General features: G+C 41.9%; 4 protein-coding genes across 4 annotated transcripts; all 4 read left to right on the plus strand.

Annotated features, from left to right (window-relative positions):
* Window positions 1-3,546: 3,546 nt before the first annotated feature.
* Window positions 3,547-5,496, plus strand: LOC105715052 (C-C motif chemokine 2). The gene is made up of 3 exons (XM_012449244.3): window positions 3,547-3,707; window positions 4,497-4,614; window positions 4,996-5,496. Exons 1-3 carry the CDS (start codon window positions 3,632-3,634, stop codon window positions 5,099-5,101), a joined length of 300 nt encoding a protein of 99 aa, XP_012304667.2. The 5' UTR covers window positions 3,547-3,631; the 3' UTR covers window positions 5,102-5,496.
* A 13,145-nt stretch (window positions 5,497-18,641) lies between these two features.
* On the plus strand, window positions 18,642-20,661 carry LOC105715051 (C-C motif chemokine 7). Its single transcript, XM_012449243.2, has 3 exons — window positions 18,642-18,787; window positions 19,571-19,685; window positions 20,118-20,661. The coding sequence occupies exons 1-3, from the start codon at window positions 18,682-18,684 to the stop codon at window positions 20,221-20,223; spliced, it is 327 nt and encodes a 108-aa protein (XP_012304666.1). The 5' UTR covers window positions 18,642-18,681; the 3' UTR covers window positions 20,224-20,661.
* A 16,252-nt stretch (window positions 20,662-36,913) lies between these two features.
* On the plus strand, window positions 36,914-39,245 carry CCL11 (C-C motif chemokine ligand 11). Its single transcript, XM_012449242.2, has 3 exons — window positions 36,914-37,043; window positions 38,258-38,369; window positions 38,739-39,245. Exons 1-3 carry the CDS (start codon window positions 36,938-36,940, stop codon window positions 38,842-38,844), a joined length of 324 nt encoding a protein of 107 aa, XP_012304665.2. The 5' UTR covers window positions 36,914-36,937; the 3' UTR covers window positions 38,845-39,245.
* Window positions 39,246-67,561: 28,316 nt separating this feature from the next.
* CCL8 (C-C motif chemokine ligand 8) lies at window positions 67,562-69,530 on the plus strand. The gene is made up of 3 exons (XM_012449437.2): window positions 67,562-67,704; window positions 68,393-68,510; window positions 68,938-69,530. The coding sequence occupies exons 1-3, from the start codon at window positions 67,599-67,601 to the stop codon at window positions 69,041-69,043; spliced, it is 330 nt and encodes a 109-aa protein (XP_012304860.2). The 5' UTR covers window positions 67,562-67,598; the 3' UTR covers window positions 69,044-69,530.
* Window positions 69,531-71,377: the final 1,847 nt, after the last annotated feature.

Below are 71,377 nucleotides of genomic sequence, written 5' to 3' on the forward strand. Positions count from 1 at the left end.
TCCCTCCCTGCACAATCCTCTACCTGGTGCTCTGCACAGGGTATGTGCTAATTGTATGAACACTATAATAAAGAGACAGTGCGGTAGATGACAAAGGGCACTACATTGAGAGCCCAGAAATAAGCAAACCAGCACAAACATAGCCGTTCATCTTCTATTTCACCTTGGGTCTGCCACTACCCTGTTCATGGCCTCAGTCTCCCCATCAGAGAAACAGGTAGATGGTCTCTAAGGTCCCGTTCATTTTCGGACATTTCGTGAAAAAAATAAAGAAGGATTTTCGCCCTTGAAAGGAAAGGGATGGCAGAGTAGAGGCCCTGGGAAAATGGGCTCTATTCTACCTGGAGATGAGCTAAGAGCTAGCCTGGAGGAGAGGCCTTGACGGGGGCTGTCTAGAAAGGACGTGGTGGGTGCAGAGCAACTGTGCATCTCTCTTGAAGGCAGAGCTGAGGGAGCACCAGCAAGGGAGCCTGCACTAGGCAGGGAGGGGCAAGTGAACTGCAAAAGTGGGTGGAGACCCAGGCAGTGGCTTCAGCTCTTTCTAGAAAGCTCACTTTTACTTCATCTTTTTTTTCACCCCTGACACTGAGTGGGAGTCTGCAGCAATGACCAAGGTACATGCAGAGGATCCTAGTGGTAGGGTCAGACCCCAGGAGGAATGAAGAAAGCATTATTCACCAAAAGGAACTCTTCCATTCCTTATTTATGAGTTAATGGGGAGGAAGCCCCAGGGGAACTGGAAATTCTAGACAGCATCACAGCATTGGCCCTCACTTTCCTCATAGACCCTCTGGGGGTCTTTCCCTTGCATGTCCCCAAGGGAGAGCCCAACCCAGGCTTGTGCCGAGATATTCCCAGCACAGCCCCACGTGAGAGCTCCCTGGCTCCGGGCCCAGCATTAGGAATGCAGGCTCCAGCCAAATACATTCTTTTCTTCAGGATATGGGAACTTCCAGAGCTGCCTCACAGTGGGGGATTTCCACTCATTTCTCTTACCCTGGCACTGACCTCCCAGCTAGGGAGGGCATCTTTTCTTGACAGAGCAGATGTGGGAGACAGCTACCACTTTCCAGAAGACTTCGTTTTATGATTCACACCCTTTCGTCTTCCATGTGTTTACTGTCTGATATTTGCATTCAAGTCACTTTCCAGAGATGATGACTCCTCCCTGAAGTAGAGGCATGCTTCCAACACTCAGAAGCCCATCCAAACAATCAGCCAGCAAAGCTGGGAAGTTTTACGCTGTGACCATGGGTCAACTGATCTCCCTCTCTGGATTGTGGCTTAATCAGACAAAAAGAAGCGGTCATGCACAGGACCTCTATACACCCATTGATTCTGGGATTCTATGAGTGATGGTGATGTGACTAAGCCAGGAGACACTTTGTTAAAGATCTCAGCATCTTTCAGCTTGTTAACCTATAGAAAACCTGAAGCATGACTGGATATTAAAGGGAAATGGAATGCAGTCCACCAAGTTCATGGTAAAGGATGCACTGACAGATTAGAGAGGGGTTTCCCTTGATATGAGGGAAACTCTTTGAAATAAGGTGAGATGGTCTAGGAAGAAATTCCTACATGAAGTTGCACAGTCTCCAGTCCTGGAAACATTTTATTCATCAGATAAGAATGGATTGAGGCATGAGCAGAGGACTGAGCAAAACACAGAGAAGTTTCAACACTGATGGGGGAGAAAAGGGGTAACTAGAAAGATTCAGCAGGACGAGAATAAGACTCCTCAGGAGACACAAGCAAAGCAGGGCTCAAGTTGACTTGTTCTCTCTTCATCCCACCTTTTTGTAATTCCACCAGAGTCTGGAAAGTTCACCCCATAGAGTTGCTGCTCTGGGGTTCTCCAAGAAACCAATATCCATCATGAGACATCAAGTCTCGTGCCAGCAAGAAGAGATTCTGGAATCAGAACTTCCTGGATGGGAATCTCAGCCACATCTACTATTCTGTTTGAATTTCTGGACAAATAACTTCAGTTTTAACCTAACAAAAGTTGGGTTGGTTGGAGAACTAAGCAGGCGGTGCTGGAAAGCATGTCAGCCCCATGCCTGTCTCCCGGAATGCACTCCACAATGCCATTACTGATCACTTGCTAGGAACAAAACAGCCATTTATTGTATACAACCCATTTCTTATTACAAATGTAGTGATTGACAGGTGTTTTCTTCTAAGAAATCCCATGCATTTATAGACATTGCCTCAGTGACCCTTTATAAAAGAAGAGTCACTAGTCCTTGCATGCCCATTGGGCAAGGGCACTGCAAGACTCAGAAGGAGGAGACAGTGGGCTGGGAGAATAGAGAGACCAGAATTTTAAACTCAGCTCAGCCATTAACATGCCTCAAGTAACCCTATCATATTTGTAAAAGAATTCACTGAAATGAATTCTAAGGTCTTTGGGTTTTTATTAGTATGATTCTGTGGTTTCTGAGGAAATCTAAGGCACAACCGAAAAATGAAGCCAGGCTTTTCAGTTCCCGAAATACTCCTCCTCTGCTTATTCATGTCCCCTGGAAATCAAGAAGGAAGCTGGGAGAAGAGCTGCCATAATCAGGGATGCACTTCTTGCCCACTGCTGCCTGCTGTGCTAACCACAGGCTCCTAACTCATAATGACTTAAGCACAAGGAATGTTTGTAGACGCTCCTTTAGCTGACTGCCCATTTGGAAGATGCTGAGGACAGAGAGAGGACCCAAGCAGGCAACTGGTTAGAGGACTTGTGCATATTCCCTTCCAGCAGTATATCATAGAGGTGGCCGCACAGGCACTGGGGACAGGCTGCCTGGATTCTCTGCTTGAGGGGAGCTTGAGTAGGTTATTCAACCCCTCTGTGGCTCAGTCGCCTGATCTATAACATAGGAATTAGCAATCCCTACTAGATGAAGTTGGGAAATTTACAGATTTAATATTAGTAAAGGGCTGAGAATATTCCTGGCAGAGTAAGCACTCTGTATGATAAGGGCATTTCTTCTGCAACACCACATGATGTCCATAGTTTTGTCCCAGTCTGAAACCCTAGAACCCTTAGAATTTAATTCAGTGTTTACACAATCCTACAGTTCTGCTAGGCTTCTATTGTGCCACTATCCTGCATTTGAATGAGCAAACGGATTTATTGCATTGCCAGCGAGCCCGCCAAGGTTTCAGAGGTCCTTCCTTGGCTGGCAAGCCTCTTGGACTGTGGCCTGAAGGTAAGCTGGCAGCGAGCCTGACATGCTTTCATCTAGTTTCCTCGCTTCCTTCCTTTTCTGCAGAGTTTTCACTTCAGAGAAAGCAGAATCCTTAAGAATAACCCTCTTAGTTCACATCTGTGGTCAGCCTAGGCTTAATGGCACCTCATCCTCCTCATCTGGTCATTTGGTCTCAGCAGTGAATGGAAAAAGTGTCTCGTCCTGACCCACGGCTTCCCTTTTCTACTTCCTGGAAATCCCCAGTATGCTGCATTTGCTCAGCAAATTTAACAACCCACTTATTATTCATTGAAGATCCCTCCTCCTGCTTGACTCTGCCCCTATTTTGCTTATAAAAGACAAGAGGCAGCAGTCAGAGGGGCAGAGAGGCTGAGACCAACCCAGAAACATACAATTCTCACACTGAAGCTCGCATCCTCACCTCCAGCATGAAGATCTCTGCATCACTTCTGTGCCTGCTGCTCATAGCAGCCACCTTCAGCCCCCAGGGGCTTGCTCAGCCAGGTAAGGCCCCTCTCTGCTTTTCCTTGAAGCACTGTCCTCTCTCTGAGTTATCATGGACCATCCAAGCAGACATGGTACCCACAGTCTTGCTTTAACGCTGCTTTTCCAAGAAAAGGTGATTCAGAAAAGGACCGGGGTGAGCCCAACCATACAGCTGCTGCTAGGCAGAGCCTAAACTAGAATTCCAGCTGTGAAACCCAAATCCAGCTCCTTCCAGTATTCCATCTCTGGGAATACCCTCAGTGCAGTTACTCTCCCAGCTGCTTCCAGCAGAGTTTGGGGATCAGCATGATCAAAGAGAGGGTGGGTGTGTGGGCTGTTTCCAGACACACTGGAGACCCAGAATCTGGTCTGTGCTTCATTCATCTCAGCTTCTAGAGACAGTGGCTCTGCAGAGGTAATGAATATCAGGGGATCTCATGACCAAGCATAGACTATTCAGAGCTTAAAAGGAGACTCCTAGCAGGGGTCTCCAGCTGATCTTTCCTGGTGCTGATCATCTGGATTATTGGTCCCTCTTAATGACACTTGTAGGAGTTATCTGGCTTTAACAGCTCCTCCTTCTCTCTGTCCATTATCAATGTTGTATATCCATTTTACAGCATGGGAAACTGAGTCACTGTTTCAAAGATCACATTCTAGCACTGAGGTATAGGCAGAAGCACTGGGATTTAATGAGCTCTTCTTCTTCTCCTGCCTTCCTTTTGCTTTTTTCTCATGACTCCTGCTCTAAGATCAGAAGAATCCAGTTCATCCTAAAATGCTTTTTCTTTGTGGTTTATTTTCCAGATGCAATCAATGCCCCAGTCACCTGCTGCTATGTCTTCACCAATAAGAGGATCTCACTGCAGAGGCTGGCAAGCTACAGAAGAATCACCAGCAGCAAGTGTCCCAAAGAAGCTGTGATGTGAGTTCAGCACACCAATCTTCCCTGGCCCAAAGTTCTTCCTCAGGGAGCAAGGGACAAGCCTCATAAACCTAGAGTCAGAGAATGCACTATTTAACTTAATATACAAAGGTTACCAATGGGAAAACTAAGTCACAAAGGGAAAAAGTGACCCCTGACATCACTCTCCACCTGGGTGCCTATTCAGAACACCCCAATTTCTTTAGCTTGAAGTCAGGATGACTCCACCTGGACACCTATAGGAGCAGTTTGCCCTGGGTTCCCTCCTTCCACCTGCCTTCTCCTCTAGCTCCCACAGCAGCCTGTTGGTGTAGAATGGGTTGCACTCCTAGGCCAAAACTGTAGAGGAACTTCATCTAACTGTGTCCTCCCTCCCCACAGCTTCAAGACTATACTGGCCAAGGAGATCTGTGCTGACCCCAAGCAGAAGTGGGTTGAAGATTCTATTGACCACCTGGACAAGCAAATCCAAACTCCAAAGCCTTGAACACTCACTCCATAACCCCAAAATCTACAGCTAACTTATTTTTCCCTAGCTTTCCCCAGATACTGTTTTATTTTATTATAATTTCAAAAGATATGAATTCTGTTTGGTGATATGAAACATTATGCCTTAAGTAATGTTAATATTGTTTAAGTTATTGATGTTTTAAGTTTATCTTCCATGGTACTAATGTTTTTTATATAAAGAGACTCAGGCAAATTGCCTTTTCTCTGTGAACCACAATTCTATAGACCCTGGGATGTTTTGAGGATCTTTGCAAGAATCATCAATACAAGACTTTTTGTTTTAACAATCCAGTGCATTGATGAAATATTATTGTGGAAATGAATATTATATAATTATTACACAAAATAAATATATTTTTGTACAAAACCTGACTTCCAGTGTTTTCTTGAAGGAAATTACAAAGCTGAGAGTATGAGCTTGATGGTGACAAAGGAACATGATTTCAGAGGGTGGGGCTCACATTTTAAAGAAATGGGAGTGTGGATTACCCCTGGTCTTCTCCACTGGGTGATCTCCTCTGAGCATCCATAAAAAAATTATGGCAGGCCAGTTAGGCATTAAAGCACCACCCTTCCAATCTCCAACATCAGCTTCCCAGATCCCAATGACCCTGGCCACCCATTTGGCAAGAACCCACCCCCATTCCTTTTCTCACAGCCCCTGACCCTGCCTGCAATTCTTCCCATAACATATTGCAACTGGCCCCTAACTGGGCTACCCACTCCCAATCTGCACCTCTCTAATTAATCTCCCAACTGGGAGTAATACAGACACTGCCAGTATTAGGAAATTCAGACAGACTTAATCACCATTGATAAGATGATTAGATAAGTTTCATAGACATGATGAAACTTAAACTTATTCTTTATGAATGAATAAAGCATTTCTAGAAAAATTACAAGATCATTAAGGGAAGAAAAAGAGGAGTGGGAGCAAATACCTGGAGGTAGAAACAGTGATGATGTGTACATCAAGGAGGGGAAAAAAACAATCCATCAGATGGGAATTCAGGCCCATATCAATGTCAAAGAATGAGAAGTTTAGAAAGGAAGTTTGAGTCAAGAGATTTGAAAGTTAGGGTGAAGGGTTAGTACTCAACTTCGTAGGTTAAAAGAAAATGATGAAAATCTTCAGTCCAATGAGGAGGGAAGTGCTATGTTTAGAGATTCAGAGATAAGTTTCAGGAAATGTAACTTACTGGTTTTATACATACATAGAGAAATAAGAACTAGTGAGAAGCTATTGCTATGGTCCAAGCAATGAGGATAAGGGCCTGAATATGGAACCTCGGAGGCAGCATTGGAGAAGAATGAGTGATGCAGGGTGAAATGCTGCATGTTGTAAATGGAGGAGAAAGACCTGTGACTTCAGATATGAAAACCTCATCTTCAATCCACATTTTAAGTGGCCAGCTTCCCTGAAACCAGAATGTGTTTCCCTCCATTACTATCCCCGCATCCCAATCTCAGGAGCCTGGAATCATCCGTTTAAACAATGGGCCTCCTATTCCTAAATATCCACCTAAAGTGTGCACTCCTTTGCAAGACATTTGTTCCACCTGTGAAGCATTTGGCCTGTCTGGGCACCCAGACCACCCTAACATCCAGGAAAGCAGATGTCTTGCTCTACTGAATAAACTGCATGGTTCTCAGCTTCCCAATCTGGTGGGGAAATGCCTCTGTGTCAGGCTAGAGCAGGTAGTGCTTTTGGCAGCATGAGGTGCTGGGGACAACTTTGACTGGCAAGAAGTACTCTCAGGTTCTCATCCCAGAGCCAGTACTGACTCACTTTGTCAGTCAGGACAGGTCAGGTATTCTGAGCCCTCATCAATAATATGGGGATGATGATGTGTTACAAATAGGAACCTAGGGGAACTTACACTCCCTTCTGAATCTGGGAGCATGTCTCTTGGAAAACTTCCATTTCTACTAGCTGGAGTTGTAGAGGAAAAGAGGGGATTCTGCATCTACATTTCTGAGCCAGTCCAGGGTCCCTGAATCAAACTAAGGAATCCCTTCAAAGCTCCAAGTACTCTGATACATCAGTCAGCAGACAATTTATTGACAGCTGTTTAGAAAACTCACTGACTCTGGCTCCAGGTCAAAGAGCCCTCCCTGCCTCTCCTCTACCCCTACAGTACTTGGCCTTGATCACCAATCAGGAGTGAAATATCAAATTGCAGTAGATGCCAAGAGACTAGAATGCAAACAAATGAGACCTCATCATATGGCTTCTGAGCAGCAGTCCTGTGATGCCAGGCAGATTTGAGGCAGACAGTCTGAGAGGAGAGGAGGCAGAGGAAGGGGGGATACATGTGGTCAAACCCCAAATTAATCTGCTTACATTCCTTTTGCAGGTCACATCTATTCATTTTCAAGAAATCTTGAATCCATACTCTTTTCTAGCTAAGCATGGAATTCCTTGCTCCTTGCATGATGAAACTGAGCACAGGCATCGGCGGCATTGAGATCCTGTTTTAGGAGAGCATGCCAAGTGCAATGCATTCATTTCCTGTTGCTGTCAACAGTCAGTTCCAGGAAATCTAGGCTTTTTCTAGTCATGCTCAAAATTCTTCCACCCTCTGCTCATTGTTCAACTCCAAAGCCACTTCCACATCTGTAGGTGTTCCTTACAGAAGCACCCTATTTCCAGGTACCAAAATCTGTATTAGATTCTTAATGTTACTGTAAAAAATTACCATAAGCTTAATGGCTTAAAACAACAAAAAATGCATTGTCTTGTGGTTCTAGAGGTCAGAAGTCTATAGTGGGTCCCTAGGGCTATATTCATTCCTTCTGGAGGCTCCAGGGGAGAATCCATTTTCTTGCCTTTTCCAATTGTTAGAGGCTACCTGAACTCCATACCTCGTGGCCTCTTCCTGTAGCTTCAAAACCTCTCTCTCTCTCTCCTTTGCTTTCATAGTCATATCTTGTCTCTGACTCTGACCTTCCTGCCTTCATCTTAAAAGGTGATTATATGGTGATTATGCTGAGCCCATCTTGATAATCCAGGATAACATCTTCATCTCAAGATTCTTAAATTAATCACATTATTCCCTTTGCTAGCTATGTCAGGTAGTATACTTATAGAGCACAGGGATTTGATTCGGATGTAGGCCTTTTTTTTTTTTTGAGATTGAGTCTCGCTCTGTTGTCTAGGCTGGAGTGCAGTGACACAATCTCAGCTCACTGCAACCTCTGCCTCCTGAGTTCAAGCAATTCTCCTCCTGCCTTGGCCTCCCGAATAGCTGGGATTACAGGATGTACCATCACGCCTGGCTAATTTTTGTATTTTTAGTAGAGATGGGGTTTATCATGTTGACCAGGCTGGTATCAAACTCCTGGCCTCAGGTGATCCATACGCCTCAGACTCCCAAAGTGTTGGGATTATAGGTGGGAGCCACCATGCCCTGCCACAAGGATGTGAGCATCTTTGGGAGGAAGATACTACTGAGACAACCATAGCCAGTAGCCAGGTGAAGATTTACAATAGGTAGTTGGACACTGTGACCTGGTCTTTGAGATCTGTATCTGGTTTGGTGACTAGATTGTAAGGTGAGCTTTTGCAAGTCACCTTTTATCTGTAGGTCCATAGGCTGTGGATTTAATTTGTGCATTAAATCCTTCCTAGCCCAGGCACGGTGGCTCATGCCTGTAATCCCAGCACTTTTGGAGGCTGAGGCGGGTGGATCACGAGGTGAGGAGTTTGAGACCAGCCTGACCAACATGGTGAAACCCCATCTCTACTAAAAATACAAAAATTAGCCGGGCATGGTGGCGCACACCTGTAATCCCAGCTTCTCAGGAGGCTGAGGCAGGAGAATCGCTTGAACCCGGGAGGCAGAGGTTGCAGTGAGCCGAGATCACACCACTGCACTCCAGCCTGAGCAGCAGAGCGAGACACTGTGTCAAAAATAAATAAATAAATAATAAATGCTTCCTAAGTTACCTAAAGTACATTAAAGTAACATGAGGTCTTTTCAAAACATCATTACATCCCCAAAGATTCTGATTTAGAATGTTAAAATGGATGAAGCCTCCTCTTCCCATTGGTGTATTTTACAAGTTCCTTAGAAGATAGATACTGGTCCACAGATGAGTTTGAGGCCATGTGCTCTTCAGTTCTTTCATATTCAGGTCATTGGAGCTGACAGCCAGTCTTGGTAACCTCTGACTTGGGTTTTCATACTGTCCTTTGCTCTGACCTAGGTTTGACCAATTAACAATCAGGAGCAAAAGGGAATATAGAGTCCAGACATTCAGGACATGGGAGAGTTTGAAATACAACTGTTTCACCATCCCAGGCAGTGGGATGGATTTTTTTTTCCAAATGCGTTGAACCACAAAATATCCATAAAACCCTTCAGTTTGACTGAGTGGCTTAAAGAAGAGCATGGGTTAACAATGTGGCATTCTAGCCTGGAAACATGATCCTAAAAGAAAGTTTTGGGTTGTGTGTAGAGGAAGCAGAGAAATCTGTCAAGCACTACGAGTAGAAAAAGATTTTACATGTCTTTACTGGTAGATTAGAAAAGTGCTAGTCATTTTTTGAGGAAATTATGCTGCCAAGAAAATCAGAAGCCAAGACTGAAAAAGGCTTTGATTATTCTATCTATCTATAAAACAACTTCTGAATCTTCCATGAGCCAGAGACAAGTCATGACAGCCACTGAACGAGGGCATGTCCACTGAGTTCCATGTCCATTGTGGCCAAGGAGAAGAAATGGACAAGCAAGGGCCTCACAAGATGTGGATCTGGGGCCCTGGAGAAGGAAGCCCTTCCTGCAAGTGAGATCAGATCCTCTGTTCCTATTCCAGGAAGAGACCCTTTTGATGTCTATCCAGTAGTGTTTCAGAACTCCTACAAATCAGTCATTGCTGGGTGTCTCCCAGTCTTCCTTGTCCAAGGAGAATGTTTATTTTAAGCATCTTATTCCTAGTCCACCTTGTAAATGAGTGTATACATTGAGCAGATACATTGTTCGTTTCTTCAAAGTACTGTCAATCTTGGAGGCTATATAACTTATTTCCATAAGGTATCATTATCTCTTTACTAAATTTTTTTAATTTTGAAAAATTTTGGTTAAAAAAATGCATACCATGAAATGTATCATACTTACCATTTTTAAGTGTATATTTCAATGGTGTTAATGTTAATATACTTAACATTGCTGTGCAACAGATTTCCAGAATGTTTTCATCTTATAAAACTGAAACTGCATACTCATTAAACAATAACTACTCATTTCCTCCACTGTCCAGCCCCTGGCAACCACTATTCTACTTTCTTCTTCTATGAATTTAACTACTTTAGGTACCTTCTATAAGTGGGATTATACAATATGTGTCTTTCAGTAAATGGTTTGTTTCAGAAATGCCAGATATAGGTGATGGGGAGGAAGGCAGCAAATCACACTGCCATGTGTGTACCTATGCAACAATCTAGCATGTTCTTCACATGCACCCTCAAACCTAAAATGCAATAAAAAAATGGTTTGTTTCATTTAGCATAATGTTCTCAAGGTTCATTTATGTTAAGGCATGGGTCAAAATTCCCTTCCTTTTTAAGGTTGAATAATATTCCATTGTACGTATATACCACATTTTAAAAATCCATTCATTCGATGATGGACAGCTGGGTTGTTTTCATCTCTTGGTTATTGTGCATGATGCTGTTCTGAATGTGGATATGCAAATATCTCTTCCAGATCCTGCTTTCAGTTCCTTTGGATCTATACCCACAAGTGGGATTGCGGCATCATATGGTAATTCTATTTTTATTTTATTTTTAAGATCTACCATATTGTTTCCATAGTAGCTGCACCATTTTACATTCCCACCAACAGTAAACAAAAGTTCTAGTTTTTTCACATCCTCCTCTTCGCTTGTTATTTTCTGTCTTTTTAATACTAGCCATCCTAATTGAGGTGAGGTGATATCTCCCTATGGTTTTGATTTGCATGTTTCTAGTGATTAGTGATATTGAGTATCTTTTCAGATATATGTTGGTTATTTGTATATCATCTTTGGAAAAATGTGTAATGAAATTCTTTGCCCATTTTAATTTAGTTATTTGTTTTTTTATTGTTGATGCTGTAGAAGTTTTTTTTTTTTTTCTTTTTTTTCTTGAGACAGAGTCTCACTCTGTTGCCCAGGCTGGAGTACAGTAGTGTGATGTCAGCTCACTGCAACCTCCACCTGCCGGGTTCAAGCAATTCTTGTACCTCAGCCTTCTATGTAGCTGGGATTACAGGAGTGCACCATCAGGCCCAGATAATTTTTTGTACTTTTAGTAGAGATGGGGTTTCACTACATTGGCCAGACGGTCTCTAACTCCTGGCCCTCAAGTGACCTGCCTGCCTCAGCCCCCCAAAGTGTTGAGATTACAGGCATGAGCCACTGCGCCCAATATGAAATTTTTAAACCTTTATCAGTTATAAGATTTGCAAATTTTTTTTCCCATTCCATAGATTGACTTTCCATTCTGCTGATTTAAGTTTGATGTAATCCCATTTATCTATTTTTGCTTTGGTTGCCTGTGCTTTTGATGTTATATATATTTAAAAAAAAGAAAACAGCAGAGTACAGTGGCTCATGTTTGTAATCCCAGCACTATGGGAGGCCGAGGCGGGAGAATCACCTGAGGTCAAGAGTTCAAGACCAGCGACCAATATGGTGAAGCCCAGTCTCTATTAAAAATACAAAATTAGTCAGGCGTGGTGGCGCATATCTGTAATCCCAGCTACTTGGGAGGCTGAGGCAGGAAAATCACCTGAACCCAGAAGGCAGAGGTTGCAGTGAGCTGAGATTGTGCCGTTGCACTCCAGCCTGGGCAAAAAAAGTGTAACTCCATCTCAAAAAAAAAAAAAAACTGTGTCAAATCCAACATCATAAAGATTTCCCCGTTTTCTTCTAGGGGGATTATAGTTTTACATCTTGCATTTAGGTCTTTGATCCATTTTGTGTTGAATTTTGTATATGATATGATATAGGGTTCAACTTTACTCTTTTCATTTGGATATCTAGTTTTCCCAACATCATCTGTTTAAGAGACTGACCTTTCTTCACTGAGTGGTCTTGACCTCCCTGTCAAAGATCATTCGACCACATACAAGAGAATTTTTTTTCTGGGCTCTCTAATCTATTCTATTGGTCTGTATGTCTGTCTTTATGCCAATAAGACATTATTTTGATTACTGTAGCTTTATAATACATTTTGAAATAGATAAGAGTGAGACCTTCAAGTTTGTTTTTCTTTTTCAAAATGGTTTTTGGCTATTTGGAATGGTTTGATATTCGATGTGAATTTTAAGATGGGTTTTTCCATTTCTGCGAAAATGCCATTGGGATTCTAATAGGATTTCATTGAATCTGTAGATTACTTGAGTAGCATTTGTAAGCTGTCAATCTTAACAATATTAATTCTTCCAATTCATAAACCTGGGATGTCTTCTCATTTATTTGTATCTTCTTTAATTTTTGACAATATTTTATAGTTTTTGTTGTCCAAGTTTTTACCTCTAAATATTAGTTAATCCCTAATATTTTATTCTTTTCAACGCTGTTTAAATGGAATTGTTTTATTAATTTTGTTTTCAAACTGTTTATTGTTCATGTATGTAAAATGTCTGATTTTGTGTGTTGATTTGATGTGTTGTATCTGTACTTTGCTGAATTCCTTTATTAAACAGTTCTTTTGCTTGTGTGAAACTTTCAGGGTGTTCTCCATATAAAGTCATATCATCTTCAAACAGAGATAATTTTACTTCTTCCTTTCCAATTTAGATGACTTTTTTTCTTGTTTGGTTCAGATGGGTGGCATTCAAGTACTATGTTTAACAGAAATGGCAAAAGCAAGAAAATGCTCTCAGTCTTTTTCTATTTTGCATGATTTTAACTGTGGGATTTTCATACATGGTCTTTATTATGTTGAGGTAGCTTATATTTCAACATTGTTTTTCTAGTTTGTTGAGTGTTCTTACCATGAAAAGATGTTGAATTCTGTCAAATGCTTTTTTGTCATGAATTGAGATTAAATGTAGTTTTTGTTCTTCATTCTGTTAATGTGGCATATTATATTGATTGGTTTTTGTATGTTGAATTATCCTTCCATTCCAGAAATAAATCCTACTTAGTGATGGTATATAATCCTTTTAATGTGCTTTTGAATTCGGTTTGTTAGTGTTTTGTTGAGGATTTTTGCATTAATATTCATCAGAGATATTTGCTGGTAGTTTTCCTTTCTTGCAGTGCCTTTGTTCAGCTTTGGTATCAGGGTAATCCTGGCCTCATATAGTAAGTTTGGAAGTGTTTTCTTCTCTTCAATATCTTAGAAGAGTTTAGGGAGTACTGGTGTTAAATCTTCCTTAAATATGTGGTAGAAATCTCTATAGAATCCATCTGATCTTGAACTTTTCTTGCTTGGGAGGTTTTTGATTACTAATATAATCTTTTTACTAGTTATAGGTCTGTTCAGATTTTCTATTTCTTCATAACTATGTGTTTCTAGGAATTTTTCCATTTATTCTAGGTTATCCAGTTAGTTGGCATATAATTATTCACAGTATTCTCTCATAATCCTTTTTATGTCTGGGACATCAATTGTAATGTTCCCTATTTTATTTCTGATTTTAGTTGAGTCTTCCCTCTTTTCTTCTTACTTAATCTAGCTAAGGTTTGTCATTTTTGTTGATCTTTTCAAACCAACAATTCTTATCGTCGATTTTTTTTCTTTCTTCCATTTCATTTATCACTGCTCTATTCTCTATTATTTTCTTCTTTCTGCTAGCTTTGAGTTTAGTTTGTTCTTTCTCTAGGTTCCTCAAAGTATAAGGTTAGATCGTTGTTTCAGATCTTTCATCTTTTTCAATGTAAGCATTTATAGCTATAAACTTCCCTCTTAGCATTGCTTTCTCTGCATCCCATGAGTTTTGTTATATTGTGTTTTTAACTTTTTATTCTGAACAAACTTTAGGCTTACAGAAAAGTTGCAAAAATAGTACAGAGGGTTTCCTTTTTTTCCTTGCTCAGCTTCCCCTGATATTAACCTCATACTTTCTTCATGTCTTGTAAACTTTGCTGTGTCTCTGCTCTATTTATCTTCTGCAGTATGGCATCTGAGTCAAAGGGGCAATCTCATTTGGGTCATGCCATCCTCGTAGTTAAGGGAGGGTGGAGGAATTCATGAGATGGATATTAACTTCTGCTCAGAGTTGTCATATGTAACTTCTGCTTACACCTGATAGGACAAAGCTAAATTACTGGTTGCACACAGAGAATGTCCTCACTGGCTGAATTTCCAAAATCCTACTGAGGCCCAGAATAGTTCTCATCTCAAGTTCTTACAAGACTTCTAGGACTTTGCCTGTCCCTTGTTTCTAAGATATTCATCTCCTTTCCTTACATCCAATGTGGTATTTCCTCAAAGTCAACCCCCCTTTCAATGCCTCAGTTTTGAAAATACAAGACAGATTTAGGAACAACTTGTTCAGGAGGCTATCAGTATCCATTTGAGTCTCTCCCTAGTATCTCTTCATCCACTACCCATCCTTATTTCCTAATAACAGTGACAGCTAATGTTTACTGAGCACCAACTGCATTCTGATTATTTTCATTACATTTTTCATTTATTAACTCATTCTTCACAAAAAACAAAAAAAAGAAGTTACTTTTATTATTATCTCTACTGTTATAGATGTGGAAACTGAATAACAGATCGAATATGTAGCTTGCACATGGTTATGCAGGAAAACTGGGCAATGATCCAGGCAACCCTTTCTTAATCATGTCGTTCAACTGCCTCTCCTGGAATTGAGCAGCAAATGCCTTTCTCTGACTCCTATTTACCAAGACATGTTGGTCCTTGTTCAGATAACATAGAACAACATGGCTCAAAGGAAACCTCAGCCTATCAAATTCATACCTGGCAAATGTATAGCATGGATGGGGCCATTTTCTAAATCTGTGCTCATGGCAAACATTGCATGCCAGTCACAGCACCATGAACTCAAATTCAAAGCAAGGCCCCACAGTGCTCTCCAAGACCTCTCTCTGGGCTGCCCTCACTAGTCAAAAGAGTTGATACCTGAGTAGCACCCTATAAAGTCTATTGTCTATGGTGCACATAACAAAACAGAATAGTGGTTACCTTCTGGCCCCTGGTGACCACCATTCTATTTTCTGCATCTATGAGTTTGACTATTTTACATACCTCATATAAGTGGAATCATTCAGTATTTGTCCCTTTGTGACTAATTTCACTTATCGTAATGTCCTTGAGGTTCATCCGTGTTGAACCTTCTTTTTTAAGGCTGAATAAAATCCCATTGTGTGTATATATTTTTTTATCTATTCATCTATTGATGGACACTTGTTTTTATAACTTGACTATGTTGAATAATGTCATTACGAACATGGAAGTGTAGCAGCATGCCATGTTAAAATTACTGAAAAAATCAATCAACGATTCTAGTTAAGGCAAAACTACCCTTTTCAAAAGTGAATATGAAATAAAGACATTGCCAGCCCTCCAAAAAATACTAAAGAAAGTTCAGGCTGAAGCAAAAGATCAGTAAATGGTAATTCAAAGAAATAAAGAGCATTGGTAAAAAATAACTACATAAGTAAACATAAAAGTATAAATACTTTTTTTTTAAATTTTTTAATTGTATCTGATTTAAAAGGCACATACATAAAGCACTAATTATAAATCTATGTTTAGGGGGACACAATGTAGGAAGGTATAATTTGTGACCATAACAATATTAAGATGGGGAGTGGGATAGAGCTATGTAGGATCAAGTTTTATACACTATTGAAATTAAAATATTAATCTGAAATAGGTTGTTATAAATCATGTTAATGATAATCCCCAGGGTAGCCATTAAGAAAATAACTCAAACATATATAATAAAAATGGGAAATACAATGGTACACCAGAAAATATTTATGGTTCATAAAGTAGTGACTAAAAAATTGAGGAAGAAAAGAGACATAAATATGTAAATTTTTTAAAAAAGGAAAATATCAGATGGTAATTCTACCTCATCAGTAAGTACACTAAATGTGAAAAGATTAAACCCCCAACTAAAAAGCAAAGGTTGAGTAAATGAAATTTTAAAATAAACCAACTATATGCAGTCTATGAGACATAGGTTGTAAATTTGATATCTCAGATAATTTGAAAGTAAAAATATGGGAAAAGACACCCCACAGAAATGATAATCAAAAAAGAGTTAGTGGCTATACTGTTAATAATATCAGACAAGTATATTTTAAGACAAAAATTGTTACTAGAGACAAAGAAGAATATTCTTTTGTAACTAAGGGTTAAAAATATTTTTTCACCTGGAAGGAAATTAACCACTTACATCTTTGGGTGTTGATAATGCAGAACAATTTTGTTCTTTTCATAAGTATTTCTAATTTTGCCATATTTTTTGCAACCAGCTGATATTGTCTTTAAATTATTTAAAAGTTTTTACAAAATTCTGCAACAATTCAACAGCCTCTTATTTCCACCATTCCCAGCTCTTGTGGGTGATATGTACAGGCCTTTCCATCATAAACATAAGTAGGCATTTTCTCTGGGCTCTTAGGCAGGGATATCTTGGGGGACTTTACGTAAGGATTTTCCAAAGGAGAAAAGTTTTACCAATTGGGACAACTGAGTACTTCCTTGAGCTGCTGTCCAGACACATCCAGGAATCCAGAAAAGGTAACTTCCAGGCAGGACCCCTGTGTTCTATTCCAACTTCATGGATTACTCAGCAGTTTATCCATGATAGCTGTCTTCCCAAAAAAAAAGGAAAAAAGAAAGAAAAGTCAAAGGAAAGGGTTCTGCTTTTTAGAAGCACCAAGTGGATGGAACGTACACCCTGGGTTAGAAAATATGCTGTTCTACTGTGTTACATTAGAGTGAACTGGGAAGACTCCATAAATAAGGAGATAGAAAGTAGGTCAACTCTTGACCAATTTCTGGAGGTAGGAGTAATAATAATTTGAAAAAGAGCTAATTGAGAGAATGAGTAGCCTGAGCAAAGTCACAGGGGTAACATAAAACCTGATGTAAAGCTAAAACCAGAATCAAAGCCTTGAATTGCTTCCAGATTAATGTTCAAGGTTGTATAATGCTTCAATGCCCCATTGAAGAATTTTCCTCTTTTGCATTCCATGCCCATGATGGATGGCCCAGTTATAGGCATGAGGAGCCCACACATGGGCTCTTTACACTGATATTAAGGGCAATTAGTTGGTGATTTTGTAATGTGTGTGTGAAATGAGGAGCTAGATTAGTGGTTTTCAAAATTTATTCTTTGTATTCCTGAGATATGTGTGTGGGAAGGAGGACAAGAAGTCTCTTGTCTCTGATTCAGACTGAAGGTCTCTGATTTTGTCTATAAATTTGCTTTCCCTATATTCTCTTACTTGGAAAAATATTTTCATAGCTAGTCAGATGTTTTAGAAATGCAGCATTCTAAGATCTTTGTATGCTATACAGTTCTGATAACCTATAAAACAAATAGTGGTTTTAAAAGATATTCTCAAATTATTTTAATGGGAGTCATACCTCCCATTAAGAGGTATGACTATGTTTCCTACCCTTGCCCCTGGGACCCTTAAGCCATCATGCAAAATATCTAGCCATGTGGAAGAACCACTGGGAAGATCACATGCACCCACGTGCACATGCACATGCACCCACGTGCACATGCACATGCACCGCCCCAACACACACACACACACACAGAGAGAGAGAGAGAGAGAGAGAGAGAGAGAGAGAGAGAAACAGAGAGAGAGAAGCCTGATAAATTCCATCTGGTCCAACTGCCGGCTGTTGAAGTCCTCCTAGCCCAGACCCCAGACATTGAGTGAAGGCCTTGTGACATATTCGAGAGCAAAAAAATATAAGATTGTTATTGTTTTAAGTCACTGTTTTCAGGCAGGTTGTTATGCAGCAATAGATTACTAGAACAGACACTACAATTTTAGGTACTATTCTAAGAGTACGGAATTCTATTTTTCTGCTAATGTTCTATTTTACTTTTCTCTGGGTTTTAGAAAGCCACCAGGATTTAAGACGGTGAAAAATTTTTGAGTCTATCATAGAGTTGAGCCCAGGCTTGAGTGTCTCTTTTTGGACTCGTGTCCTGGGGATGCCGCTCCAAAGAGAAAAGGGGAATATCCCTTGTATATCTTTGACTTTGGTATCCCTGATTCCTTCCTTTTTCTATAGAATGTGTCTCGTTTCAAAGAAACCGGTCTCTTAGTAATAGCCATAGATCACACACTGTAGTCTGCCTGGATGTAGACCCTACCTCACCTACCACTCCTGGTCTTAGCTGAAAACAGGCTACCCTCGATTCACACTTTCCTTTCTCATTTCCTATCATCCTCCCCACTGTGCACTGGCTCAGAAGATTTATTACTTCATCCTATGATTCATTCAGAATGACAAAACCCTCTAGCTCCACCCTCTTTTTGCTTCCTATAAAAGGCAGAGACAGAGCTGCCAGAGGAGCGGAGAGGTTGAGACCAACCCAGAAACCTCTAATTCTCATGCTGAAGCCAATGCCCTCACCCTCCAGCATGAAAGTCTCTGGAGCACTTCTGTGTCTGCTGCTCACAGCAGCTGCCTTCATCCCCCAGGGGCTTGCTCAGCCAGGTAAGGTCCCTTTTTCCTTCCCCTTGAAGTACATTGCCCCCTCTCTGGATTATCATGGACCAATCAAGAAGACATGCTACCCACAGTCTCACTTTAACAGCTACTTTTCCAAGATAAGGTAACTCAGAAAAGGACAAGGGGTGAGCCCAACCACACAGCTGCTCCTGGCAAAGGCCTGAACTAGAATTCTAGCTGTGAACCCTGAATCCACCTCCTTCCAGGACTGCAGCTCTGGGAACACTCTCGGTGTAGTTACCACTCCAGCTGCTTCCAGCAGAGTTTGGGGATCAGGGTGATCAAAGACAGGGGACTCCTAGAGATGGGTGTGCAGGCTGTTTCCAGATACAGCGGAAACTCAGAATCTGGTCTGTGCTTCATTCAGCCCAGATTCCAGAGACAGCAGCTCTGCAGAGGTGGTAGGTATCAGGGAAACTCATGATCAAGCATAGAATGCTCAAAGCCTAAAAAGGGATCCATAGTTGGAATACCCTTACTCTAAGGGATTGGATTATTATATTAGCCCCTCCTAGCAATGCCCAGAGTAGTCATCAATTCCCCTTTCCCCTGTCAACTGGTGATGGTGCATCCCTATTTCATAGTCCATAAAAGTGAGAGGGAGTTTATGAAGTGCCTCAAAGGGCAGAGACATTGAACTTGGGAGGGACAGCTTTTCCCTCCACCTCTTCCTTTCTCTCTGACTCCTTCTTCTAACCATTCCCTATTTTACAAACAGAAAGACCCAAGACACACCCTCAACAGCCTTTTCTTGTTGTTTCATTGCAGATGGGATTAACACTTTTACCTGCTGCTACAGATATATCAATAAGAAAATCCCTAAGCAGAGGCTAGAGAGCTACAGAAGAATCACCACCAGCCACTGTCCCCAGGAAGCTGTAATGTGTGTGGACAATGACCACCTGCCCCTCCCACCTCACTCCTATGTTCTTCCCTGCACAGAGAATAGGACTAGTATCAGAATGAGTTGGAGTCAAATACTGTGATGCATACAGCATCTCTAACCTGATCACAGACATTTTCCAGTGGGAAACAATTCGAGAAAAGAATGTGACTTCTCACTCTCAGCTCCTTTTCCAACTACCACTTTAGATCTCAGTTCCTTCATTCTGAAACCAAGAGGTATTCACTTGGGCTAGCAAAAAGAGCTACTTCTCTGAGGTCCCTTCCTTTATCTTATCTTCTTTCTCCTCCATCCCTGAGGCAGCCCTATCAGCTAGGCTGACCGGCTAGACAGGTTTACCATAGAGTTGGTCATACTCCCAGGTTGAACCCTCAAGGTGTTTCATCTAATTGTCTCCTTTCTCCTCCACAGCTTCAAGACCAAACTGGCCAAGGAGATCTGTGCTGACCCCACACAGATGTGGGTCCTGGACTTTATGAAGGACCTGGACAAGAAAACCCAAACTCCAAAGCTTTGAACACTCATGACCGAACTGAAACCAAGCCATGACTTGAGAAACAAATAATTTATATACCCTGTCCTTTCTGAGAGTGGTTCTGAGGTTATTTTATTCTAATTCTAAGGAATATGAGTCTTACGTAATAATGTGAATCATGGTTTTTCTCAAGTAGTTTTTTAAGGTTACTAATATTTTAATTTAATCTTCCATGGACTTCGGTAGGTTTTGAATGTAAAGCCTTGGGTACGTATGTCATCTCAGTCCTGTAAAAACTGTGAGATGCTCCTCCCTTCTCTACCTCATGGTGGTATTATCTAGGTCCTTGCAAGAATCAGTGAAAAGATTTGTTTTAATTGTTAAGATACCATGTCCCTATGGAAGCATAATGTTATAGAATTACATATTTGCATATGTATGACTCTGAAATTTACACATAAAATGTATTTTTGTATAACAGCTGATATTCACGGTTTTTTTTAAAGGATAAAGTAATAAACCTGGTGGGGGTAACAGGGTGACAAGGTGAAGGGCGTGGTTGCAGAGGTTGGGCTCACATTGTGGAGATATGAGCACATAATGGACTCTGGGCTTTTCCCCAGACCAGGCTCACCTGCATGTTAGGGAGACACAGCCGCAGGCTGTGGCCATGTGAACTCACCAACTGGCTCCAGATCCGACATCTGCTTCAGCCTCTTGTTCAAATACCTTTTCTCCCTTCCAGACTCATTCTTTTTCTTACCATCTCATGCTCTACCCAGAGGCCTCTCTCCACTTCTATTATATCAGCCTTGTGACTGGCTGGTTTTCCCCCTTCTCATCAATTCTCTAGTCTAGTATAATACATAAGAATATATCGTTCTCTGTCCTGCTTTGTTCCATTGCTGGTGAGGAGTCGTGAACTCCTGGTGGGGGAGAGACGTTTTGGTTTTTGATGGCTTCATTCTTGAGTTGGTTTTTCTCCATCTCTTGGATTTATATAGTTTTGATCTCAGGTAGCTGCTTGGAGAGGGAGCCTTTCCTTTGTCTGCCTGCGGAGGTGCTGCTGGGCTCCCACAGATTCAGTGGAGCTGCTGCATCATTTATTTACTCAGGAAAATTAGGCCAGCTTCTGCAATGGCAGCTTCCCTTCTGCCCGATGAGCTGGACCATTCCTGGTTGCTCTCTAACTGACGTTCTGGGTGGTGCCTAACTCTGCAGTGAGAGTTTTTTGGCCTGCTGGGCTTTGTGCTGCGGCGGGGGGACCCGTCCTGCCGTTTGGGCTGTTTCCCTGCGTTCCTTTCCCCTTCTTACTGGGGGGCGGGTAGCATCGTCCCACCGGCTTTTTGGCTTTCTCCGCATCAGCCAGTGCTTCCGCCTAGATCTATGCTGACAGCCCCAGGGCTGAAGTTGCTGTTTTGCCCTATTCAGGCAGCTCGCTAAGGCATTTCAGCCCGGGGAAGATCTCCTGTGGGTTGCAGAGGGCTTGGGTAGAGCACTGTATCTGAACTGAAGTCCCAGAGGGGGAGATCCCCCGGTCCTCCAGTTGGTTGCATATCACTTTCATTAAGAAATCAAGGGGGGATCCCAAGATGGCCAAATAAGAGGCAGCTCCGGAAAGCAGCTCCCAATGAGAGATGCAGAAGCCAAGTGGTCTCCACAATTCCAAATGAGGTACTAGTTTCATTTTGTGGGTCTGGTCAGACAGTGGGTATAAACCAAATAGGGCAAGTTGTGGCAAGGTGAGGCACTGCCCCATCCAGGAGGAGCGTGCAACCCACCAGAGGACCATGGAATCTCCCCCTCTGGGACTTCAGTCCAGATATAGCGCTCTACCCAAGCCCTCTACAACCCACACAACAGGAGATCTTTGCCGGGTTGAAAAGCCTAACGAGCTGCCTGAATCATTAGAGTGAACCAGCAACCAACAGAATGGGAAAAAATGTTTGCAATCTACCCATCTGACAAAGGGCTAATATCTAGAATCTACAAAGAACTAAAACAGATTTACAAGAAAAAAAACAAACCCATTCAAAAGTGGGTGACAGATATGAACAGACACTTTACAAAAGAAGACATTGATGAGGCCAACAAACATATGAAAAAATACTTGTCATCACTGTCATTAGAGAAACGTAAATCAAAACCACATTGAGATACCATCTCATGCCAGTTAGAATGGTGATCATTAAAAAATCTGGAGTCAACAGATGCTGGAGAGGATGTGGAGAAGTAGGAACAATTTTACACTGTTGGTGGGAGTGTAAATTAGTTCAACCATTGTGGAAGACAGTGTGGTGATTCCTCAAGGACCTAGAGATAGAAATACCATTTGACCCAGCAATTCCATTACTGGGTCTATACCCAAAGACTTATAAATTGTTCAATTATAAAGACACATGCACAGGCTTGTTCATTGTGGCACTATTTACGATAGCAAAGACCTGGAACCAACCCAAATGTCCATCATCAATAGACTGGATAAAGAAAATGTGGCACATATACACCATAGAATACTTCACAGCCATAAAAAACGATGAGTTTGTGTCCTTCATAGGGACATGGATGAATCTGGTAAACATCATTCTCAGCAAACTGACACAAGAACAGAAAACCAAACACCATATGTTATCACTCACAGGTGGGTGTTGAACAATTAGAACATGTGGACACAGGGAGGGGAGCATCACATGCTGCAGTCAGTAGAGGGGGGACAGGGGAGGGACAGCAGGGGTGGGGAGGGTAGGGAGGGATAATGAGGGGAGAAATACCAGATATAGGTGATGGGGGGATGAAGGCAGCAAACCACCTTGCCATGTATGTACCTGTGCAACAATCCTGCATGATCTGAACATGTACCCCAGAACCTAAATTACAATAAAAATAAAATTAAATTAAATTAAAATAAAATAAAATAAAAAGAAATCAAGTAGGAGACCAACGGATGATTTAGCAAATTCCCTTCCTCATCTGGAAACCACCTGTTTTTAAGGAATTTCCATCTCCAGAGGTTGGCAAAGAGCAGGAAAAGTGAGGATCCTGCACCCAATACAGGCTATTGACAAATGGTTGACACTTTCTAACTGAACTTCTTGGAGACAGGACTTCCATGAAAGCCTCAGGTAAAAATCTCAAGGCATCAGGAGATATCAGACACCTTAGTGGCAGATAGACAATTTAATTCTGCCTCCCATTATTGATTTCTGCCACCACTGATGTTCAGACCAAGTCCAACATCCCTTTCTACCCCTTCTTCACCCCACCAGTTCTCACCCCCAAATATCAAAGTCAACCTTAAACAATGAGATTCCGAAAATATGAATAAGTTCTGAGTTCATTCAGAGACAAAGCTTGAGGGTGGCCACTTGGAAAAGTATCAACTCCAAACAAACGGCAAAGTTTCAATTACATAGGTGAAGACAGAGAGGTTCCAGCCAGATTACAACATTTTCCATACTAGACAAGGTGCATACGCCACGGCTATTTGATTGGTTACAGTTTGCTACCTTCCAAGGAAGATTATTTACTATTCCTTGAGGAGAGGTAACGATCTGAGGGGTCTTATCTCTGCCATGAATCGGTCTTAATTGTTTACAGGAAAAATCAAAAAGGCAGAAGTTGTAGGTGCATGTCACATGACTCAGATTGCATAGCCACATTCCTCTCAAGGCTCAGAATAATCAAAGTCTGAATAGCTTTAAATTTAAATTATTTGAAGTTTGAATTATTTAATTTCACACCAATAAGGAAGATAATCTTGAATTCCAGGAGGGAACAACCAGCAGGCGGACCAGAAGTAGGAGTGAATGAATAGATGCTGTGAGACACAGTGAGCCCTCTGATACATGCAAATATTAAGCAGAGTGTCCGATGGCAGGACAGGAAAGGAGAGAAGGGCCCCATGTGCCCAAGGCCAAACAGAATCTGCTGAAACTGTCTTTGTCAAGCCTTATCTTTTCATTTTCAAAAAAAAAAATTATAATATCATGTGTTTTCATGCAGGCTTAGGATCCTTTGTGCCCTTTGGGCACAGAGAATTAGAAAGAACAGGAACAGAGGTGGGTATATAACTCAGCATTGAGTTCAACGGGATTCAAAGATTAGACTAGTTACACCAGTAATGTGCCTAGGAAATTTAGGCAAGTTACCTTACCTGACCAAGCCCCCATAGTTTGAGATGTATGAGTCATACAATGAGTCAATGAGTCATATTCCTATCAACATCACTCAGGTGCTAATTAAAAACACAGATTTTTAAGTAGATCAATGAGTCGTATTCCCATCAACATCACTCAGATGCTAATTAAAAACACAGATTTCCAGGTACCATCACCAAAGACTCTGATAAGGAGTGTTGGGTGGGGAAAGTGTCCCTTACACATTTTTGACTATTTCTCAGTCATGTCTCAGGACCAGTGAGGTTCCCTGGTGCTCTCTATTTCAGTTCAATGTAGTCTCCAGGCTTGACCTGTGACTTCTGGCTTAGGTATAAGAAGTGTTTTTTGCTGGAACTTTCCCACCTCCTAGATTTTGCTGTTGGACGTGTCAGTCCTAAGTAGCAGAGACTGTAAATGCCCTCCAAATATCTTTTGGCTCATCTGTATTCTCCAGCCTAAATTGCATTTATCCAGGGCCTGTGTGACAGAATTCTAGCCAGGTGGATGAGGGCTAAAGTGATGTGAGCCACTTTGAGATCTTGTCCCTATAAATAGCCCTCTCTTCTTCTGTTGTGGTAATGCTAGGGGTAATGTGTTCCATATAGTTCAATTTCAAGATGGAAGCAGTTTATATCCCCAAACCACGGGGTCACCTGGCCTACCTTGAACTGTGACATGAGAAAGAAATAAACATTTGCTGCGTTAAGCCACTAAGCCTGGTTTGGAGCCTAGTTTAACCCTGATTAATAGAGGAATTAGTAGCACAATCATGTGCTACATTAAGAAGGTGAAATGTGTAGGATTTTTTAATTTTAACTTTTATTTTTTGAGATGGATTCTCAGTCTGTCACCCAGGCTAAAGTGCAATGGCATGGTCTCAGCTCACTGCAACATCTGCCTCCCAGTTTCAAGCAATTCTCCTGCCTCAGCCTCCCAAGTAGCTGGGACTACAGGTGTGTGCCACCACACTCGGCTAATTTTTTTTTTTAAATACAGATGGGGTTTCACTGTGTTGGCCAGGCTGGTCTCGAACTCCTGACTTGGTGATCCTCCCGCCTTGGCCTCCCAAAGTGCTGGGATTACAAGCGTGAGCCACTGCACAGCCACAGGCGGGCAGGAAATGTGTAGCATTAATTAGATATTTAGTAGCAGGCAGTGAGGAAGCTGATGTCACAGTTAAAAAAACAACAACAACAAGAGATTCATGTTAAGAAGTGTCAAATCTGTCAGGTGCTGTCTGCTGAAATAGTAGGTCCAAGGGGAAAATTTGAAAAAGATACATTAGTAGCATGTTGGTTGTTTTTGTCTTCCTTTTTGGAGGTATTCCAAGAAACAGATGAGCTCAGAAAAAAAAAAAAAAAAAAACTGGTCTTAAGGTAGAAAGGAAAGATAATAAAATCCACAAATTCAGGACCTTATGTTGTTGGAAAATCCATCTGTTTTTAGGTCTCAAATATTAAGAGAAGGTATTTAAGGATGAAATAAAAATCAGCAATAAATGTCAAGGAAAAAAAAACTTAGTTGGTTGAAATAACATAGGGCAAAAATCAGATTGAAGTCATAGTCTTGCCATTCAAACCTCGCAGCCTCATTAAGAGGAGAGAGAGAGACAGAGAGAGAGAGAGAGAGAGAAAGAGAGAAAGAGGAAAAATAATTTTAAAATTGTATCAAGAAAGAAACTTGGGACTTGTGCCGTGGCTGCTGGCATACGGAATCGACTAAGAGAGCTGAAGCTCACTATTATTAAGAGCTGTACTATATTGTCAATGAAACCATGAGTGATCCTGAAAAGTTCAAAAATAAGAAAAACTCCAGGCCCAGCAGTACAGCTTGAAGTCCTCAAAGGCTACCGAGCCCCCCAAAAGAGCGTGTCCCTCTTCAACACTCACTTCAGAGGTGACCAAGGGGGAACAATGGAAAAGGAGGGAACTCACAAAAGAAACCAGAAACCAGGATGAGAAAGACAACAGAGCTTCCCCAGAGAGAGAGAACCAAGCCTAATCAATGATGGGGGACTTTTATAACATCTGTCTGAAGGATTTTAGGCTTGACACAGTGCATTGGTCATTGATGGCTGCCATCTTCCTTTCTATAAATGAGAGTGTTGATTGCAAGTACCCTGTCCTTTTTAAACTTGAAATTTTAGGTAAGTGGCAAATTATTTGTCTTTTTAGTTCACAGGTCACTGGACAAAGTAGATCCATATTCTCAGCGGACGGAGAGGCTAACAATTACCAAGAGATCGTGTCCATTTAGGTTGGTGCAACCACTAAATGGGACTTTGGGTTGTCTCTCTTGAGGATGGATTAATTGTGTACTCTGTGTGAGAAGAAGTAAGCAAAGGACAGATTCTAATGGAAACTATTAGTTTTTGCCAAATATTCATGTACTCCTCTTCATGTCTCAGCTCCTCTGCAGTTATTCTGGAATTGTATGATGAGTTAAGGCCAATGTGATGTAGGCAGAAGTGATGTAAGCAGTTTTTATGTCCAGTTGTTTAAAACATCTTACACAATCTATCAACCCTCTCTCCACTCACATCTGGAAACTTGAAGGCAACATGTTCCATCTGAAAGATGTAATTGACAAACAGCCTGAATCTATAAGTCACTCCTTACAAGAGAGCACTTTTGGAGAGCTGCCTAAGCAACATCAGGCTACAATACAAACAAAAAGTAAATATCATAAATACTGCAGTAAGCCACTGAGGTTGTTGTTGTTATACAGGCCTAGGCTAGCATTACAATGACCAGTCACCCCAGGAAAATAGCTACAGCATTCTGTGCCTCAGTTTTCCACCTGTGTACAAAAGAGTAAAGTTGATGGCCCTAAAAGGATTATAACAAAAAGAATATTTTAGGTCAAGTATTGTGTCTCACTTCTGCAATCCCAGCACTTTGAGAAACCAAGGCAGAAGATCACTCGAAGCGAGGAGTTCAAGACCAGTCTGGGCAACAAAGCGAGACCCACATTTCTACAAAAAAAAAAATAGTATTAGCCAGATGTGGTGGCACACCTGTAGTCCTAGCTACTCTGGAGACTGAGGCAAGAGGATCACTTGAGGCCCAGGAATTCAGGGCTACAGTGAGCTATAATGGCACCACTGCACTCCAGCCTGTACAACAAAGGTAGTCACCATCTCTAATAAAATAAAGTATTTTAAAATTTTTTAAAAAGAATATTTTAAATAAAAAAGCTTTGGAAAACCTCATGGCAACTCGGGGAAGCAGGCTTCACTTCTGTAAATGACTTCACAGAAGAGGAAGACACTTAACTTCTCTAAATCTCCGTTTTCTCATCTTTAAAACTGACTTAATCACAATAAGTTTATTGGGAGGATTAAATAAGTCATCTCCTGTAAAATGAAATAAGATAGATCCTTGCATAGATTGCATAGATTAGCATTGCAATTGATAATTTACTATCTGCTGGACCACACTGTAAGCATTTTTACACTAACATCGAGTTTGGTGTAATTTTCTTCCAAAAGTGATAAGAAACTGCAGACATGACCTCAGAGGCCTTGAGAAGAAGGGGTAATGAACCCTCCATTGATCCTGTTTTGCATAAAGGGAGATTGAGACTGAGAGTTACAACACATCTCAGAAAACAGGGAGTCAACACATAGGGGCTCTAGAACCAGCTCAGCCTAAAGCACACAGTTGCCTTAAGTATTTTGTCACTGGTCTCCAAGCCTCAGCTCTCTATTATTTTATTTTATTTTTATTTTTTAAAGAGAGGGTTGGGATAAAATCAACATCAATGTCTCTTTCAAGTTTGTCTATAACTTTGCAATATTGGAGGAGATCTGGAACACAGCTGCAGAACAAAGACAAGAGTCCTGATTCTTGGGATCCTTGTATGATGATCACTCACCTCTCCTTGAAAAACTCTTTTTTTTCCTTTTTTCTTTTATTTTCTTTCTTTCCTTTTTTTTTTTTTCTGAGTCTCCTTCTGTTGCCCAGTCTGGAGTGCCGTGGCATGATCTCAGTTCACTTCAACTTTTGCCTCCCAGATTCAAGCAATTCTCCTGTCTCAGCATCCCAAGCAGCTAGGATTCCATATGCGCACCACCACACCCAGCTAGTTTTTTTATTTATAGTAGAGATGGGGTTTCACCATGTTGCCCAGGCTGGTCTTGAACTCCTTACTTCAGGTGATCCTCCCACCTCAGCCTCACAAAGTGCTGGGATTACAGATGTGAGCCACCATGCACACCCTGAAAAACTCTTTAGAAGTCAGCCAGGAAGTTTATACTGGGCAGCACCCAGAGCAGTGTGGCAAAGCCACTGTAGTCAGACTGCCTCTCTAGATTCCTCCTCTCTGGGCAGGTCATCTCTGAAAGAAAGGCATCAGCCTCAGGAGTTCATAGATAAGACTCTCATCTCCCTACAACAGCGCATGTAGGGGAGGTGGCAGCTGTGGGCACAGCTTCAGCAGACTTAAAATAGTCCTGCCTGTTGGCTCTGAAGAGAGCAGCAGATCTCCCAGCACAGTGCTCCAGCTCTTCTACGGGACAGACTGCCTCCTCAAGTGGATCACTGACCCCCTTGCCTCCTGACTGGGAGATACCTCCCAGCAGAGGTCAACAGATATCTCATACAGGAGAGGTCCAGCTGGCATGTGGTAAGTGCCCCTCTTGAACAAAGCCTCCAGAGGAAGGAGCAGGCAGCAAACTTTGCTGTTCTGCAGCCTCTGCTGGTAATACACAGGCAAATAGGGTCTGGAGTGGACCTCCAGCAAACTCCAGCAGACCTGAAGAAGAGGGGCCTATTAGAAGGAAAACTAGCAAACAGAAAGCAATAACATCAACATCAACCAAAAAATGCCCATGTAAAAACCCCATACAAAGGTCATCAGCATCAAAGATCAAAGGTAGATAAATCCACAAAGATGAGGAAAAACCAGTGCAAAAATGCTGAAAATTCCAAAAACCAGAATGCCTCTTCTCCTGCAAAGTACCAGCACCCCTCGCCAGCAAGGGAACAAAACCAGATGGAGAAGGAGTTTGACAAACTGACAGAAGTAGGCTACAGAAGGTGGGTAATAACAAATTCCTGCGAGCTAAAGGAGCATGTTCTAACCCAATGCAAGGAAGCTGAGAACCTCAATAAAAGGTTAGAGGAACTGCTAACTAGAATAACCAGTTTAGAGAAGACGTAAATGACCTGATGAAGCTGAACAACACAGCATGAGAACTTCATGAAGCATACACAGTATCATTAGTCAAATTGATCAAGGGGAAGAAGGGATATTAGAGACTGAAGATCAATTTAATGAAATAAAGTATTAAGGCAAGATTGGAGAAAAAGGAATGAACAAAGCCTCCAAGAAATATGGGACTATGTGAAAAGACCAAACGTATGATTGATTGGTGTACCTGAAAGTGATGAGCAGAATGGAACCAAGTTGGAAAACACACTTCAGGATATAATCCAGTAGAATTTTCCCAACCTAGCAAGACAGGCTAACATTCAAATTCAGGAAATACAGAGAACACCACAAAGATATGCCTCAAGAAGAGCAACCCCAAGACACATAATCATCAGATTCACCAAGGTTGAAACAGAGGAAAAAATGTTAAGGTCAGCCAGAGAGAAAGGTCAGGTTACCTACAAAGGGAAGCCCATCAGAATAACAGTGGATCTCTCTGCAGAAACCCTACAAGCCAGAAGAAAGTGGGAGCCAATATTCAACATTCTTAAAGAAAAGAATTTTCAACCCAGAATTTCATATCCAGCCAAACTAAGCTTCATAAGCGAAGGACAAATAAAATCCTTTACAGACAAGCAAATGCTGAGGGATTTTTTCACCACCAGGCCTAACTTACAAGAGCTCCTGAAGGAAGCACTAAATATGAAAAGAAAAAACTGGTATGAGCCACTGCAAAAACATACCAAAATATAAAGACCAAGGACACTATGAAGAAACTGCATCAACTAATGTGCAAAATACCCAGCTAGCATCTTGATGACAGGATCAAACTCACATATAACAATATTAACCTTAAATGTAAATGTAAATGGGCTAAATACCCTGAATAAGAGACACAGACTGGCAAATTGAATAAAGAGTCAAGACTCCTCAGTGTACCGTGTTCAGGAGACCCATCTTACGTACAAAGATACATATAGGCTCAAAATAAAGAGATAGAGGAATATTCAGCAAGCAAATGGAAAGCAAAAAAAGAAAAGCAGTGGTTGCAATCCTAGTCTCTGATAAAACAGACTTTAAACCAACAAAGACCATAAAAGACAAAGAAGGGCATTACATAATGGTAAAGGGATCAATGCAACAAGAAGCGCTAACTGTCCTAAATATATATACACACACAATACAGGAGCACCCAGATTCATAAAGCAATTTCTTAGAGACCTACAAAGAGACTTAGACTCCTACACAATAATAGTGGGAAACTTTAACATCCCACTGTCAATATTAGACAGATCAATGAGACAGAAAATTAACAAGAATATTTAGGACTTGAACTCAGTTCTGGACCATAATAGATATCTACTATTAGGTATCTATTAAGTATCTAATAGTAGCAGACATAATAGATATCTACAGAACTCTCTACCCCAAATCAACAGAATATACATTCTTCTTAGCACCACACAGCACTTCTTCTAAAATTGACCACATAATTGGAAGTAAAACACTCCTCAGCAAATGCAAAAGAATGGAAATCATAACAGTCTCTCAGACCACAGTGCAATTTCAAATTAGAACTCAGGATTAAGAAATCATTCAAATCTGCACAACTACATGGTAACTGAACAACCTGCTCCTGAATGACTCCTGGGTAAATAAAAAAATTAAGGCAGAAATAAATAAGTTCTTTGAAACTAATGAGAACAAAGACACAAAGTACCAGAATCTCTAGGACACAGCTAAAGAAAGCAGTGTTCAGAGGGAAATTTATAGCACTAACTACCCACAGGAGAAAGCAGGAAAGATCTAAAATCGACACCCTAACATCACAATTAGAAGAACTGGAGAAGCAAGAGCAAACAAATTCAAGCAGAAGACGAGAAATCACTAAGGTCAGAGCGAACTGAAGGAGATAGAGACACGAAAAACCCTTCAAAAAAATCAATGAATCTAGGAACTGGTTTTTTGAAAAGATTAACAAAATAGATAGAATGCTAGCCAGACTAATAAAGGAGAAAAGAGAGGAGAATCAAACAGACACAATAAAAAATGATAAAGGGGATATCACCACAGATCCCACAGAAATACAAACTACTATCAGATAATACTATAAACACCTCTGTGCAAATAAACTAGAAAATCTAGAAGAAATGGATAAATTCCTGGACACGTACACCCTCCCAAGACTAAAGCAAGAAGAAGTTGAATCCCTGAATAGACCAATAACAAGTTCTGAAATAGAGGCAGTAATTAATAGCCTACCAACCAAAAAAAACAAGGCCAGGACCAGATGAATTCACAGCTGAATTCTATCAGAGACACAAAGCAGAGCTGGTACCATTCTTTCTGAAACTATTCCAAAGAATAGAAAAAGAGGGACTCCTCCCTAACTCATTTTATATGGTCAAAACCTGGCAGGGACACAACAAAAAAGGAAAATTTCAGGCCAATATCCCTGAAAAACATTGAAACATTGCAAAAATACTCAATAAAATACTGGCAAACCAAAACCAGCAGCACATCAAAAACTTATCCACCATGATTGGATCAGCTTCATCCCTGGGATGCAAGCTGGTTCAACATATGCAAATCAATAAATGTAATCTATCACATAAACAGAACAAATGACAAAAACCACATGATTATCTCAAAAGATGCAGAAAAGGCTTTTGATAAAATTCAACACCCCTTCATGCTAAAAACACTCAATAAACTAGGTGTTGATGAATCATATCTAAAAATAATAAGAGCTATTTATGACAAACCCACAGCCAATATCATACTGAATGGGCAAAAGCTGGAAGCATTCCCTTTTGAAAACTGGCACAGGAAAAGGATGCCCTCTCTCACCTATTCAACATAGTAGTGGAAGTTCTGCCCAGGGCAATCAGGCAACAGAAAGAAATAAAGGTATTCAAACAGGAAGAGAGTAAGTCAAATTGTCTCTGTTTGCAGATGACATGATTGTATATTTAAACAACCCCACCATCTCAGCCCCAAAACTCCTTAAGCTTATAAGCAACTTCAGCAAAGTCTCAGGATACAAAATCAATGTGTAAAAATTCCTATACACCAATAATAGATAAACAAACAGCCAAATCATGAGTGAACTCCCATTCACAATTGCTACAAAGGGAATAAAATACCTAGGAATACAACTTACAAGGGATGTGAAGGACCTCTTCAAGGAGAACCACAAACTACTGCTCAAGGAAATAAGAGAGGACACAAACAAATGGAAAAACATTCCATGTTCATGGATAGGGAGAATCAATACTATAAAAATGGCCATACTTCCCAAAGTAATGTATAGATTCAATGCTGTTCCCATCAAGCTACCACTGACTTTCTTCACAGAATTAGAAAAAACTACTTTAAATTTCATATGGAACCAAAAAAGTGCCCATATAGCCAAAACAATCATCAGCAAAAAGAACAAAGCTGGAGACATCACAGTACCTGACTTCAAACTATACTACAAGCCTACAATAAACAAAACAGCATGGCGCTGGTACCAAAACAGATATATAGACCAATGAAACAGAACAGAGGCCGCAGAAATAACACCACAAATCTACAACCATCTTATCTTTGACAAACCTGACAAAAACAAGCAATGGGGAAAGGGTTTCCTATTTAATAAATGGTGATGGGAAAACTGGCTAGCCATATGCAGAAACTGAAACTGAACCCCTTCCTTACACCTTATACAAAAATTAACTCAAGATGAATCCATGGCTAAAGACTTAACCATAAGACTGAAAACCAGAAGAAGCCTAGAAGAAAACCAAGGCAATACCATTCAGGATGTAGGCATGGGCAAAGTCTTCATGACTAAAACACCAAAAGCAATTGCAACAAAAGCCAAAATTGACAAATGAGATCTAATTAAGCTAAAGAGCTTCTTCTGCACAGCAAAAGAAATGATCATCAGAGGGAAGAGGCAGCCTATAGAATGGGAGAAAATTTTTGCGATCTATCCACCTGACAAAGGGCTAATATCCAGAATCTACAAGGAATTTAAACAAATTTATAAGAAAAAAAACAACTCCATCAAAAAGTGGGTGAAGGATATAAACAGACACTTCTCAAAAGACATTTATCTGGCCAACAAACATATGAAAAAAAGCTCATCATCACTGATCATTAGAAAAATGTAAATCAAAAACAAAATGAGATACTATCATGTGCCAATTGGAATAGCAATCATTAAAAAGTTAGGAAACCACAGATGCTGGAGAGGATGTGGAGAAATGGGAACACTTTTACACTGTTGGTGTGTATATAAACTAGTTCAACCATTGTGGAAGACAGTGTGGCAATTCCTCAAGGATCTAGAACCAGAAATACCATTTGACCCAGCAATTCCATTACTGTGTATGTACTCAAAGGATTATAAATTATTCTACTATAAAGACACATGCACACGTATGTTTATTGCAGTACTATTTACAATAGCAAAGACTTGGAACCAACCCGAATGCCCATTAATGATAGACTGAATAAAGAAAATGTGGCACATATACACCATGGAATACTATGCAGTCATAAAAAAGAATGAGTTCATGTCCTTTGCAGGGGCATGGATGAAGCTGGAAGCCATCCTTCTCAGCAAACTTACACAGGAACAGAAAGCCAAACACCACGTGTTCTCATTCATAAGTGGGAGTTGAATAATGAGAACACATGAACACAGGGAGGAGAACATCTCACACTGGGGTCTGCTGGTGGGTTAGGGGCAAGGGGAGGGAAACCATTAGGACAAATCCTAATGTAGATGATGGGTTGATGGCACATGTATGCCTATGTAACAAACTGCACATTCTGCACATATATCCCAGAACTTAAAGTATAATAATATAATAATAATAATAAATACCTTTTCCAAAAGAAAGAGAAAAAATAACTATTTAGAAGTCAAGATTTTGTTTTCACAAGGTGGGGATCCATTTCCTGTCCATCACTCAGGATCACTCCTGATCAAGTCCCCCCATTTATCAGGTACCAAATCACAGGAAAGTAATGGGTCTACTCTAGGTCACTGGTGAAAAGGAAACCTCCAAAAAAAAATAAGACAAAGCTCTTGAAACTGCCCCCACTTGCTAAGGACAGCCAGGGAGCTGGATGAAACAACTGCAGAGCTTGGATGTCAAAAGACTGATTTTATTTATTTCCACTGAGCCATTGAGGTTTTTCAGGTTCAGAGTAAATCCAAAGTAAAATCAAGGCCATTTTTTGAGGAAAATACAAAAATGAAAAGTCACTTGCTGATCACGCCGTTTAAATTCCTGCCAGAGTTAAGAAATTATTCTTACTACAGAAACAATCATTAAACCACATCAGACAAAAACCTTTTAGGTCAAGAATATTCCAAATTTATTCTGTTGATACATTTTTTAAAACCTCATATCTTCCACATGTGCAGGCATTCTTGGAAACCATCCCTGGGTAACATGTCTGTACTTGGAAGCAGTGGAAAAAGTTAGAAGACTATTTGGAGAAACATCCAGACTCAGAGTCCTTTTCCAGTATTCTCCCAATCTGCTCCCACACACACAAAAATTTTTTTTTTTTTTTTTTTTTTTTTTTTGTGAGATGGAGTCTCCATCTTTTGCCCAGGTTGGAGTGCAGTGGCATGATCTCTGCCCACTGCAACCTGTGTTCAAGCAATTCTTGTGCTTTAGCTTCCTGAGTAGCTGAGCCTACCGGCACGTGCCACTATGCCTGGCTAATTTTTTGTATTTTTAGTAGAGAGAGAGTTTCAACATGTTGGCCAGACTGGTCTTGAACTCCTGACTCAAATAATCTGTCCGCCTCAGCCTCCCAAAATGCTAGGATTGCAAGCATGAGCCACCATGCCCAGCCCCATTTTCTAATAATAAAAAATAATAACTTCTACTCACTGAGTACCATAGTGATCTAATCGTTCTTCTACGCACTTTAGATAAATGAACTCATTTAATTCACACAACAATTTCCTAAAGTACACATGATTAGTATCCTGCTCTAACCCAGCAGAGAGTGGTTCAGTAAGTTGTCCATGGTATCATAGCTAGTCAGTCACAGAGCCATCATCCAAATGCAGACATCCTGGATTCAGACTCTACATTAGACCAACCCACCTGCAATAGAGCAGGAAAGAACAGGAAAGACTCAAGCTTTTTGGCCTCTATTTGGTAATTATAGACCAAATATCCTGCATGGGCACTCAGAGACCTTGTAGGACAGCAAGAGCCCTCTCTAATCCTGTGCCCATGGCAGACATCACCAGTCAACCACAACACAGTATTTGACTAACCAAAGGCAAGTCCTCAGAGTCTTTAACACTCTGTCTGTGCTACCATACCAATCAATCAATTTGATATGAGAGCGCACAGGAAAAGCCAGGAAACAGGTTAACAGTACCTCCACACCAGTATTCAAGGCTGTAATCCATTGCAGTGACTCCATTAAAGACTTTGCCTCCCTTATACCCTCTCCAACTAGTAGGCCTAGTGTTATAAACAAGGGGCTATGTATGGGTTCTTGTGCCCCCTCTCTCTTTAATATTTTTAGCCATCAGATACCTTGTCTGCAATGTGTGCTCAGAGAGTGAGAGGGGAACTAGATGAGTGATTTTCCAAATGTGTTCCATAGATACCTGGGGTATAAGGGCACAGGAGGCTGCCTATTCTGTTTCAAACAAACCCACTTCACTACGGTATATTTGATGAGATGGAGTTTAATTCCATTTGGAAAAGGGCTTTAGCAGCTAAGCAAATGGTTTAAAAGTGCCCCAGAAGTCAAGATTAATAGAAACTATCCAGTTCTGATGTCCTGTCATGCTAAAATTGCAGGGCACTAAGATTTTATGATCACTATCTTAAAACACAGTGGCAAAGCTGTAGTGTGTGATCCTTCCTGGTTCACAGAGATGCAACCATGTGCAGGGCTGCTGAGCTCTCCTTGCATCTGGATGGGAGCCTAATGGAAGTTTTAGGGCCCCTTCCTGGCCTTCAAAATCCTCAAGACCACCATGTGAGCACAGGAATCAAGGGAGATTCTTAGATCAACTCATCCTCAAGGCCCTTGGTTTCCTTGCTCCTTTCCTCCACTACAGATGTTTAATTTCAACTCATCCCCCAGGCCCTTGGTTTCCTTGCTTCTTTCCCCTACTACAGATGTTTAATTTCATTTCATAATCACATATTTCCCTCCTTTCCCACAGCAAGATCCAGATAAATAAAAAATAGACCAAGTTCCTCCCACTAGCTTGCCTCTCTTCTGTTCTGCTTGACTTCCTAAGATCTGGAATTTGGTCAGCAGTTCAGGACCCCCCTTGATCATGACCCTGCGTATGCAAAGGCTTCCATGGAAGTTCTCACACCCTCTGCTCCCTATAAAAGGCAGGCAGATGAGCCAGAGGAGCAGAGGGATTGAGATCAACCCAGAAACCACCACCTCTCATGCCAAAGCTCATACCCTCGGCCTCCAGCATGAAGGTCTCCGCAACATTTCTGTGGGTGCTGCTCATAGTAGCTGCCTTCAGCCCCCAGGGGCTCGCTCAGTCAGGTAAGCCCCCAACTCCTTACAGGAAAGGTAATCACCTCCAGAGATACCAGGTCAGCAAGAATCTTCAGAGAATCACTGCAAATTATCCATTTGAAAGATATGGAAACAGGTTTTGTGAGTGGACAAGAAATGTCTCAACCTCACATCCAGTCACTGGAAGAGCCAGAACGAGAAGCCCAGGACCCCGAGGCTGTTCCCCACATTCAAGAGGGATGCTGAGTGCATCCATACTCAGCTACCCTTACAGTGTTTGGGAATGGGGCACACTAAAGGAAGGCTCTTTCTTACTGTGGGCATGGTGGGCATTTTTGGAAGTAGGGGAGGTGGGAAATCTATTGATTAGAAGTTCACGTTAACTTGACTCCAGGACAGCTTTCAGAGACAGTGGCTAAGAGAAGAATGAGGTCCCAGGGGGATCTTTTGAGGTGACATATTTTGACACTGTTTGGGAAAATTATCTAGGGGATTTGTTGCATAACTCATTTTGCCATACTCTGGTGACAAATTTACTGAGTGTGTCAGTCCCACTCAGCCAGTGCATGCCATGGTAACAAACAGTTCTAACCTATCAATGCCTTAACAGAATTAACTAAATTAGCAAAAGTTACTTTCTCACTTGTACTACATATCTATAATGTATGGGCTCAGGCTTCTGCATTTTATACTCAGGATTCTAGACTGACGGGAAAGTTGCCCTCGGGAACATTGAGGGATACTGTGATAAAGAAAAAGAAAGCTTTCAGGAGTCTTGTATAGGGAATGCACTGTGGCTCAAAAATGACACATGTCACTTTGTCCTCTCTCTTATTGATCAAAACTAATTAATGCCTTCAACCAAACAAAAGTGGTCAAGAAATGCAAGTCCACCTTGTGTCTCAAAAGCAGAAGATAGAGAAAATTTGGTGAATAACACCATAACTATCACATGGCCACATAGGTCTTTATAATGACAGAGCTAGTGTTTGTCACATTGACCAAGCTTTTTTTATACCCTCAACAGTAATGATGAGTCCTTAATGCACAGGGGAGGATGCTGAAGGCACAGGACAGCATCCTCCCGACACTCAGGACTTCAGAGCAGAGAGATTCTACCTCCACCTCTTGCAATTCCTTGCTTTCTCCTAACTTCCCTTACAAAGTCACGCTTGGAAATGTCTATGTATCATCAAGTGGCTCATTTTTTTTCTGTTCTTTTTTTTTTCCCCAAAATTCAGCTTTCGTCCCAACCTCCTGCTGCTTTACCCTGGCCAATAGGAAGATACCCCTTAAGCGACTGGAGAGCTACAGAAGAATCAACAGTGGCAGATGTCCCTATAATGCTGTGGTGTAAGTAAACAAAGATCATCTTCCCCTAGACAAAGAATTAATGCCTCGGGCACAGAGTCAAGAGCTGTGTCACAGTTACTAGGAGTCATAGATTCTGACAGTTTAACTTCTACAGTCCAATTCATGTATTTTCACAAGTGAATGTTCCCTCCCAGCTCCCTGCCTGTGAGCTTGTTGAGGTCACATCAAAGTCAAGAGCAAAGATGGCTTTACTAGGCCATCAAGAGCAGCATCTAACCTGGGAGTCTCATCCTTCCTCCCTCCCATGGCAACTCTTTCCCCAATGGCAAATGGTCCTGAAATATTTAGGGTCAAATGGGCAGAATTTTCAAAAACAATCTTTTCAGTTGCATCCTCTATCTCCCACAGCTTCAAGACCAAACTGGACAAGGATATCTGTGCTGACCCCAAGGCGAAGTGGGTGCAGGATTCCATGAAGTACCTGGACCAAAAATCTTCAACTCCAAAGCCATAAATAATCACCATTTTTGAAACCAAACCAGAGCCTGAGCGTTGGTTGATTTGTTTTCCTTTCTTATAATACATTCTGAGATAACCTCATTATCATCCAAAGGGAATGGGTTTTATTATATATATATCTATATATAAAATCTATTGCATTTAATTTATTGAGACTTTAAAACTTTTCCACGAATATCAGTTATTTTTAAACTGTAAAGGTTTGTGCAGGCCCCTTACCCCCAGGGAGCCCCAGTTGGATCCCCTTGCATGTGTGGGCAATGTTCCCCATCTCCCCGCTTCCTCCCTGGAATCTTGTAAAGGCCCTGGCAAAGAGCATCAGCATGAAAATTTCATTGTTCTTGTAAACCCAATGTGTGACTCATTAAATGGAAGTAAATGTTGTTTTACGGAGACATAAAATATGTGCATATTTTATTATAGTCCCCAGTTGTAATTTTTGGTGGGAAATCCACACTGAGCTGAACAGGAGAAAGATAACAGTGGGCAGGAGGGGCTTGGTTGTGGGGGTGGGAACTGTGTTCCTGGGAAATGACTTTTTGGCTTAGGCGGTCTTCATTGAAATGCAGGGTGAAACTGACAAACTCCTTCCAGCCCTCTGATTCCCATTTTCAACAGTTATTTCCTATTTTAACAGCCCCATGGTATCTCCCTCTACCCGACCCTACTCCTCCGTCTTCCAGCCAGACTAGGCAGACATGACCAACATTGGGAAAATCAGAGGAAAGCTAAATGACCCTTGGCCAGAGGTTTAGGTGAAGGATTTACAGGTGAGGTGGAGCTTAAAGTAGGTCTTGGTGCATGCACAAAGTGGAGAGGCTCTGCTGGAGGTATTTCAGTCTAGGTAGAAGAGAAGAGGTGTTGCTTGAACTAAATCCAAGAAGTAAGAATGATCATGGTGCGTTTACACAGTTGGGTGGGAGCTCATCAGGTGTCAGTGTTGGAGTATGTGCGAAATGGTGGGGAAATTTGGAAAGCAGTTTGAGGCCAGGCTGTCTAGGAGCAGAATTTGTGCTCCATGTAAGGTGAACATTCTTACCAGCCAAGTTCGGATGCTTTTGAGAGAAAAAAAGTGGTATTATTCATTATTATTCTGGAACAACAGATATACATTAACCCTGTTCTAAGCCAACTGGAGCATGTGGTCACTCTAGGAATAGCAGGCATTGCAAGTTTTAGTTCAGTGGCAAGAATAGCCATGACCACACTATGAGGGGCTTCAGGAAGAGCAGCCAGGTGCCTATGGGCTGGATTGGGAAGAGAAAGGAGAAGAACTTCACTCACTATTGCAGTGTATGGGAGTTATGGAACTGGATATTGGTAGATGGGAGCGGGGGGAGAAGAAGGTAATTGCAAGAATGGCTGAGGCAGGGTGGAACGCCAAATATTGTGGATGGAGAAGTAGAACCAGTGACATGGACACTTTCTAAATGCCACAAAGCTGTAATTAAAAGTTAGCTTCTTAGACTCAGAAAATTAACTTCTCTCTATCACTCTTTACTCACACCTTAACTTTACCAGCCTGAGAGCTTCCAATCAAATGGACAGGACCTCATTTTTATGTATAAGCAGCTTAAATCAGAATTCCCTTTCAGCATACAAAATCAGCCTGCATTTCCACTGGTCATGTTACCCATGTGCCTGAACGCAGAGACCAACTATGTCCCCAAGAGGAGAAAAGGGTCACAGGTACCCTGCTGGTATAACTCTGTGTGGTCTAAGGCCATTGATATGGAGGGCCGATGGCCTGCTGTGTCATGCATGCCCAGCAGGGCCGCTGCACGCAAAGCTCCCAGGGGCGCCATCCACAAGACAGCCCCCCTTGGACCACTATGTGTGGTGGCCATGGCACAAGGCAATATGAAAAACAGAGTGAGACATTAGGAAGGGCAGTGATCTAGGAGGCAGATGACCTCAGTTTCATCCCAGACAGAGAACTGCTCTCTGTCACTGTTACTTTGGGCTTCAGTTACCCCATTAATAATAGGGGTGTATTAATATCTTTTAAAGGATCTGACCAATGACCCACCAAGCTCTCCTATTCTGAGAGTACTACTCCTTGGAAAGCATCACTAGCTTCACCCATTGGGGGAGGGAATGTTGTCAGAAGATTCTATACTCATAAGCCCAAGTCAGACAGGGGCCAGGGTAACTGGTACAATTTCTCTATTTCTGTAAGAGTTCTCTATGAGAGCCTCAAGTACAAGCATGGACTCCAGGAACTATCAGAGAGCTTTGTGTATCTACTACAGAAGGGCTCCCACTCAGAGCAATCACTGGTCCTTACTCTGAGTACAACAAACCTCTCTGCCTCTCCTATAGCCTAACAAACTTCAGCCCTAAAAATCAGTCAGGATGTACCTCCAGAGGTCAGTATGTCCAAGAGGAAGGCAACAGCCATGGGATGGCCACGGAATAGCTCATTGGGATCAGTAGACCCTCAGGTTTCAAGTCAACCTTGATGAGGAGATCAAGAAGGGGAGTAGAGGGAAGAGGTGCCCTCTGTGAAGGACTGAACAGAATTTGCTCACATCCTCTATGCCAAGTTACTCTGTCCTCTCTCAAGGAATCCTGAACCCAATTCACCTCCAATTGGAATAGCATCACCAAGGCCTGGAGTATAAAACTCTGGGCACAAAACATTGGAGGTGTTTACCTTTTCTGATGTCACACAGATCTCAACTAGGAATCAGGGATGTCACCAACTGGTTTCTCTGGAAAGCAAACTCTTAGATGAAGATGTTGAAGCAGGGTTTGCTGAAAGTTAAGAAGGAGACTTGATATTGTGGTGCAATTGCAGCCCAGATCTCAGCAATCCCACAGGGAGCTTTAGAACAGAGATGGCACAAATGAGGTCGAGGGGGCAGGCTTTTATACCCCTATCTGAACCAGTCCTGGCTGCTGGCTGCTCCTGGAAGAGGACACAACTCTAGGCAAGGCAGCTGTCTTCAGCTGAGGGCAGGTCTCACAGAGGAAATTCAGCTGAGAGGCATCGACTGCCAACACTCAGAGCAGCTGAGGAAGAAACACTTTAGACACGGAAGGGAAAAATTTGGGCAGCACACTATGAACTCCACCATGACCCACCCCGTGTGCCATTCAAATCCACTTGCTTATATACAAAATTCTGGAAAACTCATCCAGGAATCTGTTGAGCCTCATTTCCTTAGGAAAATTACAAGAGGAAGGTTGGTGAACAGTAGCCACCCCCAACAGCTGCAACTAGTCTTGAGGTTAGAAATGATGCTTATCAGCCTGCTCCTAGAACACTCATTCTAGATCATCCTCACCCTCAGCGCGTGCCTCTGCTGATCTAGGTGGCTTGCCTTCAGGGTTGACCCTGAATCTCCGAGGGGTTCAGCCCCGGTCTCCATACTCTTCTCAGGACAAGGATATGGCTGTTACTATTGTCCATTTGCCATTAAAATTGGGTCAGGAGACATCCAAATGGGCCACCCAGATGCCAAACATATTATCTACCCCCATTGAGTATAAGTAGCTCCACCCCTTCTGATGATTAAGGTCCATTACCCTGGCCAGGATGGTGACCTCTTCCTCTCCTTGCCTGTTAGTTTCTTGGCCTGCAAGTCTAAAGAGATAGAGTGCAGCCACAGCTGAGGATTAGTGAGACTCCCTCTAGAAACCAAGGGGTAAGCATTCTTCCTCTGAGAAACAGGATTTGTAAATCCACATAGCCCTGATGTGCACAAATCCCCCAAAGTGGGTCACTGGGAGTGATGGTAAGTAGGGCAACTTTTACTTCCACCTTTGATACCTGGATCTATGAATTTTACCTGTTGAGAATACAGCATCATATATTAGTTGACTTAGGGTGTATATTGAATCCTAGGGGATGGTATTTCTTCCTTGTAGGATATTCTTTCCAATTTGGTGCCTTAACTATGCCTTCAGCAAGCCATTCCATTACTCTACCATCCTGGAAGCCTGTGGATAACACAGGTATACAGTAGGGTCAGTGGATCTCATGGTCATACACCCAGTGCTGCACCTTATTTGCTGTAGTGTATCTTCCAGTCTATAGTGATGTTATGTGGCATCTCATGCCAGTGGAGCTCTCAGATAAGGGTGCTGGCTAAGGTACTGGAAACAGAAATGGCAAACTTATACCTAGAAAGGGTGTCTAATCTAGTTAAGATGAGTCATTGCTCTTCTCAGAGTAGAATAGGTGCAATGTAATCAAACATTTGCTTTCCACCAAATGGCTGGTTAGTCTCCCTGATGTATGACGCCATAGCCGGGAATTAACAACTGGCCTATGTTACTGGCAGGTTGGACATTCAACTACATCATTCTCAGAGAGCAGGAGCTCTTGCTACAGAGTCCATGTGTAATCTAAACTGCTACTATGATGATTTTGTTCATATTCTCACTGTCTCAGCACTGTAGTGACCAATAACAGAAGCTGGCTGATGCCAGTGGGCTGAGTAATCTTGTCACCTTAGTCATTCTTTTTGTCCACATTCCCTGATGGGATTAGCACCACATCTTTACATACTCTGCCCTGTCTCGTAGGTTCATCCACATGCCTCTCTCCCAGAACCCCTTTCCTCTAGAATTTTTACCTTTGTCTTTCCAGGTCCCTGACCAATGATGCAGACCATTCAACACCATCTATGAGTCCATATATATTTCAACCTGAGGCCACCTCTCTGTATATACAAGTCAATGACTGGTTTGAGAAAACTGCCCAAACTCTATCCATTGAGAGGATTTCCCCTCACATCTCCCTTTCAAGGCCATCCCTGAGTTGGCCTGCAGAGCAACTGGCATCCATTTTTCGTTTATATGCACATGCTGAGCTGAATCATCTGTGAACCATACTCAACCTTTTTCTTCCTCAATCAGCTTGTTATAAGTGACACCCAGTCAGCCATGGGTGTGAAATGAGTGGCATGCAGTATGGATGACATGGGGGTCTGAGCCATCTGCTCATATGGTTTACTGTGCAATGCCCTCTGGCACTGCTGTGCCCAATCCCAATGCACTGCCTCAATCTTACAATAAATTGCTGCTGGGCACACCTGGCATTATGATTTGGTAGGTTTGACTGAACCCAGCTCATAGTGAGCAAAGTGCAAAATTCTGGCTACAAAATCATTTGATTTCCCATGGTCAGGCTCCCTGTCTCTGCAAGGGTTCAATAGCACACTGGGAACTTTTTTTTTTTTTTCTTTTTTCAAAAGATACAAGTTCTCCTCTTCAGATGGCCTGACTTTGCTCCAAAATGTCAGGTTCTTCTACTAAACCATAGATTTCACAAGGCCCAGTGGGCCTCTTTTCCCATCCCAGTTAACTCTAATACCATCAGGTCTGCCTGGTTTATGACCCAAACCATAGGATCTCTTATGGCACAACCTGAACCCACCGCAGACCCCATTCCTGCTCAGCATTCCAGTCACAACTGATAACTTTCTGTGTATGTGAGTAGCCCTCCCTTCTAAGTATAGGTAAGCTACCTACTGGGCACTGTGCTTCTTTCTAAATGGTGGAGACATGAGATGCAATTATTAGTCTTTAAATTTTGAAGGGGTGTTCCTGTATGCCCCCAGACTCATCCTATGGGGTATTCTGGAGCTGAAATGACCCTTCAGAATTGAACAGGCCCAATTCAGGAGACAGGGAGCAGGAGTTTCTATGCCTACAACAACCACTTATTGCATGTGGATTACCCCTAGAAATAGAGATGTGACCTTGAGGAAAGCAGCTCTCTGCAGCCAAGAGCAACCCACAGAGAGGCACTCAGCAGAGACTTATTGACCACTGATGCTGCAGAAGCCAAGAGAATGACTACCTTGGTCCAGGCAGGTAGATGGGGCCTAGGTAAAGCAATATAGCAGCTACTACATGATGCAGGGCCTGGGCCTCATGTGTGATCAACAGGTCCTGGCTTTGCTGTGCAGCCACCTTGTGAGATAACTTTGGGAAACTTCTGTTTTCTCACTGGGCATTAGTTTACTCAATCACAAAACAGGTTCTTAAACTAGATATATGGCTTCTAATTGGCTGTGTATTAAAATCACCAGGGACTTGTCTAAAAGCACAGATTCTAAATTATCTTCCCGAAAGATTCTAGTTCAATGTATTAAAGTAGGGATGCGGCTAGAAGACCCTATGCTATCTCCTGGATTTGCTCCAGCTGTGGTTCACCCCCAAATCACTTAATTTCCCTGGTAAAGTAGGGCTAAAGACACCTGCCATAGGAGGATTATGTGAAATAATAGGCAAGTAGCACTGAAAACAAAGGCACATGGGTGCATGCTCAGCATAGTTAGAGTGTGTTCATGCACCTTGTGATAAGATACTTGGATTCTCTAAGACTCAGTTCTTTTATCTTTATAACAGGCACCATAAAAGCATCTACTTCAGAGTCAATCAGAAGGATTAAATTAGATAACGTACATACATTCTGTGGCTCCTGGCCTGAAGAACAAATTCAACACAAGTAGCCATCATTATTTATTGAGTTTCTACTGCATGTCAGCTGCATTGCTAAACGCTATGCAAATAAGTTTATGGAATGTTTCTTCCAAGAACTTCAAAGCAAGTTTGGGAAAGGCTGGTAGCAAATATCAGCTGGTTCTGTCTTGTGGAAGGGAGCGATGAGGCCCAGAATGAGAGAGTACACTGTAGTAAAAGGTTCATGGGATATATCCAGGACCTGAGCACGGAGACACCTGGGCCTAATTCTGCATGATTTTAAGGATTTTATTTCTGTCCTTGGGTCTCGGTTTTTCTGTGAAAGGACAGGGTGGAAAAAAGTGGTTCTCAGGTCCTCGTCAATTCTTCCTCTGATTGTGTAGTCTCAGAGGAAATCTGAGACAATGAACAAAGCTGGGAGTTCATGTTTTCAGATTTACTCCCATCTAATGGTTCTGTATTTTTGGGGGACCAAGTAGGAAGCCAGGAGATCTGTTTTCACCACAAGTGACTCATTTCCAGCCTCCATCAGGAGTTATTTCTGACCACAGGTTTCTCATTCCCCAGTAGAAGACAATGTGAATTGAATCCACTTTAGATGGCTGCTGCCAGGGAGTCACCAAAAAAGAGAAACAGAAAGAAGCTGGACAGCCACCCACTCTCTGCAGAATACAGCTGAGTTGGGCAGAACAGCCAAATCCAGATGGTCTGAAATGCTGGCTTAACATTCCCAAACTCACGTTCTGCAGGTAGTCAAGCTGAAATCTGGGAAGGTAATCTGCAAAATTAAAATAGCAGACAAACTTTCTGGTGTCACTGAAGTCCCATCCCGCCAAGTTATGACACTGATATCACTCAGAAGCTGCTGTCCCTGAACCACATCCATGCCTCTGAAGCCTGAAGCACTCCCAATACCTGATCCTTGTCAAGATATCTTGGACCTCTTTCTTCTCTCTTGCATTCCTCATCATTTCTTTTCCACAACACAAGGCATTCCTTGGAAAACCACGCCCACTGCAAGATGTCTCAATTTGGAAGCATGAGCCTCCGTTTGGGAGAAATCATGAGAATGTTATTGTCTTACACTTTGAGTCCCTACCTAGCACTTTCTAGCCACACTTCTGAAGTTCCTGAAATTAATGACTGTTAAGCTTACTGAGAACTTACCATGTGCTAGCCGCTGTTTAAAGCACTTTTCATTTGTCAATTCATTTAACCCTTATAACACTATGATCCCACTGTTTCCAGACATAGAAACTGAGATACAGTTTCTTATTTTTCATTCTTTCCCACATCCAGTGATTGATGAGCATAGGGAATCAGTCTAATAGACAAAAGTGGGCATTTTGCCTGGTCTCAGGACAGGTACAACCTAAGGCTTTGGCTTGAGGAAGTTCAGTTGAAGGTCATAGCTCTTGACTTATCCTTGATCCAACATCCAAAAGAGACTGCTGGTCCTCTCCAGGCAAGGCTCCTGTCCCTTCTTCCATGCCCATGTCATTCATAGGTTTTCAGTGAAGAAAGAAAGTCTTCTTTCTTTCCCATAGAGGACTTAGGGAAAACCTCCTCTTTTGGTTAGAAAATAAAATACAAGCCTGACATGTCGGATTTACTGTCAAATAAATGAAATGTACAACTCAGGCAGTAGAAAGGGTATTATCTAACCAAATCTGAGCAGTCTAGCAGGGCTCCATGGAGGAGGGAAGATGGAAGTCAGCAACAATTTCTAAAATTTGGAATAGTAGAGGAAAAAAACAAGAATTCAAGGAGTCAATAGTAAGGATCTGCATGACCAAAGATGGAGCCAGAGATGAGTGTGCAGTGCAGGGGTAGCTAGACAAATATTCATGACATGCTTCCAAGCTGGCATCTGATGCAGTGTTTTTCTCCAATGCTCTGTGCTACCGAATTTCTCAACCCTGCACCGGTAACCATCCACTGGAGCAAGTAGAAGCTACATCAAGTTGTCCACCAATATTGCATCAGATACCTTGCCTTGATATGTGTTCTTGGGAGAGAGAGCTTTACTGGATCAGTCCATCTTACACTTTATTGTTCCCTGGAGCTGAGTGTGAGGGACAGAGGCCTCCAGCTCCTGCATCACACAGACCAGTCCACTGGCCCTGGTGATATATTGGAATTCCTCTTTGATTTTACTTGGGGGAAGACTTTGACAGCTAAAGCAAGGTTTGAAAACCACAGCTCTCCAAGATCTTCATGTGCTACCCAGCATCACATGTCCTCTGATACTAAGATAAAGCTACAAGATAGCTTTATAGCTATAGGATTCCCGGAGTCCTTCATTCAGCCAAAGTTCTAATTAATACCACTCTGGGTTGTGAAGAGTGGTATTACTTAGAACCCTGCTGGCAAAGTTTAGAAATATAAGGATTTTCTAACCTCTGGTTGGAATCCCAGACATAGTTTAAGTCCATGATGAAGATGCTGAGAGTTGAGGATAGTACAAATTTTGGGTCTAGTCATCTCTCTGATGACTGCAATTTACTTTATTCCTCTCTTTTCTACAGAAAACATATTTAAGTGCAAAGAAAGTGTAGTCCATAAGATGATCCAACTAGGAGCATTTCCATTTTTTTTTTTTTTTGAAACGGAGTCTCGCTCTGTTGGGCTGGAGTGCAGTGGTGCGATATCAGCTCACTGCAACCTCCTGGGTTCAAGTGATTCTTCTGCCTCAGCCTCCCAAGTAGCTGGGACTACAGGCATGTGCCAACACACCCAGCTAATTTTTGTATTTTTGGTAGAGACGGGGTTTCACCATATTGGCCAGGCTAGTCTTGAACTCCTGACCTCGTGATCCGCCCACCTCTGCCTCCCAAAGTGCTAGGATTATAGGCGTGAGCCACCGTGCCTGGTCAGCATTTTCTATTTTCAGGCTGGGCATAACTGCACCCCCCTTTCCTATTCCACCCCATTAGTTTCAGCAATGGATGGAAAACATGCCCAGTCCCAGCCCACTGCTTCCCTTTTCTGCTTCTTGGAAACCTCACCAGGACCTAATGCTTACTCTGCAGATTTTGGATCTCATCTCATCATTCTTTGACAATAATTCTGCCAAGGAATTCCCTCTCTTCTCCCTAATTCTTTACATTCTATAAAATAACATGATGATTTGGTTAAAAAAATTAAGTAAAGCAGCCAAAGGAGCAGAGAGGCCAAGAAAATCTCAGAAACCTCCAACTCTTGCCCTCTAACATGAAGGTCTCCCCAGCTCTTCTGTGTCTGCTGCCACCATGCGTTCCCAGGTGTTCGCTGAGCCAGGTAAGGCCTCTCTCTCCTTTCAGCAAAGTTAACAACCTCCGGGACAATCTGATCAATAAGGGCCCTCAGAATGTCACTGCAAGATGACATTCACAGCCCTCAGAATTTAGGTGAAATTTTTTCCCCTAAAAAATGGGAATATGTTTCAAGAGAAATCAGATTGATACAAGCCAGAACCGGAATTCTAGGCCACCGAAGCAGTCTCTGGGCTCTTTCTAGGATACCAGTTTTGGGAACAGGTCTACTCTATTGTATAGCTCTGGGATTTTCAAGAAAACAGTTTGTTTATAAAATTAGGCAGTTGGTCCGTCACAGTGACTCACGCCTGTAATCCACCATTTTGGGATCCCAAGGCAGGTGGATTGCTTGAGCCCAGGAGTTTGAGGCTGCAGTGAGCTGTGAGCATGCCACTGCATTCCAGCCTGGGGAACAAAGTGAGACCGTGTCTAACAAATATGTAAATATATATAAATAAAAATAAAACTAGGCAGTTATATTTTCTTTCTGAAAAAGATGAAGCTGGAAGGGTGAAGCTGGGGTGAGGGCATGGTTTTAGGATGGGGAGGGCATGATACCAATGAACAAATGGCCTTTTGACTTGGCTGGTCTCCATGCAGGTTCAAGACAGACAAGATTGCTCTGGCATTGTGATTCTAGTCCCTAATTCCAACCTCCTGGTCCAAGGACTGCGGTCCCTTGTTCAGCACCAGCCCACAGCCATTTCCTTCCTCTCCTGCCCACCACCCCTTCTTTCCTACCAGGGGAATTTTCTTACCCAATCTATAGCAATAGCCTCTGAAATATTCTCCTTAATGACAGTCAATATCATCTAACCTATCCTCAATTCCGATGGTCTGTGAATTGAAACCTCAGAGGAAGAGCAGGTGGCAATAGATTCAGTGGTCAGGTTACACTTCTCAGTGAAGAAGAGGCATAAGCAGGACCTCTCTTAAATGATGGAGCGAGACTAAAGGAGAAGGTTCAACTGAGATAGTTTAGGGTGGACAAAAGAGTAGGCAAGAAGCAGAAATCTTGTATGGCTGGAATTTGGTCCAGGAATAGGAGAAACATTTTAAAATTTTAGAATGCAAGCTTGGAGCTACATTTTGGAGGATCTTGAATGTCAACACGGGCAGTTGGGTTCAGTTCTGAGGGTCATGGGAAGACACCGAAGATGTGTGAACTAGTGGAAAAGAAAAGCAGCCTAATCAGAGGTATGCATGAGGAAGACAGAGCTGCTGGCTGTGTCAAGATGAAATGTGGAAAGGAGGACCCGAGAGCAGGTCTCTGCAATGGTCCAGGCAAGAACGGATGGTAGGGATGGAGGCAGCAGCTCATAGGAAGAATGGGGTCAGCTGGAACTTACTGAAGATATTTGGTAAAGAGGACAGAGTGGGAGGCCCAGGGACCCAGCCCCTAGAACCTGCTACCAAAATATCACAAGGCAGTATTCAGAGGCATGCCTACCCTGAGCCCCAAGTTTACTTCCCTCTCTCACTATATCTGTAAGCTCCAACTGCAGAGCTTTTTAAACATGCATTTAAAAAGACAGGGCCTCCTCTTCCTAGAGGACCCCTAAGATTCTACTGCAGTCTATGAGTTTGGCCAGCTCCTTTTTCCAAAAGAGGACCCACTTGTATGGAAATTAGCTATAATGTCACCTCCTCACCAACAGTAAAGACCAATAGCAGGGCCAATGCCTGCCAGTCTTGGGGAGAGAACGATAGCTGCTGCAGAAAGCAAAGCACTCAGAAGCATGGAGCACTGGAAAGTCTCACCCCGGGAAGCAAGCGACACGGATGCAGATTCCAGGAGTAGCACTGACTCCCTGAGCACTGTGGCATATCAAGTTCTCCTTCTGGGCCTCAGTTTTTCTGTCCATTAAATGGGGATAATACTGTGTTATAGGCAGGAAGTGAGGGAATCTGGCAGATGTTATGACATGTTTCCAAGCCCTAGGAACTATGTCTTGGCAAACATCACCACGTGCATTGGCTAGGGAAGAGTTGGAAAGGAAAGCATTTTAAATCTGTCATCATGTGCCAGCCAGGGACCTGCATTACTGTGAACCGACTCCTAGCTCAGGCATTGCCTGCCTAGACACAGATTTTTCATTAAAGCCCCCCATCCCTATCCCATGCAACCAAAGTCCTGGGAGCAATTAGCAACCAGACAACTTCATTCATCCTCATGCCAGATCCGGTAGTTCTGTGCACTTCTTCTCCTCCCACCAAGATCTCATCTGCAAACACCAATCAGGAATGAACTCTAAAACGCCAACCAAGTGTAGAAGCACGCAGTGAGTTGGAATAAAAATAACTAAAATATCACCATATGCGTTGATACTCAGAAGACCTTCTGGCACTCAGCAAGGCTTGGGCAGAAGGCGGTGGAAAATGGTAAATGTTGTATCTCTCTATGTTGAAGAAGTTCTCAGGCTGTTTGTCCTCTGACTCCCGTGTATGAACCTATAAATTCAAAAGACTGGAGATGTTGGGGCCTCTGATAGAGCAGTTTCCAGCAACCAAACAGGAATGCATTGTACATCATTGAGCATTGCATCCTCAGCTCTTTGTTTAGGCTGTGTGTCAGGTTAGTCTGTGCAAATCATTTTTTTTCCTTGAGACCCAGCTTACCTTTCGCACTAGACTGATGGTTTCCAAATTGACTATGAATCAGAATCACCAGAACTACTTCTGAAAATACAGATTTCCTGGCCTTATCCCAAGATTCTGAGTCAGGACATTGGGTTGTGAAACAGTGCCCCCATCAGGTTTTTAACCAGTTTTCCTGGGGAAACAAAGTACAGCTCAGTCTAGCACTAGAACCCCGATGCTCTCTGAGGTTTCTTTGTTCTCTCACATGTGAGTTCTGACCCCACTGCCTTGAACTTGCATGGCAGTCTTTGTCATGACCTGCCCAAGTTCTGTGTGGTCTTTCACTCCTTCTCCAGCCCTGGATCACCGTAAACCAGCTGTGTGACCTTCTGTGAAGCACTTCATCTCTCCTTTCTAGTGTCTCTTTCCATTATTTCTATGACTTTTGTGATCTCTGAATAAATCTGAGATGAAGCTGAATAATGTAGTCATTCTTCAGAACTTGTGACTCACAGGACTTAATACAGAACAGCTTCCTCCACAGGAGATTCGTTTCTTTTCCAATGTGAATTGATCCCTGTCTACTACTAACTTATGGTCCAGACCATGGTATCGCCGTTCACCAGCTCCTAAACTATGAGCAAATTTTTGCATCTGCTTTAGATAATGGTCAACTAGCAAGGAGTTAGAGAAAAGAAGGAGAGAGAGAAAGGGCAGAATGGCCATCTCCCTAGGCAATGCATTCAGGCTGCTGGACCAAACAGCTGCAGAACTTGAGCAGTCTTAAGTTTCGTTTTAGCTTTTCACACTAAGGTTTTTAAAATCCACATTAAAACCAAAACCAAAGGAAGGGAAATTGCAAAACAAAGGGACTTTCTGACTGTAGGCTCTGAACTGTCTCCAGAACTTGGCATGGTGTCTCTGGGTATGTGCCATACCTGGGATCTTTCTCCTATTCCTTCTGGGGTCCAGAGCATCCTGCACCTCTGGTGAATATGAAGATCCTGGGGTCTCATACTTCTCTGTTTTGGGGAAACTCCTTTTATTTCCTCATTACAGCACAGGCATACCTGCGGGACCATCTCTATCACATGTCTTCATCTGGAAGCATGAAGACAATTAAGGGAATCCTTCTTCAATAGTTCATATCCTGGGTCTCTGCCTAGCATCCTCTGATCACTATATTCTCATTATCAATAGCTATAACAACGAATTTATTGAACACTTAACTTATGCTAACACCTCATTTTTCAATGCCCTTTTGCTGTGTCAACTAGTTTAATCCACACCCATTTTGCTGATAGGAAAACAGTGGCACAGGGAGCTGAAATAAGCATTCAAAACATCCAAGCATCCAAATCCTGGCAATCTGGCTCAAGAGTCCATTGTTTTAACCATGATCCTGCCTGTCCTAGAGCTAAACAGCAAAGAACTCTTCTCTGCTGATTCCTCATGCCCTAAGTGTCCAAGTCTTGGATTAGACTCATTTCAAGATGATAATCAATCATGGGAGAATAAAATAAGAGAGGAACACAGATAATCTCCTGGCCTAGAAAGAGTTAACATGTCCCAGAGCTGGGCTTCTCCCTGATCCTGTACCCATGGAGGGTATCAGTAAAGAATCACATCACTATTTCTCATAGTCCGCGTAAACTATCTTTGCCAATAAACCTCTCAAGTTGACACTTGCATTGAAAACCTATTGGCCATCCTTGATCTTGTACATCCCCACATTTGATACATGAAACAGGTGGACCTAATAATATCTAAATAGGTCCCATGGCTACTGAGCAGGCAAGCTGAGATTATGCACTTGACGTAAATGTCCTGCGTGCTACTAACCCACTTTGCTTTCTTGTAATGGACTTTTACTACTATTTTCATTTTTTTTTTACCTCTGGATGCAGGTAAGAAATGAAAATGTGTCAAGCCACATCAGTGGAGAATAAAAACGTTCTGAGCTTATTCTGTGTGACACTTGCCTTGCATGTGGACTGAGGATTTATACAAACGTAATTCCTAAAGAAAACTCAACTCTGTGTATTGGTGTTATTATGAGGCAATTGGTAGGGACAGTCCCAGATGCTTTTTTATAAGAGTTCCCTCTTGTGAGAGGAAATCCTGAGGTTAGGGATATGTTTCAAGTTCTGGCACTTCTGTATTGGTAAAAGATGACCCAGAGTGTTTTTTTTTTTTTAATTGGACAAACAAAAGGTAGAAGATCTAAAGTCTTTTATAAATAAATTTTTAAAGATAATTGAATTCTTAAGCTAAGAAGACTATCACATAATTCACAGATAAAAACATAAACCATTGAACATGTAAACAAAAATACCAACCAATCAATACAAATTTAAACAAGCTCATACTGGAATAGTTTCTTTCTGACAACTTTTAAATTGAGGCAATACTTTGCTACAATACAGTTCAAAGAGTTAAATCAATTTTACATATATACACCCAGGAATCGGCACCCAGATCAATATTTGTAGAACATTTCTAAACCCCAATCTCCCTCACATTTGATGCCAGTCAATACCCCCCAATAAGAGCACCTAGTCTCAGTGCTACCACTATGAGTTAGTTTTGCCTGTATCTAAAATAGTATTTTATTAACAAAGTAGCATATACTTTTGATTAATAATGTATTTGTTTTCTATTACTGCATTAATAAATTACCACAAAATTAGTGGCTTAAACAATATAAATGGATTATCTTACAATTCTGGAGGTCAGAAGTCGAACATAGATTTCAGCAGGCTGAAACCAAGGTATTATCAGGAATGTGTTTCTGTCTAGACGTTCTAGGGAAGGACCCATTTTTTGGATTGCTCTAGGCACTGGCAGAATTCAGTTCCTTTGAGTTATTGGGTTATTGAACTGAGATGTTCCTTTTCCTGATGGCTGTCAGCCAAGAGCCTTTCCCAGCTTCTAGAAGCCTCTGTATTCTGTGGCCCAGAGCCTCCCTCCTCCATCTTCAAAGTCAGCAACAGTGGGTCAAGTATCGTTCATACTATGCATGTCTTCTTCCTCCATCTCCTCTTTCTGATGAAATTCAGAAAAGAGTATCCATTTTCAAGGACTCGTGGTATTAGATTGAGCCCACCTGGATAATCTCCCCATCTCAAGGTCTGTACCCTGGATTCCATCCACAGAGATCTTAGTGTGAAAAGCTAAAGTGAAACTTAGGACTGCACAAGTCCTGCAGGGGTTTGGTCCAGCAGCCTGAATGCATTACCCAAAGAGGTGGTCATTCTGCCTTTTCTCTTTCTCCTCCTTTTCTCTAACTCCTTCCTAGTTAGCCGTTATCTAAAGCAGATATGATAAAAATTAACTCCCTGGTAACAGATTCACAGTTTCCAGGGATCAAGGAGTGAACTTTTAGGGGTTATTTATTTACTGAGACAGGATCTCACTCTGTCGTCCAGGCTGGAGTGCAGTGGTGTAATCTCAGCTCACTGCAACCTCCACCTCCTGGGTTCAAGTGATTCTACTGCCTTGGCCTCCCAAGTAGCTGGGATTACAGGCATGTAATCCCAGCTGGTCCCAAACTCCTGACCTCAGTGATCTGCCCGCCTCAGCCTTCCAAAGTGCTGGGATTACAGGCATGAGCCACTGTGCCTAGTCAAAGGGGTCCTTTATTCTGCCTACTACAAGCAATATGGCAATATGTATTAAAACTTCACATTTCAACAGCAGTAAAGACATGGGGGAGGGTTTTTAAAATTGGGTTTTCAAAATAATATTAATTAACATATTTAAATGAAAACGTGAATTATATATGCCTAATCATAATGAAATGCTTTAATTATGTATGGTATATTTTTATAATGAAGCAGTATGAAGCCATTAAAATTCAAGTAACTGAAGAATATTTAATGACTTGGGAGAGTACATGACTCACGTTAAGTGAAAAAAAGCTGTAAATATAATCATATGTACATTATGTCCTTATGTGTGTGTATTTATATACATGTGTGTATGTAGATGTATATGTTTGCATATCTTATATATATACCTATGTACATATATATGCATACATGTGTGTATCGACACACATATACACACAGAGTGTGATGGAGAGAGAAGAAAGGGAGAGAGTGACCAACAGTTAGAGTGACCAACTGTCCTGATTTGCCCAGGACTGAGAGGTTTCCTGGGACACTGGACTTTAATTGCTAAAACTGAGCAAGTCCAGGCCAAAGCAGAATGAATTGATTATCTTAAGTGCAGATAAATTTTTGCCCTTTTCTTTTGGGAACAATCTATTTTGTGTTTTCTGCAAGAAAAATGCAACCATTTAAAATTTATTACAAGTTCTTGAGGTACCTCATTCTGTGTTGGGGGCAATGCCAGAAACATTTCAGAAGCTGTTCTTAGCAACAGTGCACATCCTGGAAATGCTTCAGATAAGTGATGAAAGTGTAGTATCCTCCACCAATGAAATAGAAACCTTTTGACTTCTGAAGGCAGATTCTTTAAGAAACACAGTATTCCTGCAGATCTCAGCAGCCACAGGTCAGCTAGAAAAAACTTTATCTCCTTTAGTTATGTATGATTAGACCAATCTCAGAAATTAGAATGGGAAAAACAATGGAATTTAAAACCACAAAGCTGCAGCTGGGCACAGTAGTGGGGGTGCCTGTAATCCCAGCACTTTGGAAAGCCGAGGCAGGAGGATCACTTGAGCCTGGGAGTTTGAGACCAGACAGGGCAACAGAGTGAGACTCCATCTCTAAAATTAATTATTAATTAAAACCACATAACTAAAATTGGGCTACTTGGAAGCTTCAAGTTGCGATTTCTTCTTGAAGATCCCTCTTGTGGGAATCACTCTGACATGGACTCTGCAGGCAAGGGTTGGAGGCACACATGGAAGCAGGCACCTCACTGCAGCCGTCCATTGCTACACACCAATGTCGGCAGGTGCCTCAAGAGAGATGTTTCATGTTTTTTTAACTAGTTCATGTACCACTAAAACACACTAATGTTTATTATTCTGACCTAAAGACTCTACAATTGACTTCATACTGTACTTTATTATCTTTAAAAACAGGGAATAAAAATGAACTGTTAATTTTTACACAAAGAAAACACTATTTGGCTCAGAATGCTATCATGGAATATGACGCATATTGATCACATTAACAAACCAAGTAGACCACTTGGTTTCAATTTTTGAAAAACGTGATAAAAATGAAACTGACTATTTTGTATGTGACATGGAACATTTAACTGTGCAATGCCTCTTTCACAGTGCCTAACAGATATTAACCTAGAGGCTGTTAGCCTTAATAAGCTTAATTGTGATCTTACAAATAATGAAGTAAAAATACCACCCTGAGTACCAATTAACACTTTGTCATTGAGGGCTTTATAATAATTTCCCACTTTACTGAGTTGATGTGAATAACTTATGGAATCATGTTATTCTCTGACCCTTAGATAAAAGTCAATTGTGGATTCAGTTTTTATGTTGACAAAATTAATACATTTTATTTAGAATGCTGTGGAGTGCACTAAATATTATGAAATACTTTAGACCCATCACCCTGCTTCCAGTTAAAACATAGTTTTGAAAAATGAGTTGGACTATTTGAATGTAAAGTATTAGAAATTGTTTAGCCAAGAATATCAGAAGGCTTAATGATTACCAAATGGACATGGATAACGTGGAACATCTGGTAGTGATTAGAGATAGCTGACATTTCCAGTTCTTATTCTTCTGTGCACATGGCAGGGTTGTACTTCCAGGCCATCTTGAAAACTGACAAGCTGTGTGATCCATTTTGGGCTATAAAATGTAAGCAGAAGTGACACATGTCCCTCCAGGTAGATGCACTTAGGAGCTAGAACAAGAGTCTCTATGTCTCCTTCACCTGCCAGTGACCAGTGATGGTCCAGTGATAAAGACTCCAGCAGCCCAAGTAAGGAGAAAGTAGAGCCCAACCTTCTATTCTGCAACTGGTGAGGAAACTCTTGAAATCTGGATAAGTGGTAGCCCACATCATGCTGTGCCAAACCATACCACCCTGGAAACCAGGGGCACTGGGAAGAGCCTGGCCTGGACAACCAGAGTCCTAGGTGCTCTGTTTCACCTCTAGCATGTCAGTTCTCTAATTTCATCCTCAGCTGCTCCATCAGTAAAGTTGAGATGATGATCTATATATTTAAGAAAGGAGGGAATTCGACTGACAAATTCCATTTTCACCCCTAGTCCTTAACTGTGTGTCTTGGACCACGTCACCACGGCCACCAGCAGGGACAGAGCAGGGGAACACAATAACCAGAATCTACACTACCAAGCCATCCAGGAACCCAGAATTATGGAGTATTCACCCAAATAACCAGCAGGGCAGTCCAGGAGACTTCTATGGACATCCCAATAGAACTCTCAAAGTGCCAGAGGCAACTGGACGGTTCTCTGTCATCAAGACAATTTCTTAGTTATCATAATAAACAGTTCTGCCCACCTCTCCTCCTTACACCCAACCCTATTCCCAAACCTCATTCAAGAGTTTATCCTAAAATTCCAATTGATTCCAGGGAGTTATAAAGGACAAGAACAGACATCCCCATACAGTTTATTGGGTCTCAGAAGGTCTCCTGTGCCGAGCAAATATTAGGCATTGAGTGGGGTCTGATGACGCAAGGGCTTAAAGTAGTAAATTCTGTGTTCTCAAGTCCTAACAGAAGCTGTTCATGCTCCTTTGTTAAGACATATTAAGTAATCCTTCTTGAGATCATTCATCTGTATTCCAGCTGGGCCCAAGATTGCTTATCCTTGCAATATGAACTTAGAGAGGCAAAGCAACAAAGATTCTGGAGTGTCCACTACAATGAAGACCCTACCAGGTACCAGGGACCAAATGAGGTAGTCCAATGGTAACTGGGCATGGTGACCCCATTGCTGAGTTCTGGTTTTAATGCTTTACTAATTGTCAAAGTGACTTTGGGGAAATCATTTTCCTACTCTGTGCCTCAGTTTATACATCTTTAAATGAGGCATTCGAACTAGATTAATGATTCCAAAAATGGCTTTGGTTAAAAATTACCTGGTCACCTAGAGTACTTCAGAAACAGAATTCAAGGCTTCATCTCTGAAAATTCTGACTCTGTATTTTGGCATGTTAAGACATCTCTTTTGTGTCATTAATAAATGCCCCAGGCATCTGGATATTCCAGGCAGGTCTGAAGAGGTCAGCACACTAGAGGGTCTCTGAGGTTTCTGGGCACTTTGCTGTAGCTTTTCTGCCTAGTTCTTGCCCTCTAATTGGAATTGCATGATGGCTTTTGTTCTGAAATGTCCACTTGCCAGTCCTAGCTTATCATGAAGTAGCCATACAACCTACAACAAATCATTTTGTTATTGTTTCATTTGTAAAGGGAACTGCTTGAATAAATTAAATGCAACTGCCTCTTTCAACTCATTCTATAAGATTGTGATCATTCAGGAGAATTGCTTGAACCTGGGAGGCGGAGGTTGCAGTGAGCCGAAGTTGCGCCACTGCACTCCAGCCTGGCGCCTGGTGACAGAGTGAGACTCTGTCTCAAAAAAAAAGATTGTGATCATTAAGGACAGTTGGAGCAGAGCTGAAAAAATGAAAGCAGAAATTCTGCTTCCCAGAATGCTCTCCCACCTAATTTCATTCCTTAAGAACCAGGTAAGAATCCAGAAGATCTGGTTCCATAGCAAAGTATACATTTCCTGCCCTTCATTCACAGACAGTTGCTTCTGATCTCAGGCTCTGCTCATTAGCCACTTAGCTACAGACATATTTGTCCTATGTCTTATTTGACAGATATCAAGTCTGCCCTAGAAAACTGCTCATGAGGAAGCCACCAAAGAGAGAAGAAACAGGAGAGGCAGAAGGACCACTTCTCTGAACAACACAGCCAGGACACTGGACAGAACAGCTGCTGAATTTGCATGCCCTAAAGTTTCGTTTTAACTTTTTACATAAGGATTTCTCAAATTCAGTTTAAAAATAAAACAAGAGAAGGAAATTGCATAATCAAAGTGGCTTGCCAACTGAGATTCCTAAACTCCCTGCAGAACTAGAATTCTGAAGCCCCTTGGTGTCTGTGAGCATTGCGACCTGACTCCCATTCCCTCTGAGTTCCCAGAACAGTCCAGTCTTTTGGTTTATGGCAAGATCCCAGGATCTCACTTCACCCCTGTTCCTGGGAGACACATTTTTTTTTTCCTTCATCCACAGCACAAATATTTCCAAAGGTCCGTCCCTATAACTGTATCCACTTATCTTCTGGACACTACACCCACCTTACTTAACTATTGATTACAGTTAGTTTATTGATCACTTACAATATGCTATTCACTCTTCAAAGCAAGTTTTTGGTATCAGATAATATTCATAAAATGCATAAAAATAAATATCCATTTCCACACCAGAAAATTAAAGAATAAGTAGGTAATTGAAATATAAAGTAGTTAAATAATCTGAGCCTTCTCTGACAAAGATATTAACCAGTGTTCCCAGTATCCAAATTCAGACTTTTAACCATCATGCTATTCTGCCTGTCTTAGGACTGACAGCCAATAACATTTCTCTGACATTGCCTACAATCTGAGGGTCTCTGCTTTCTGATTTGGTTTGTTGCAGACAATTACAGATGAATCAAGTTAGAGAAGAACTTAAGTACTATTCAATTCTGGAATAGGGTACATAGATGGTATCACTTCTTATTACTGTACTAATAGCAGACATCACTAATCAATCACAGCATTATATTCAAAAACCCAAGGTAATGCCTCACTGTTTTCAATTTTTACAACAAAACTTCCTAGTCATCTACCACCAATTCATAAAGTTGACACATGATCAAAAACTACTTGTTATCACAAAACTTGTCAAAACCCCATACTCTATACATGAGGATATGAATCTCAAAGTCAATAAGACTTGCCCAAGGCCACATTGGGGACGTTATTGGACAAATCAGAACTAGACCCAAGTTCCTTTATGCTTAATTACCTTCATTTCTACTAGCCTTTTTTGATTCCCAATAATCATAATTTTCACTACTATTTCTGTTGTCTGTGCATTCATGTACTTTCCATATGAAGTCAGCTCATAGGAGAAATCAACAAAGTCATCATGGTATTACATAAGACAATGACTTTATTATAGTTTCATGAAAAATATACACAAACTCCACCCCTAAGCCAATCCCCTCGACCCCATGCACACATTCAGATTGGTGCCAAACAGTACATCTGGCAGAGAACCATTCCCCAAAATGATTCAAAAGTTGCCATCCTGGAGCAACTCAACTTCCTTTCTGATTAAAGGAAATCCTGATGACACACATGTTTCCTATTCTTCAAATTCTTCACTGTTAAAAGTTCACGCAGTAATTGTAATAAATGAAAAATGTGTGAGGTAAATATTTAAAAATCTCTTCTGAATCAAAACCATAAAAAGCCACTTGATTTAAGAACAGAAGGATATTAATCACAAGAAAAAAAATAAAGCAACTAACATATACATTAAAAAGCAAAGTAAAATGTAAAAAAAAATAATGTTGACCTTTCTCTTTGATTTACTTTATATTGAAATATAATTCAATATACTGTGCAGTGAAGTGCAGACATTTTAAATGTAGAGTGTCATGAATTTTATATGTGTAGTTAACCATTTAACTACAGCTCTGATCAAAATGTAGAACATTCCTGGCTCCCAAAAGGCTCCCTCATAATGTCCATACCTGCAAAGGAACCACTCTCCTAACCTCTATCATTATAGGTTTCTTTTTTCTTTTAACAAGACAAATGTCTTCCTCTTAGCAATTATCAAATGTTTTTAAGAATAATAGACTCACATTTCAGTGAAGGGGCAAATTTTCCAGCAATGTGTTCATTTGATTAAGAGCTTTAATAATATCCACATATTTTGATTTATTAATTCTTTGGCTATAAAATTAAATGAAGACATTAATAATAATGTTATATCAGCTTTTTCCTAAGTATTGTTTATAACCATAAAAATGGAAATGGTATAACTCCCAGCTATAGAGAAATAAAGTCTTAAGTTAATTATGGTACACTGATATATATGAACTCCTACAGAGCTTTTAAAGTTCAAGATTATTGGGGAATATTTACTGTCTTATGAGAAATCTAGACACATTAATTGAAAAGGCAATATTTGACCTTGGGTTTGGTGGTGAAATTTTAGATATACACCCTATAGTTCAACAATACATTGCCAATTACTAATCTATGTTTTTTCTATAAACCAATGAGAATTCCTGAGAAACAAAATTTTGTAATTGCCCCCTCTACTCCCTTCCCAATTCATTCTATGAGTCCAGAATTACCCTAACATCAAAACCAGATAAAGATATTACAACAAAAGAAAACTACATACCAACAGAAATATGTAAACCAAACTCATGAACAAAATTCTAAACAAAATATTAGCAAACAAAATCCAACAATGCATAACAAGAATTACACACTGCAACCAAGTGGTATTTATTCCAGATATGCAAGGCAGGTCCAGCATTCAAAAATTGGTTGATATAAGCCATCATATCAACTTTCTAAAGAAGAAAAAATATTATGATAATATCAATAGATGGAAAAAAAATTTTACAAAATTCACCAGCCATTCATCATTGAAAAAATTCTCATCAAACTAGGAATAGAGGGGTACTTCCTCAACTTTATAGAGTGCACCAAAAAAGACCTACAGCTGATGGCATATTTAATGGTGAGAAACTATATATTTTTTTCCTAAGATTGAGAACAAGGCAAGGATGTTTCTTCTCACTACTCCAATTCAACATAATACTGGAAGGCCTAGCCAACACAATAGCACAAGACAAGAAAATAAAAACATATACAGATTAGAAAAAAGGAAATAAAACTGTCTTTGTTTGCAGAAGACATTATTGTCTGTGTAGAAGATCACAAACAATCAGCAACAAAAATTCATGCAACTAATAAACAATTTTTGCTACTGGATACAAGGTTAACGGAAAAAATTCAATAACTTCCTGTATATCAGCAATGAATAATTAGAATTTGAAATTAATACACAATACTATTTACATTAGCACCAGTAAAATGAAGTATTTAGAATACATTTCTAGTAATTTAGAAATTAGTCTAAGATAGGGAAACTACAAACTTCTGACGAAAGATTAAAGGCAATCTAAATAAATTAAGAGATATTCCATGTTTCTGGATAGGTGGAGTTAATATTGTCAGCATGTCAGTTCTTCCCAACGTAATCTGTACCTTCAAAACGATCCCAATCCAATGATAGCAGGTTATTGTTTTTGGATTTGACAGACTGATTTTAATGTTTAGATAGAAAGGCTAAAGACCCAGAATAGCTAATAGTACTGAAAAAGAACAGTCAGAGGGCTAACCGTTACCCAACTTCAAGATTACTATCAAGCCACATTAATCAAGACAGTGTAGTATTGGCAAAAGAATAGACAAATGGGTCAATGGAACAGAATAGAGAGCCCTCAGATAAACAGATATGTAAAATGTGCTATATACATACAAGGGAATATGACTCAGCCTTAAGTATATGTAGCATATCATATGCTGCAACACAGAGGAACCTTGAGATCATTATGCTAAATGACATAAGCCAGTCACAAAAGAAAAACAGTATACGATTTCACTCACATGAGGTAGTTAGAGTAGTGAAAATCAGAAATAGGCTGGGTGAGGTGGCTCAGCCTGTGGTCCCAGCACTTTGGGAGGCTGAGGTGGGCAGATCATGAGGTCAGGAGATTAAAACTATTCTGGTCAACATGGTAATTTTTAAAAATTAGCTGGGCATGGTAGTGAGGGACGTAGTTTTACTGGCAAGAATTTCCCAGCACCGTGCCCCCTCCCCCCCCCCCCCCCCCCCCGCCCCCCGCCATCCGGGAGATTTAACGGTTATGTTTGAATTTCCTGGGCGCGGGAAGAAACTAAGAGTCAATCACTCCAGCAGAAGTTCTAAAGAACTCCTTTCATTGGCCTGGGGTCTTGGAGAAGGCGGGGGTTCCTCCCAGGTTAAAAGTCCCCTTTTTCCACTCCCCTTTGGACTCCACGTTTGGGTCCCCTTCCACGAAAACTCCCTTTGTGTACGCCATCATTCTCTCTCCTAGATTTCCCCCCTGGGGTTCCCCTTCCACACTCTCATGTGGAAGCCTGTCTTTCCCTCTGAAATTCCATCTCTCTCTATTCCCTTCCACTCAGTGTGGAAGCTGCTTTCCTCTCCTGGATTCCATCTTTCTGGATTCTCTCACTCAGTTTGGGAGTTCGCTGTTTCTTTCTCTCTCCTCCTGGTTTCTCTCTCTCTTTAAATAAATCATTTTCTACAAACACTTTTGAGTCTGGCATTTACTGTGCACTGTGCCATGGTCCCCTCTCTCATTCTTGAGAGGGCAGGAGGCTAAGAACCTGGAGAAACGTCCTCTCGGGAGTCAAGGGCACCCTGAACCCCAATATTACATTTGGCGAGCCAGCCAGGAGAAGGGGTACACCAGAAAGAGGGGTACAGCCAGGAAAGGGGTACACCAGAAGAGGGGTACAGCCAGAGAAGACTTCAACGGCCCCATTCTGTCCTGTCTCTTTAAGAACACCAGAAGCGGCCAGCCGGGCAGGGCTGTGAGGAACCTGAGGGGCTGCGCCTTGGAGGCACAACCTAGCCCCTCTTAAGTGGCGCGGCCCAGCCAGAATTAAACGCGCATTTTTTTTTGTTTGTTTGTTTTTTGTTTTTACCTCCAAGCTCTCTCTCTGCTTTCCCTCTCCTTCTCTATCCTTCCGATATTATCTCTGGGACCAAAACCTGTGGGAGCCTGTGGGGTGGAAAGGGTGAGCACCCTCCCCTTTCCGCTCCTCCCCTGCCAGGAACAGCCCAGCCCTGGGGACGGAACCCAGTGCGTGCGCAGAGGTCAGCCAATAAAAAACAGCGGGGAGGGGCAAGGTATAGCCCGAGCCTTCTGGGGACCGGGGAGCGCGGCAGCCTGGCGCTTGGTACTGGCAGGCCTCTCTGGCATTCTCCAGTCCCAGGCAGCAGGGTAAAAAGGCTCCCAAGGACGTGCGGATCCCTGTGTGGACAGTGGCTCGGGGAGTGGCCCAACTGCACAGGTGGTTCTGACAGGGTCAACATGACAACAGAAAGCCGCGGAGGGCGGGGAAACTCACAGGGCCGGCCCAGCAGCGGCTGCAAACGCGGCTTTTAAAGTGACGTGGCAAGCGGCTTTTTTCCTCCGCCCTTGCCGGGGAGGGAAAGGAAGCAGCTGATGACCGTCAGCCCCGCCCAGCTTTTAGGTAAGTCGCCCCGCCCAGCTTTTAGGTAAGTCACACCGCCTTAGGGTGCAGCATTCTCATTCAAAATACGGCTTTCTGCCTTTTGTTAATGCAAGTGGCCTGATTGTACAGTTGGTTAAGGTGTAGGGCCTGCATCTGCAAGGTTACTGGTTCAAATTCCATGATGGAGTTAGTCTTGAATTGGTAAAACCTTTTGGGGAAATTCAGAAGCTAAAGGCTATGGGACTTTGTATTTGGTGTATAATTTTCTTGCTTAGGATTGGCTCTCTCTGTGGCAGAACTTTTCCATCTAGAAGATCATAGTTAAACCAGCTCCAGGGCCCAAATAGTCACTGGCAGTTCTCATAACCTTAAGAGCATTTTCCTATGATGGAAGATGGGTTAGGAGAGAGAAGGCCTGGATCCTGAGGGTATTGTTCTGGCCTCAGCCATGCCAGGCCTGCCTTCTTTGAACTGTGTGCTCTAATGGCCCCTCCTTAGAAGTTTACCCTTCTGGGGCAGTTTTATAATCTGGCTTGTGTAAATTGGCCTTTTGCTGGGAAATATTGGTACACATCTCCTGAGCCTCACTGGCCTTGTAGGGCTCGTTGGTACGTGAATACCCAACCCAATAGCTCCTTTCCTTCCTTGCCTCTATGGTAGTCACTGGAGGTCATGCAGGCAGTAAGTGGTCCCATGATGCTGGTCGGTCGTGATTGGAATCAAGTACATGGGAAGCCCTCTGTTAAGATGGATCATGCATCTTGGGCACACGAAATTTCGGGGTACTGACTGAAAGACATTTCAGTACCCATTTTACCTGGGGGACGCCTCAGGTTGAAGCGGCTGTAATTTCTTTAACCATGGGTACTGGCATCCCTTGTGTTCGATTGCAGATGGGTGCTTCTATTCCCAAGCTCAAGTCCCCATTAAAATGTATACTGGAAAATTGGGACCAATTTGACACACAGTCTTTAATAATCCTGCTGCTGGAACCCCGGATGTCCTTGGCTCATGGGCTCTACCGTGGACCTCTAGATTAACCTGCACCCCTGAAAGGCTCCCCTCTGGAGGAAACCTCAACTGCAGGGCCCCTTCTATACCCCATTTCAGCAGGACGTAGTTAAAGAGGATCAAAGTTCTGTTCCAACAGAAGTTGGGCTTTCCTGTTCAGAGGCGGGGAATGAGGGAATGTGCAGGTCCACAAGGAGGTATAGTTTTAAAGGCAAGAATTTCCCAAGGAACTCCTTTTCATTGGCCTTGGAGAAGGTGGGGGGTTCCTCCCAGGTTAAAAGTCCCCTTCTTCCACACCCCTTTGGACTCCATGTTTGGGTCCCCTTCCACGAACACTCCCTTCATGTATACCATCGTTCTGTCTCCTGGATTTCCCCTCTGGGGTCCCCTTCCACACTCTCGTGGAAGCCTGTCTTCCTCTCTGAAACTCCATCTCTCTCCTGCTTTCCTTTCCCGGGTTCCATCTTTCTGGATTCTCTCACTCTAACAGTGTGAGAGTTAGCTGTTTCTTTCTCTCTCCTTCTCCTGTTTCTCTCTCTCTTTAAATAAATGACTTTCTACAAACACTTTTGAGTCTGGTATTTACTGCACACTGCGCCATGGTCCCCTCTCTCATTCTTGAGAGGCAGGAGACCAAGAACCTGGAGAAACATCCTCTCAGGGGAGCTGAGGGCACCCTAAACCCCAATATTACGGTGGCACGTGCCTGTAGTCCCAACTACTCGGGAGGCTAAGGCAGGAGAATCACTTGAACTCAGGAGACAGAGGTGGCAGTGAGCCAAGATCACACCACTGCACTCCAGCCTCGTGACAGAGCAAAACTCTGTCTTACAAAGAAAAAAAATCAGAAACAGTAAGTAGAAATGGTGGTTGCCAGGGGCTTGGGGGAGGGGAAAATGGAGATCAATAGGTATAGAATTTCTGTTTACAAGATGAAAAGAGTTATTGAGATTGTTGCACACAGTGTGAATGTACTTAATGCCACTAAATGATACACTTAAAAATGGTTAAGATGGTAAATTTTATGGTTATGTGCATTTTTACCACAATAAAAATAATGATAATGAAGAAAGGAAGAAATTAGCTATCAAACCGCAACAAGTCATGGAGAAACCTTAAATGCATATTGCTTAGTGAAAGAAGCCAGTCTGAAAATGCTGCCTACCATATGATTCCAAGTATGTATATGATATTTGGGAAAAGACAAGCTCACAGAGATAGCAAAGAGATCAGTGGTAGCCAGAGATTTGTGGAGAGAGGAAAAAGAATGAATAGAAGAATGCAGTGAATTCTTAGAGCAGGAAAACTACTGTTTGATATTGTAATAATGGATAGATCAGGCCGGTAGGGGAAGTAAAAGAGGTCAGTGGTTTGCAAACCTGGTTCCTTCTTGCCACGCCCCACCCACAGCCCCACTGTGTGTGAACCAAAGGAGCTGGAAGGCCTTCTGCAAACTAACCCATTCCACCTGAATCTCTATGACATATTGGGCTTCTCCATATAATTTCACTTGTAAAGAAACTTGAGCATCTAAATAAAATGTTTGGAAACTATCACGCTACAAGACCAGCTTGTGCTGTCTAGTTCTTATGCTCCACAACACTAAGATATCAGAGCATTAAGACTTGGTTCCAGGATTCTATCATTCTGCCAAGGTTCTGTGGCTGGGGTTCTAAAGGAGCTTGCCTACCTTAGAACTGCAAGTGACTCAAGTGTGATGGAGAGCACCAGCAAAGTCTTAGGGTCCATCCTTGGCTTCTGTTACCCACAGAGAGACAGGCGCTTGGCTCTCTTCCACTATGACCTCAGCTTCCGTTCTTCCTTTCTGATAGACAGTTTTCCATTTCAAGGAAATCAGAGCCCTTAATAGTTCGATGAGGTCACTTTGCTGAGCACAGTCCCATACCCTTCAGCTTCTGCTCCACAGAGCCTAAGCAAAAGATAGAAACTCACAGCTTCCTTCTCTTGTTATGTGGAAATCACCCCAGCATCTGGTGTCTACTCACCATACTCAGGGTCTTACTTTCATCCTTCCTTGATTGTGACCTTGCCCAGGCTCTCTGCTCCCTATAAAAGGCAGGCAGAACCACCAGAAGAGCAGAGAGGTCGAGAACAACCCAGAAACCTTCACTTCTCATGCTGAAGCTCATACCCTTGCCTTCTAACGTGAAGGTTTCTGCAGCACTTCTGTATCTGCTGCTCATGGCAGCCACCTTCAGCCCCCAGGGACTTGCTCCGCCAAGCAAGATCTCTCTCCCTCCCTAAAGGGAGACCAAGAGATGAATTAAGAAGAGCCATTATGTCACAGCTCATTAGAAACAGAACGAAAACTAAAGGCTCAGGTCACTGAGGCTGGTTCCCTTGATCTTTCCTGATCCCAGTTTTTGGAAGAGACAGTGGATCCACAACAGCAACAACCCTCCCATTGTTTGGGGAAATGACACAGAAGGAAGAACTGTTTCTCATTGTGGATGTGAAGGACATTTCAGGAATTAGTGGAGAGGAAGAAAACATTGCTTAAGCTTCAAATTTTACTTATGGTTCTGTGCAGATTCCAGAACAGTGACTGTGTAAGTAGGATAAGGACCCAGAGGGGTCTCAGCATATGGCATAGGCTAGCTCTAAAGCCCATGGGGATGAAGAACTGGAAAGCAATGTCTTAGAACTAATATTCACAATGTCAGAAGTTTTGGGTTAGTAGACCTGGACTAGCTTTTTACTCAAGATGTTTCCATATGCAGTCAACAATGAGGGGCCCCATAGTTCAATAGAGGAAACAGACTCACAGCAACATTTTATCTCTGGGATCTGGACTAAGACACTGAACTTGGGATGGTGACTTCTTGGTCTTCTCCTTCCTTCTATTACCCTTACAAATGCACACTTACAGTGGGTCCTAAATGCCTCATTCTTTGCAAAATTTCTTTCAGATGCAGTTTCCATTCCAATCACCTGCTGCTTTAATGTGCTCAATAAGAAAATTCCTATCCTGAGGCTGGAGAGTTATACAAGAATCAGCAACATCCAGTGTCCCCAGCAAGCTGTGATGTGAGTGGACAGTGCCTGGTACTCCCATTCAAAAGTTCTGATGGACAACATAGAGAAGTCAGGATTCGTGTCCACACGAGTCGGATGGATATACCATCTATCCAAAGGGCCCCTCTACCCCATAGAGAAACTCAGCCCATGAGAAGGAGTCCATAATCTGTCTAGGATTCCCTTCTAGGGAGTTAGTAAAGCTATCCCAATACATTTAGCCAGGAGCCTGAAGGGTTTCACCTGGACAGCAAGAAGAGAGCTTCCTTCTGGAGTTTCTTCTTCTCACTCTTCCGCTCTTTCTACCCCTCCCTCCTCTCTCGGGTCCAGGTCCTTCACCTAAGGACCAAAGGCTGATCAGGTTTAGAGACCAATGGGCCACAGTCCTGGGTAGGATCCTCAAAGTGTTTCATCTAATTGTGGCCTCTCTTCCCCACAGCTTCAAGACTAAACAGGGCAGGGAGGCCTGTGCTGACCCCAAGGAGAAATGGGTCAGAGATTCCATGAAACATCTGGACCAAATATCCCAAAATCTGAAGCCTTGAGCCTTCATACCTGAACTAAGAATCAGAGCCTGAAGAAAACCTTATTTATCTTCCCCAAGCTCCCCCAGGTACAGTGTGACATTATTTTATTATCCCTTTCACAAAGAGATTCTTTTTAAATAATTTAAAGCACAATATTTCTTAAATAATATTTAATTAAGTTATTGTTGTTTTAACTCTATCTGCCATACATCCTGGTGAATGTGAAATACAAAATCCTGCAGATGTGTTTTTTGTTTTTGTTTTCCTGTGAGCTCAATTAAGTTCATGTCAAAACGTCATTGTTCTCCCTCCTACCTGTCTGTAGTGTTGCGAGGTCCTCTCATGGATCAATCGGGGTGAAACACTTTTGTATTCTTTGGCAATCCATGTTCCTGTAAGTCAAATATGTGCTTTGTACTGCTGTGGTTGAAATTAATGTTACTGTATATAACTACAGAATTTTGAAAAAATTTTCAAAAAGAAAAATATATATAATTTAAAACTACTTAGTCTTATTCTTCATGGGGTAACATAATCATCCCAAGTGAGTTTGAGGCATGGAGGGGCATCATGGGTGGCAGTTGGGGCATGGAGGGGGACATTATTCAGAAATGTCTTTTGGTCAGGCTGGACTCAATCGAGGATCCCAGAAAATTTGGGGGGACCAGGCCAGGATGTTCCAACTCTTTGACTCTAGTCCCTAACTTCAGCAGCCCTTATTCATTAGCCTCTCTACTGCCTTTTCTTGCTAAACCTACCTTTGCCCAAAGTCTCTCTCCTGATTTCTTGCAACAATCTTCAAACTTTTCTCCATAACCCCAGGGTTTTCTCCATCGAATTAATTCTCAAACTGAGTAATATCACAGGAGTGAATCTGGACCTAAGAGGAAACTAGATGTCTGCAACCCAGGTCCACCCAGGGCTTTTATTAAAGGCGAGTCTTCAACATAATTGGCATTGAGGGGTGGTGTGTGTGATAGATAGCAAATGCACAGGGTTCTTCAGAGCTGATGCAGGAGGGAGAGGAGGGCGGTGGGACAGAGGGAGGAGTCCCATCCAGCCAGACTCCAAAAAGATGAAGGAGTTAGGGTTTTAGAAAGGTTGGAGCCAGATTGTAGGGGTTCTTGAATTTCAGATTGGGGATTTAGCAGGTAATAAGGACTCACTAAAAGTTTTGAAATTGCAGAGGGGGAGAGTGATCCATTCATAGGCAAGCATAAGGAAGAATAACCTGGCAACTGAGTGCAGGATGGAGTGAGGAGGGAAGGCCTGATAGCATGAGGCTGCAGGGGTGCAGGGGAGATCATGAGGACCTGAAGCAGGGTGGTAGTGGGGGTGAAGTTGGGAAGAATGGGCCAGACAGGGTGACTTGATATGTTGTAAAAGGAGGGAAACAATTGGCACAGGGCAAAAACCCATCTATTATAATCTTTCAAAGCGACTATTTAAAGGGCTAGTAAGTCTGAGGCACAGAATTAATTTGTCCCTGCTGTGCTCTAAATGTTTGTGTCCCTCCAAAATTCACATTAAAATCTAATCCCCATTTTGGTGGTATTAAGAGGTGGGGCCTTTAGGAGGCGATTAGATCATGAAGGTGCCATTTTTATAAACGGGATTGACAATCATGTAAAAGAGGCTTCAAGGATCCTATTTTTCCCTTCCATCATGTGAGGACACAGAGAAGCCTCCGTTTATGAGAAGGCCTTGCAAGACACCAATCTGCTGGTAGCTTGATCTTAGATTTCCCAACCTACAGTATTGCAAGCAATAAATTTCTCTTGTTTATATATTACCCAGTCTAAGGTATTTTGTTATAGCTGCCCAAAAGGACTAAGATAATCTCCATCACTCTACCCCCAACCCCAAGGCAGAATCCACAAAAAGGTTCCATCCAACTCTAACCTCTTTCTTCCATAGCTTCAAGGCCAACTGGGCACAGAGATGTGGGTTCTGGGTTTTATAAAATCCTGGACCACAAATCTCAAATTCTAAAAGCATGAAGACTCTCCCAAAACTGACACCAGGCCACAGCAAAAAGATACAAATTTGTTTGTTTTTCTGAAATTTTACCCAGGTACACTTTGGGATTATGTCATTATATTTCAAAGGACAATGAGCTTTGTTCAGTAACATTGAGCATAATGCGCTTCAAGTAACATGTCATCTTATTTAAGTGATTGATATTTTATGTGCCCTGACTTAAATATTTGTGTTTTAAAATCCACATCCTTCCATAAACTGGTTCAGATCTGTAAGCCCTGATTCGCTGTCTTGTAAACTGCGGACAAGACCTGGAAAGGTCGCTCAGAGCTGACATACCTCTCTTAGGCTCACCTCGATTTCACCCTCAGC

This window comes from Aotus nancymaae, unplaced genomic scaffold (genome assembly GCF_030222135.1).
Source record: "Aotus nancymaae isolate 86718 unplaced genomic scaffold, 86718_ANA_hifiasm-v0.15.2.pri h1tg000072l, whole genome shotgun sequence".
NCBI classification, from domain to species: Eukaryota; Metazoa; Chordata; class Mammalia; order Primates; family Aotidae; genus Aotus; species Aotus nancymaae.

Bases quoted from the DNA above. Each gene is read 5' to 3' on its own strand.
- LOC105715052 (XM_012449244.3), top strand. From the start codon at position 3,632: ATGAAGATCTCTGCATCACTTCTGTGCCTGCTGCTCATAGCAGCCACC. The intron at 3,708-4,496 runs GTAAGGCCCCTC...TTTATTTTCCAG, and splicing joins CCAGGGGCTTGCTCAGCCAG to ATGCAATCAATGCCCCAGTC. The intron at 4,615-4,995 runs GTGAGTTCAGCA...CCCTCCCCACAG, and splicing joins TGTCCCAAAGAAGCTGTGAT to CTTCAAGACTATACTGGCCA.
- LOC105715051 (XM_012449243.2), top strand. From the start codon at position 18,682: ATGCTGAAGCCAATGCCCTCACCCTCCAGCATGAAAGTCTCTGGAGCA. The intron at 18,788-19,570 runs GTAAGGTCCCTT...GTTTCATTGCAG, and splicing joins CCAGGGGCTTGCTCAGCCAG to ATGGGATTAACACTTTTACC. The intron at 19,686-20,117 runs GTGTGTGGACAA...TCTCCTCCACAG, and splicing joins TGTCCCCAGGAAGCTGTAAT to CTTCAAGACCAAACTGGCCA.
- CCL11 (XM_012449242.2), top strand. From the start codon at position 36,938: ATGCCAAAGCTCATACCCTCGGCCTCCAGCATGAAGGTCTCCGCAACA. The intron at 37,044-38,257 runs GTAAGCCCCCAA...CCCAAAATTCAG, and splicing joins CCAGGGGCTCGCTCAGTCAG to CTTTCGTCCCAACCTCCTGC. The intron at 38,370-38,738 runs GTAAGTAAACAA...TATCTCCCACAG, and splicing joins TGTCCCTATAATGCTGTGGT to CTTCAAGACCAAACTGGACA.
- CCL8 (XM_012449437.2), top strand. From the start codon at position 67,599: ATGCTGAAGCTCATACCCTTGCCTTCTAACGTGAAGGTTTCTGCAGCA. The intron at 67,705-68,392 runs GCAAGATCTCTC...AATTTCTTTCAG, and splicing joins CCAGGGACTTGCTCCGCCAA to ATGCAGTTTCCATTCCAATC. The intron at 68,511-68,937 runs GTGAGTGGACAG...TCTTCCCCACAG, and splicing joins TGTCCCCAGCAAGCTGTGAT to CTTCAAGACTAAACAGGGCA.